This window comes from Orcinus orca, chromosome 2, assembly GCF_937001465.1.
Source record: "Orcinus orca chromosome 2, mOrcOrc1.1, whole genome shotgun sequence".
Lineage (NCBI taxonomy): Eukaryota > Metazoa > Chordata > Mammalia > Artiodactyla > Delphinidae > Orcinus > Orcinus orca.
Window position 1 is genome coordinate 156,723,542 of NC_064560.1, and position 72,089 is coordinate 156,795,630.

General features: G+C 40.7%; 2 long non-coding RNA genes and 1 other non-coding gene across 4 annotated transcripts; all 3 read left to right on the forward strand.

The window, feature by feature from the left end:
• Nucleotides 1-20,893: 20,893 nt before the first annotated feature.
• TRNAK-UUU (transfer RNA lysine (anticodon UUU)) lies at nucleotides 20,894-20,965 on the forward strand. The gene has a single exon. It is a non-coding gene; the product is annotated as a tRNA-Lys (tRNA).
• Nucleotides 20,966-33,888: 12,923 nt separating this feature from the next.
• On the forward strand, nucleotides 33,889-39,532 carry LOC117196397 (uncharacterized). The gene is made up of 3 exons (XR_004476558.1): nucleotides 33,889-34,025; nucleotides 34,569-34,621; nucleotides 38,224-39,532. It is a non-coding gene; the product is annotated as an uncharacterized LOC117196397 (long non-coding RNA).
• Nucleotides 39,533-41,139: 1,607 nt separating this feature from the next.
• Nucleotides 41,140-55,869, forward strand: LOC117196396 (uncharacterized). Of its 2 annotated transcripts, XR_004476557.2 has the most exons (4): nucleotides 41,140-42,271; nucleotides 42,951-43,043; nucleotides 46,389-46,494; nucleotides 55,757-55,869. It is a non-coding gene; the product is annotated as an uncharacterized LOC117196396 (long non-coding RNA). The 2 variants fall into 2 exon arrangements; XR_004476556.1 differs by lacking the exons at nucleotides 41,140-42,271; nucleotides 42,951-43,043 and adding an exon at nucleotides 44,550-44,957.
• Nucleotides 55,870-72,089: the final 16,220 nt, after the last annotated feature.

Genomic DNA, 72,089 nt, shown 5'->3' on the forward strand with positions numbered 1-72,089 from the left:
GCCAATAGTGATGTGTTCCATCAACACTGTATAGCCGTTAAGTCTGAGGGACTGAAGTAAAGAGTACAGTGAATGGGTTGAGGAAATTAAGACTAGTGGATTTGATGTGTTGTCTTATTGCTAGTGTCGCGGTCAGTTTTATGTGTGAACTTGGCTTGGCTACAGTCCCCAGTTACTCAGTCAAGCACTGATCTAGGTGGTGTTGTGAAGGTACTTTGTAGCTGTGATTAAAGTCCACAGTCAGTTAACTTTAACTGAGTAAGATTATCCTAGATGATCAGACGGGCTGGATTCAATCCGTTGAGAGGCCTGGAGCTGTTCTGTGCATTCACCCTTCCAGTGTTAAGGAGGATGTAAAGACCTGCTCCAGTGGAAATGTTCCTCTTCTGTTTAGTAGATATGAGAATGGTGGATTTGATTCAGGACTTGAGCTGGGATAAAGGAAACAAGGATACTTCCTACCTCTCTCCCTATCCCTTTCTCTCTTCCATGGGGCAATAAAATAGAAATCCGTTTGAGAAGCAAATGTTTCCTGAGTGGTTCCTGTGAGCAGTTGGGCCTGAGCGGTAATAGAAGGACAGGAAAGGTGGAAATTGTTCCCCAGCATTCCATTGACCAAACCCTGGTTTGATCCTTGCCTTTAGGAGTGTTAAGGAAGCTTTTAAATTTTCAATTCAAAACTGTGCGCGACCTTTCTGGAATTAGAAATATATTGCTTCCATCAGCACTTCTCTGATGGCCAAAGATGTGACAGGTCAGAGAAAGCAAATAAATATGAGAGAGATGGTCCTATGTTGTGTGTTGGGTCCCTGCCCCGGAGCCTCATGCAACATCCTCTTTGAGCATATGGAAGCGCTTTCCTATATGAATGTAAGAGGGAGCCTGATCCAGCCTGATATCTGCCCACTGCCAGTGCTCTGATTTGTCTGGGAATGACTGGCTTCGTGCAGGATGACAAGGCAGAAGCTCTGTGCATGTGAGCTAGCGAGCCTCTTTGCAGAGAACTTATCCAAAGGGAAGAGGGAGCCAGGCATGCTGACATGAGCCAGTAACATGACCAATTGGGGAGTGCAGTGACTCCAAGGACACGGTATTTATTGTGTGTTGCTGGATTCTGATACCCTCAGAACCTAAGCAGAGAGGGAATTGTTGGTAAGAACTAGAACTGTTATATTAAAACTATAACTATTCAGATGTCAGAAAGTGTGGCTTTAGCAAATGTTCCTGAAGTGGGAGGGAAGTTGTCCAGTTCAATTTGCCATAAACCACCCAACACACAGGCGTCGTGGAAGGTCGGGGTGCTGGTGGTGGTGCAGTGAGTGGTGGCAGCAGGCTCCGTGGAGTCCAGCTCTAAGCAGAGCAAGTGCAGGGCCAGCAGAAGGGAGCTTGTTCATGGGCACAGAACAGGCATTCCTGGGGACTCCCGGTGGTACTTGGAAGCTCTCTGCAGGGGAGTAGAGAATAGCCTGTGACACGTGAAGCATCACTATTTCTGTGACCCCAGCTCTACCCAGAGGTGGGTTGGGATGGGGAAGGTAAGGTCACATAAGGACTCAGAGAACCCAATGCTTGCATCTGGTGATGGATTCTTCTGCCATGTAAAGCTTAGAGTGCCAACCGAGGATCAGAAGCATCACATTGTCCATCATAATTCTTGTGCTCCGACTCTCTGTTAATCCTATGCATTTGTAGGTATGGTTCGGTTAAGTGCCAGCCTGCCCTGGATACACTTCTTACTGTAAGCTTGTCTTTTTGACCAAGGAAACTGAGGCACAGCCACTTCCACTTTATTCTGCTGTTGGGTTGACTACATTCTGGTGACCTTAAATGCCCCTGTCTTTTTTCTTCCAAGTTTCTTGCTTATTATATTTGTGATAACAGAGTTCATTGGGTATCACTCTGCTCTATGAAAGCCAATGCATCAATAATGCTCTTATTATTATAAACATTGGCATTAAATGGGTGATGCCAACAGGTGGGTGGAGAGGCAGGGAAGGAGGAGGTACTGTCACCATGCACAGGAAGGACTCATCATGCCTTTCAGCTTGACATCTATGAAGAAGCATCAGTTCCTTTCCCTTGTTCCAATGTATTCTCCACTTGCATGTAAGAAGTTATTCAGGGCTTCCCTGGTGGCGCAGTGGTTGAGAGTCCGCCTGCCGATGCAGGGGACACGGGTTCGTGCCCTGGTCCGGGAAGATCCCACATGCCGCGGAGCAGCTGGGCCCGTGAGCCATGGCCGCTGAGCCTGCGCGTCTGGAGCCTGTGCTCTGCAACGGGAGAGGCCACAACAGTGAGAGGCCCGCGTACCGCAAAAAAAAAAAAGAAGTTATTCAAAGATGGTGACAGATTTCCCATGTGACCTTTACAGCTGCTAGTTTGATATGACTTTTGGCTGCTTGATGGGAAAAAAAAAAAATTTCAGAGATGAATTGTCAGGACATTAGCTCCTCTTCCCAGCAGCTTTAGGAACATTCTGTACTTGATGTATGGGAGTGTGTAATACTGAAGAAATACAGTGTGAATATGCAGGAAAAAGTAATACACTTTGCTGGCTGTCACAGCTCAAGGCTGCTGTCACTGGTCATAATGATTGAGGAGCAGTTTCCTATTTCCTAACTCCTCAGACTCTGAGAGATATCCCTGCAAAGAAAGCACCTGGGGAAGATTTTCTCTGACGATGTTTTTCCATAATAAGGAGTAAAATGTTTTCCATGAAGGGCAGGAGTTGAAGAAGCAGTGCATTTGAAGACCTCCTGAAAGGAACGTGTGGTTGCTCTCTCTTCTCTGAGCTCTTGGGAATTGGGGGAACAAGTTCCGCTAGGGAACTTGTCCTCCTCCCATCCATCCAGGGATGTTGACCCTTTGGTTCTAGGAGAGCAGGGCAGTGAGGGTAGAACCAAAACAGTGCTAAATGTTCACAGGAAAGGAACTCTTTCGAGGTAAGAGCTTTCAGGTTATTGCAGATGGTGGGGGTAGTGCAGGTATGGTAACCAGAAGCTACTGAATTCCAACCTGCTGCCAGAACTTTCTCAGGGACTCTGACAAACTTAAAATCTAAATAACATATTGTGTTCTTTGCAACTGGAACATTTTGATGACTTCTCCTCAGCTCACACAGGAAAAGAGTCTATCACTACTGGGTCTTTTGTAAAAAGATTCTTCTAGAGAGAGAATTCGTTAACTGGCCAGATTTTGGTGTTTTTTTTTAAAAAAATAGCCTGACACTGACACTGATCCTGGTTTGCTGAGAAACAAGAAATTCTGTCTGCATTCTTTTCAGTGGGAGCTGAAATGTTTAACCACCTACATAATTCTCTTTCACATAAAAATGTTAAAGTTGAGCAAATAAACAGTGATTTCTTTTATTATTATTTACAGAGAAGAATATGGCCACCAGGAAGCATATCTGCTAATGTGTTTGGCCAAGTTCTCCATAGAGACAGTGATTAATAGGAGAAATGAGTGGAAAATTAGTGTACACAAATAGCTATTGAGAAATGGGGTGAAATGCTAATGCAGTGACCTTTAAATCTTCATTTTTCTTTATCTCTCTGAATGCTAATTAACGGACGTGTTCGGCACCAGGGGATTTCGCGTCCAAGTCCATATCCCTGCTAAGTGGTATTCTGAGAATTTCTGGAGCTGAGTCTCAGAGGAGAGCTGACCCGAGGAGGCTCCCATCCCTGCTGGCGCACTGTGGCTTTTGCTGTGAGAGCAAAAAAATGCCATCGTCCAGCAGCTCATTAGCATGGCTGTACAGCCTCTGCAGTTAGCAAGGTAATTAGTTTCAGAGGTTAGTGGAGGCTGGGGAGGTTGGAGGCACAGCATGTTTATGGACTGCTGTCCCTGGACAGCAGAACCACTGCCTGCTTGTTAAAGAGACCTGAATTATTGCCTGCCTGGAGCTCTAGGACCTTAGGAAGAAGCAGTGTGGTAACTGGGGCCTTCCACGAAGCAAAGGACAAAGGTAAATTTGTAATTCAGGCAATAACCTTTAGAGTGATGCCAAGGGATGCTTTCTGGAAAACACTGCTGTCATGTAGAGAGGGCAATAGACTAAAAGTGTGTGCTGAGTTTGAGTTGGGAATTCTTATCATCTGGGAGGAAGAAGAAATAGCTCAGATTGAATGAAAATGAGTTGGAGTTGTTAGCAAAGAAGATCTTCGAGATTAACTTTTATAAGGAGAACTTTAAATTTCTGCAAGTACAGCCCTTCCATAATGGAACTGTCAGACAGTAAAAGTTCAAGCAGAGGGCTTCCCTGGTGGCGCAGTGGTTGAGAGTCCGCCTGCCGATGCAGAGGACATGGGTTCGTGCCCTGGTCCAGGAAGATCCCATGTGCTGCGGAGCGACTAGGCCCGTGAGCCATGGCCGCTGAGCCTGCGCATCCGGAGCCTGTGCTCCGCAGCAGGAGAGGCCACAACAGTGAGAGGCCCGCGTACCGCAAAAAAAAAAAAAAAGTTCAAGCAGAGGTTGGATGGTCATCTGTGCCTCGCTCTGTCTTTATAGTTTTCCTCATATGTAAAATAGGACTATACTACTACTTATCTCACAAGGTTACTATGAAGATTAAATAAATTAATATTAGAAAACACATATTAAACTCCACATAAGTGTTTGACGTTATTATCACTGTTATTACTTATCTATAAAGGATGTAATAGTAGGTTTGGGTAGGATATTGAACTAAGTGATCTCAAGATTTCTCCAAACTCTTGGGTCCTATGACTCAGTGGTTTAGTGGTAGAAGTATTTTGCACCCCACCAATAGCTCCAGTAAGTTTTAATCTGGGGCACACTAATCCAATAGATGAGTCCCAATAGATGTCTTTAGAACAGTGATGATCCTTCTGTATGACTTTCTTGACCTATTTAGAGCCATATGTACTTATTTTTTATTTATTTATACCCTGCTTTGTTCCTAAAAGATTATAGGCAAGACATTTAAAGTAATTTTGCATGTGCTTTGGAAGATGTACTGAATTAAATTTTCTAGACTTGTCTCTTGTTAAAGCATAGCTTTTAAAAAAGAATTTAAAACCATCAAGTAAATTGGTAGATTGTGGGGACTAAATCTAATATTTTTAAGAGCATACCATATGGATGCACTGGGGACAGACAGTGGAATAGGAGGAGAGAGCGGTAGGAAGAGGAGAAGGGCATCAAAAATGCGACTTACAGTAGTTTCAAATTGTAGAAGAAAACAAAGGTCAAAGACAAGTGTCCAGCAGACAGAGGTTACCCAAGAGTCCCCAAAGCACCATTTCACTGATTTGTGTCCAAGCATGGACCTCGTGATCAGAGTCTAATTATTCTCCATTGGAACCATCAGATGCTACCATATGGGTGACATTTAAAAGATGACAGAGCTCCTGATGGAGAGGATGATAAAGAGAAGCCCTGCTGTGTGCCAGATGCTTTACAAACATCATCTTTTTAAATTGTCACTAGAATCCTGATGAGAAAAGTGAGATTCATAAAGATAAAGCAACTTGCCCCAAAGCTAGCGATAGTTCATAAGTGATGGAGGTGGAATCCCTAGGAATCCCTAACTCCAAAATCCATGTTCTTTCTAATACTCTCTTCCTCTCTGATGTAGACCTGTGAACAACCAAGATCCAGTAATACTGAAATTTGGGAGACAGAGGGCTCCTCCATGTCTGTAATTTATGAAGTTGTGTATCATTTAATCTTTCTAAACTCTCTCAACTCACATATAATCTGGGACAATTAAGGAAACCTGATCATATAGTTTCCATCTCTGGATCCAGAAACCTGTTGTCAAGGGTGATTTACATTTGAGAAGAAATTACTTTAGAAGGCTCTAACTTGATACCAAATTGGAAAAGGGTCTCGGTTTTTCATTGATGAGCCAAACCCTAAGTCTTTAGGAAATAATTTTATCATAATTGTATTACTAATATAAACCATGTAGAAAAGAATCTTTTTTTCAAAAAGCCTGGGATGGGATCTGGAATCACTTTTTGAAATCAAGTTGCTACCTAATAGTAGTAAGACTTTTTCTATCCAATGTATTACTAATTTCTAGTGTGATGTCTAACTCTGAATTGGGTTGTTTAAACCACAACTCAGGGAGTTAAAAAACCTCAGGTGCCAGCATACTATTCCAAATGCCCCATGATATTAGACTCCTTGAATTCCCCTAGTGTCAGGCCATTTTTCCAAAATTTTGCCTGATTCCAGAGGGAGATTTCATAGAACAGTAAGATTCTTTGGCTCTTCTTAGTAAAGGGATGGAGAAGGATATAAAAAATAAGTTAAGGACACATTGCATTAGCCAAGCAGTGACTGTGGTGACATCTGAGTGGATGGTGTTATTGTCAAACTCAAGCCTGTATTCCACAGGAATTCCATTTACTAGTCCTGAAGACTTACCCCTTGATAAGCCAGCCCTCTTCTCTGTTGATTCCTTCCTTCATGCATCTCATTCATCTACTTCCTGGAGTCATCAGATGATGCCACCAGCACTAGCAGCACTGGAGACTGGCCCAGAAGGGGGCTTTCAGGGTGGGGGCTTTGTGACAGCTCTTTCCTACTCAGATATAGAAGGGAAAGAAGTGAGCAATACCTCATTTTACCACATAGGGTCATTGGCCGCTGTCTCTGACAGCTTCTACCAGAGATGATATTCTAGATTCCTTACAGATCCCACTTTGTTTTGTGTTTTGACCTGGCTCTTTCCTGATGCCTGAACGTAAGGAGTTATTAACATTCTCAATCTGATAAAGGGAATCTACAAAAATATCTATAAACATTACTTAATAGTGAAAGACTGAATGCTTTCCCTTCAGAGCAGGAACAAGGCAAGGATGTCCACCTTCACCACTTTCATTCAAGATCATACTGGAGGTTGTAGTCAGTGCAATAAGAAAAAGGAATTAAAGGTAAACAAATTGGAAAAGAAGTAAAACTGTCTTTTTTTACAGACAAATGATCATGTATACAGAAGCTTCTAAAAAATCTATAAAACAACTACTGGAGCTAATAAGAAAGCTTAGGAAGTTTGCAGGATATGAAATTAACACAAAAATACCCATGTATTTTCATATACTCTCATTGAAAAATCTGAAAATGGAATTAAAGAAATAATTCCATTCAAAATGACATCAGAAATAGCAAGAATAAGTTTAACAAAAGAACCTGAAACCTCCATAACATAACATTTACAATGTTCAGAATACCATCTAAAATTATTTGACATATAAAGTGTGATCCAGTCTCAAGTAAAAAGGCAATCAATGGAAGATGGCCTAGATGTTGGAATTCTCAGACAAGGAGCTATTATAGCTATGCACTATAAGGTAATGGAAAATATGCTTGTAATAAATGAGATAGGAAAGCTCAGCAAAGAAAAATAAAATATTTTAAAAAATCAAACGAAAATTCTAGAATTGAATATTATGATAGCTAAAACAAAACAAAACAAATACTGGATGGATTTAAGAGCAGAATAGACACAATGGAGAAGGGTCAATGAACTTGAAGATAGATGAAGAGAGAGAAAAAAGATTGAAAGAACAAACAGAGCCTCAGAGACGTGAATTAATAGCAAAGGGTCTAATATATGTATAATTGGAGTCTCAGAAGGAGAGGAGAGAAAAAATAAGGCAGAAAAAAATGTTTGAAGAAATAATAGCCAAAAACTTCTCAGAATTGGTTAAAAAAACATAAATTTACAGGTCCAAGAAACTCAATGATCCCCAAGCAGGATATATAAGAAAATCATGATTAGACACATATTAAACAAGGCAGCCAGGGAAAACTGATATATTATATACAAGGGAACACTAATTTAAATAACTGCAGACTACAAAGGTCAGAAGATAGCAGAACAACATCCTTGCCATGCTTAAAAAATAAAGAAAAAACCTGTCAACCCTGAATTTTACATCCAGCAAAAATATTCTTCTAGAATGAATATACATTAAAGATATTTTGGGATAAAAGAAAGCCAAGAGAATTCATCATCAGCAGTCCTGCACTAAAGAAATGATGAAGGAAGTTCTCCCTGAGATAAAAGGAAATGATACTGGAGAGAAACTTGAAACTGGAGGGAACTTGAATCTTCAGGAAGGAGTGAAGCATGCTTAAGGTAGTAAATATATTGGTAAATATAAAAGACTAATTTACCTCTTAATTTCCTTAAAACAGAACTGTTTAAAACAAAACCCATAATGTTTACTGTAGAGTTTATGATATATATATATATATATATATATATATATATATATATATATATATATATAGATGAAATTCACATGACAACTATAGAATAAAGGAATAGAGTATAGAATAAAGGAAAACTGTTGGGGGAATATGTTCCAAGATCTCCAGTGGATGCCTGAAATTGAAGATTGTACCTAACCCTATACATACTGTGTTTTTTTCCTATACATACATACCTATGATAAAGTTTAATTTATAAATTAGACACTAAGGGATTAACAACTAATAATAAAATAGAACAATATACTGTAATAAAAATTATGTGAATGTGGTCTTTCTCTCTCTCAGAATATCTTATTGTACTGTAGTCACCTTTCTTCTTGGGAGATGTGAGATGATACAGTGCCTACATGATGAGATGAAGTGAGGTGAATGACACAAGCATTATGACATAGCATTAGGCTCTTCACCTTTTCACTTAAAGCAAGCACTTTATGGCTTCTATTTGGCATATGTGAATTGCCAGCGTCACTACTCTTGTTCTTGGAGGCCATTATTAAGTAAAATAAGGGTTACTTGAATACAAGCAGGGCAATACCACGACAGCAGATCTGATAGCTGAGAGAGCTTACTAAGTGACTAATGGGCAGGTAGGTAGCATATACAGCATGGATATTCTAGACAAAAAGACGATTCATGTCCCAGGTGGGATGGAGCAGGATGGCTCTTGCTACTCAGAATGGTGTGCAATTGAAAACTTATGAATTGTTTACAGGCATACCTCAGAGAATTGTGGGTTTGGTTCCAGACCACCACAATAATCACAATAAAGTGAGTCACATGAATTTTTTGGTTTCCCAGTACATACAAAAGTTATGTTTACACTATACTATAGTCTATTAAGTGTGCAATAGCATTATGTCTTGAAAAAGTACACATCTTAATTAAAAAATACTTTTTTTTGCTAAAAAATGCTAACCATCATCTGAGACTTAAGCAAGTCATAATCATTTTGCAATAGTAACATCAAAGATCACTGATCACAGATCACCATAACAAATGTAATAATAATGAAAAAGTTTGAAATATTGCAAGGATTACCAAAATGTGACACAGTGACACGAAATGAGCAAATGCTATTGGAAAAATGGTGCCAATAGACTTGCTCAATGTAGGGTTGCCACAGACCTTCATTTTGTAAAAAATGCAATATCTGCGAAATGCAATAAAGCAAAGCACAATAAAATGAGGTATGCCTGTGTTTCTGGAATTTTCCATTTAATGTTTTTGGACCGTGATTGACCTTGGGTAATGGAAACCATGGAGAGCGAAACTGTGGATAATGGGGGAGTGGAAGGGGTGGGCAGGGAGACTACTGTAGTTGAATAAATAGAACTACGAGAATTGCAAGATTCTTATATTTTATGTAAAGTGGTATAATAATAACTCTAACTAGAATGAAAACTTAGAGATGGATATCTTAATCACTGGAGCAAACATTAACAAGCAATGCAAAAGAGTACAGCTAAAGTGCCAATAAATAAAGCTAAAATGGAATTCTAAAACATGTTAAGATAATTCCAAAGAAGTCAGGAGAGAGAGAGAGAGCAGAACAAAAAACAAAACAAACCAAAACAAAAACAAAACAAACAGAGGGGGCAAACAAGAAACAAATCATGAAAATGGCAAGCCTAAATCAAAACATATGAATAACTATGTTACATAGTAATGAATTAAACAGTTCAGTTCCAAGGCAAAGGTTATCAATATGGATTTTAAAAAACAAGACCATACTTTAAAATTATGGATTTAAAAATGCTGTCTGTAAGAGTTAAACTTTAAAAATAGACATGGAGGGACTTCCCTGGTGGGCCAGTGGTAAAGAATCCTTCCAATACAGGGGACATGGGTTCGATCCCTCGTCGGGGAACTAAGATCCCACATGCCACGGGGCAACTAAGCCTGCGCGTGCCACAACTACTGAGCTCTCACACGTCAACGAGAGACCCCGCGTGCTGCAAACTGCAGAGCCCACTCACCCTGGAGCCCGTGCACCACAACTAGAAAGAGAAAATCCGCATGCCACGACAAGAGAGAAGCCCAAGCGCCACAAAGAAGAGACCAGAAGAGTCTGTGCGCTGGATCAGAAGATCCAGCATGCCTCAATGAATATCCTGTGTGCGGCAACTAAGACCCAATGCAGCCAAAAAAAAAAAGGGGGGGGGAAGAAGAAAATAATATAATAAAATAAATAAATATATTAAAAAAACAGACGTGGATAGGTTGAGAGTAAAAGACTGGATAACAGATACACCAGGCAAATAGGAAGCATAAGAAGACTGGAGTGGCTATATTCATATCAGAAAAAATAGATAAAAAGGGACATTTCCAAATGATAAAAGGATCAGTTCATCAGGAAAACACAGTCATAAATGTGTATACGCCAAATAATAGAGCTTCAAAATACGTGAGGCAGAAAAGGGACAGAATTAAATGGATAAATGGCTCTACGTAGCATTATAGCATTACGTAGATATGTTTCAGACTCCAAGTTTACAATTCAGGTTAGAAAACATTTATATTAATAACATTTATATTAATGCTTACTATATATTGGCTTTAGGGAATACAGAATAATATGACAAGGTCCGTATCTTCAATGAGTTTACAATCTTACTGGGACATGAAACTTGTGTTTAGAATACAATGGAAGAATAGGAAGTTTTAGAAATAGGAAAATAAGACTTTGTCTTCTGTTCCCTTAGTATTGATACATGGTACAAAATAGCCACATTGATGCATTGATACTAAACAGCCACTTCTGTGAAGGTGACAGCAGGTACCAACAGAACACACAAGGGAAGAACACAGATCTAGGACCTGGATCCTAGGCTAAAAGTAAAGCAGGGTGTAATGGATATTGAGTTGACTTCCCAGTCATTCCTTTGTACTTCTAATGAAATGCCACATTTTTTGGTCAGATGGCATCGACACCATTCCCAGATTCAGAATGAGATTTGATTAGTCAGTGAGTATAATCTCATTGCCGTTGCCACAGCAATGGTGTTGAGGTGACTACTGCCTGGCGGTGGCAGGGAAAATGCTTTTATTTCCTGCTGCCTGTGGTCAAGGGATTGTGCAGTTCTAATTGCTTTTAGTGTGCCTCTGGATGAAACTTAGTAAACACATTTAAAGCACTTTAAACAGTTCCTGGTTTAAATGGTGCAAAGTAAATGCTTAACATGTTATCTGTCTATTGTTGTTGCTGTACTTGTGTTAATTTTCATGGAAGGTAGAGCAGAGAGACGAAAAAGAATCACTGAATTTTAGTGGTGGCGTGGTTGATTCCCTGGGTCATACCAGTCTTAAAGCCCTTCCAAACTCTCTAACCAGTTAGAGTTAGGTTTTGTTATTTATTTATTTATTTATTTTTAATTGGAGTACAGTTACTTACAATGTTGTGTTAGTTTTCAGATGTACAGCAAAGTGAATCAGTTATACATATATCCACTCTTTTTAGATTCTTTTCCCATAGAGTTAGGTTTCTTGATTTTTTTTTTTTTTCCACCTTGAGAGTTCCTAACTGGTACTCAGTCAGTGTGATTTAACTCTGTGTGAAGAAGGACAGTTTTTTTTTTGCGGTACGCGGGCCTCTCACTGTTGTGGCCTCTCCCGTTGCGGAGCACAGGCTCCGGACATGCAGGCTCAGCGGCTGTGGCTTACGGGCCCAGCCGCTCCGCGGCATGTGGGATCTTCCCAGACCAGGGCACGAACCCGTGTCCCCTGCATCGGCAGGCGGACTCTCAACCACTGCGCCACCAGGGAAGCCCAAGAAGGACAGTTTTAAAGGGAGAATCTTCAGCATCCCCATGCTGATTGAATTTATTCCCCATATAATTGTATATACAAAGTGAAATTATAGACTAAACAGGACAGGTGACTCTCCCCAACTTCCACCGTCCTTTATCTTTTGCTAATTGGTTTTGCAACAGGTGCCTAACCAAATTCTCTGGCTCCAGGCTTGTCCTGTCCCTTCTAATCCATCCTTCACACAGCTGCCAGAGCTATCTTTAAAATACAAATCTGATCGTTTTACACATTCACAGGCACTCACATCCATGCATTATCTGCTTAAAATCTTTCTGTAGTTCCTGATTGCCTACTGGATTTCATTCAAACGTCTTAGCATGGCCCACGTGGTCCTTAAGACCTATTCAGTCTCCCTTTTCAGTTTTGTCTCCTAGCACCCTCTCTCACAAACTTGATGGTCACTATATTATGAATATATGATGCTCTTGAATGTCTTCAAGCCTTTGCATGTGCTATTTTCCACGCCTTCAAGGTCGTTCTCCTGTTCGCTGTATTGGGGAACTTTTCCTTATCTTTGAAGACCCTCAAGTCAAATATCATCTGATTAAGGCTCATTTCTTTCTTTTTTTTTTTTTTTTTTTTGCGGTACGCGGGCCTCTCACTGTTGTGGCCTCTCCCATTGCGGAGCACAGGCTCTGGACGCGCAGGCTCAGCGGCCATGGCTCACGGGCCTAGCCGCTCCGTGGCATGTGGGATCTTCCCGGACCGGGGCACGAACCTGTGTCCCCTGCATCGGCAGGCGGACTCTCAACCACTGCGCCACCAGGGAAGCCCAAGGCTCATTTCTTGATAACCCTGGCAGAACCATTAGGATATGCCTTTTTATAGGAATTTGACTTTAAACAATTGTGGAAACCAGTTGACTGGTAAAACAGCCTATGGGTGGTTGTCATGTCTGCCTTCAGGGCAGGCAGTTGGAAGGGGAAATGGGGAAGAAGGACAGATTGGAACCTCAATGGGACCTATGAGGGTGAATTGGAACCTGTGGTGTTGGTCTTTTGCCATCTTGAGACCTCCAACTTTGATGCTGTAGGTGTCCGCTGCAGGAGAAGCCACTGCACTTTGTTGTGATACTTGATATGTGCTGAGCCAGGAGTCAGAGATGCTGAAGGAGGATGTAGCAGGAGTTGGAGCTGCTGTGAGCCCAGCCGCTGCCTGTCCCCCTTCCCCGACCAGGTAAGCCAGCAATAAGCAGCCCCATCTGCTCCAAACCTCAGAGTGTAATAAGAATAAGGCTATTTCATTTTTCTGTCTTCCAAATTTCCCATAAAATAGCTTTCATGGTCCCTAACCTGGAGCTTTAGAGTGAAGGGAATTCTGAGAAACGTGTATCCAGCAAAACTTATCTGACACACTATGAATCCATTACACCCCCATATCTTCCTTTTATTAGAGTAATGTTTTTTTTCAGATATGTTTCCACCATCAGCGTCTAAATTCTTTTGAGCAAGTAACAGGTCTTATTTATATTCGTATCTGAAGCACCTAGCTTAAGTGGAAGGTACTTAATCAATGTTCAATAAAATAAGTAATAAAAATATATTCTTGCACCTAACAACTTAACACAGTAGAATGCTTGTTTCATTAATATTATTTCTTATACGTATTTCTTGGTGGTTGAAAACCAGTGTTTGGCATTTGTTTGTATGACCACCTGAGTAGTATTCTGGAGAAGAGAGGTTTCTTAATATCCATGCCAGAATTGAATTCCAAAGGGGAATAAACCTACTTCATTGGTAAATTTTGGTGGGGTACTGACTGCCTCAAAGGATGACGGCAAAGTATTCCCTTTGGAATATATTGCAAAGCTTTCCAAAGAGGTGGGAAAGGTTAATTATTTTAAGCATTTGGAACTTGGCAGTAAGTAAGATGGAACAAACATACTGACTAGACATATGCTATAGAATATTCCGTAAAGCTCTCTCTGGCTGTAGTGATTTACACAGAGAGCTGAACATATGGCAGGCTTTGTTTGGCTTTTTCTCTGGAATTATCTGTCAGGACATGAGCTGCCACCTAATTACCCACTCACATTATACTCAGCATTTCCGCAATTTGGGTTGATTTCTCAAAGCCTTCAAACACTCAGTTTTTGAATTTATTTTTTAAAAATTAATGTTATCTGACCTACTAAAGAGTTGTGGGTGTTTCTGGGAGACATTTTTCGAGTGCAAGGAACGTGGACTCCATCTCCTGGCTCTTTGAGTCTACATCCTGTCAAAGCCACTGTGTCTTAGAGAGGTAGTGATTTATCATCCTACAAAGAGAAGGGGCTTGGGGGGAATAGTGGGAACAACTAGGATCAAGCTTTTACGTTTTCTTCAGCACCTACTATGTGTAAATATGTCTCAGCAGAGCAATGCTTCTCTGAGTTCTTAAGGGTGAGTTGAAAACCAGTTCAAAATTACAACTGTTTCCTTTGGATCGTACATGGGAATGATGCATACATTTATATTTTCATTTTTACTTGTAACTAATGACCACTGTCTAGCATTCTATAAAACAAATTATTAAGGCTTATTGAAATTTGATATTTATAAATAGACACATTAAGAAACCTGACTAGGCATAATAGATATTCTACTGTCTTGATTTTAAAAAGTTTTTATTGAGCATATACCCTATAGATGATTAGAATTATCGTAAATTTTGAGAAAGAATACATCTTTATCAGTACAGAGTGAGTGTTGCTTTGGGAGGGTCATGGCTTTCCATTGCCATTCTAGTAGTAATCAACTTTTATCTGTAGCTCTTACTTCTGTTAAAAGCTTATTTGTGTGTGTGTGTAATACTGCACAATTAGTTTTTTGGTTTCTGTTTAGTTGCTCTCCAATTCGTGTGATCATCCAGTTCTTTCTCTACTGAAAAGTAGGGATACGTGGTGTTGGTGTCCAGCACACATTTTTGTCCTGCTTAAGAAGGCCTCACTCCAGTAAGTTAGTTGTCCACTGGTACAGAGAGACAACGACGTTACAGAATAATCAGAGGATGGAGAGCCGGAGACTTAGCGCTGTCCGTTTACTTTCATGGTAATCATCTGTGCTGATGCTTTTCCATCTAGTTATTTTTAAAACCAACATTGGTAACAAAATCGTTTTCCCGATGAGGCAGTATTCAGCATCCACACTCAGCTCTGGGGGAAGCAGGGAATGGACTGGCCTTCAGTGTCCTGTCTCACACCCGCAGAGAGAGCTGAGTGAGTGGCCCAGAGCAATAAATGCTCTGTCACGCCTTGCTGCTTAAATATTTTATAACTTTTAAGCTCTATTAAAGGAAGTGATGTCAAGAGTATTTAGTGGAGATAGCTTCTAGCAATGGCTTTTTATTAAGAAAGATGACACCAATCATCCGGCTAATGATGGAGTGAGAAAAGATATTACCCCGATGAAGATGGGCTCATTATCTCCATCCCTGGAATGGTTGACTGTTGTTAGAAATGGTTGGGCAAAAGAGGGCGGGAGAATTGACTGGCTTGACTCAACCAAAATGCTTGTGTCTGGGTTTCTTTAGTGGAGAGACATGGTTGTAGGAAATGATCTGTGACTAACACAGTTTTTATTTTAGTAAATGCTCATCTTTACTGTGTCTAAAGAGGGTTCACTACTCAGAGAACAAAGTGCATTCTCTGCGCTCCCTCTTCAACTATTCTGTGTGTTGGCTAAGGGTGAGAATATCTTCACAGTTTTTCGTGTCCTTTCCATGATTGCCTTCCATGCCTTGAATCTGCCACACGCAGGACTGACTTATGGGCCCACAAGACTTTTAGGGCCCTTGAAAATATTTTGATTTCTTTGAAATCAGAAGAAAAAAATGAACTTTTGGGTCAAAGAAAATGTTTTAATATATAATATTAATATATTCATATTTATACCAACACAGTTGTTAAATATAATTTTTAAATAATTTTTTTATGAAGGAGTAGGCCCACAAAGACAGAAGTGCTTGGGACCCCCATGAAAGTCACAATGCATTCCTAAGTGGGCACGCCATAAACGCTTATTGATTAATTGAAAAATAATGTTTGGATGCTTCAGTGTATCTCTCTGAGAACTCAATTATGTTCATGCTACTCTGCAAGAAGGTCGATGTAGCAGGCACGAGCACTGGACGGTGATCCAGGAAACCTGAACTTGGACTCACCTCTGTCATGTCTATTTTTTTAACATTGGGAAAGTCACTTAGGATCCTGGACTGTTTTTCCTCACGCCTAAAAAAGGGTTTAAATTCAAATTCTAGGCTCTCTCTACTTTAGAAATACTATTATGCTAACCTAGAACAAGTAACTGAGGTTCCTTCATGAAAAATTCTAGACAGATAGTAAGAGTAACATTTTTTGGTTATTTCCTGAGCTCATAGTAGGTGCTCAATAAACAGTTATTGAATAAAGGACTTTGACGCTGCTGGGTTCCTGTGAAAACATCTGCTCTCTCAGTCTCTGACCGTAGGGTAGGTAGATACTTAATTGTCTAGGAAGAGATGTGGAAGGTGATGATCAGGCCGTGAATCCCCTGATGCTCGTTTCCAAACCTGTGATTCCTTCCTGGCCGGGCTTAAAGATGTCTGTAAAATGACAGCATGTGTCTTTAGATTCAAAATTGAATTGGCAACAGGATGGACTGTCCAAGAGCCCCCTGGGTTTAGATTGGCCTCCCCCAGATGACAATATCCAAAGTAGAGGTGCTCACCTGCTCATCTCACTCTCCCTTTGCCCGCATATGCTTACAAGCCTGAGCCCCAGGCTTGCTACTACTCTCTGCTACTGGGAGTTGTGGCTTGGGTAGGGCTGAAGGTCAGCTGATCCACTGAAGGGAAGATGGCCACAGTGAGTGACAGAAGCTCCCCTATTCCCAACAGCTCTCTAGCCACCTTTGCCACCCACTGAGGCTATAAAAAATGATTGCCAATAGAACCTCAGATACCCTTCCTTCCAAATTCCTGAAAATGAATCTTAAAGAACCTAAGAACGAGCAGGAGTTGTTAAATTATTGTCTTTATTACCTAGCAATGATGAGTGCATGGTGAGTGAAATGGACATAGACCCTGCTATCTAAGGCCATAAAAATCCCAAAGGAAAACACCAACTAGGAAAGAAAGCTAATGAGCAGTATTTCATTAAAATATTGTTCTAACGTTGCCTTAGAAGAAAGTAACAGCATGGAAACTCTGGACCCTCTTCAGAAAACATTTTGCAGAATCATGACCCATGTGGGCTCAGCCCCAAGGCATGCTGGGACCTCAAAGGGGAGCAGACAGAGTAAGGAGTGAACCTGGAACAGGGTGACCCAGGGGTAAAGACAGATTCTAGGGCTTTTCTCTTCAGGTAGGGTTGCCTGATTGTTTCAGCAATTTTAAAGTTATACTCTCTCAATCTGTAAAAGCTGCCATTTGTGTGAGAACTCTGGGCCATGTATTAGTCTGTGTAATCCACACAAGTAGAGAAGAGATTGTATTCTCTCCATTTTACACAGTAAGGGCAGAGTTGAGGATCAAACTTCAGTGCACAGAACTTCACTCTGGGGACTTCCCTGGTGGCACAGTGATTAAGAATCCACCTGCCAGTGCAGGGGACATGGGTTTGAGCCCTGGTCCAGGAAGATCCCCCATGTCGCAGAGTAACTAAGCCCATGTGCCGCAACTACTGAGCCTGTGCTCTAGAGCCCGCGAACCACAACTACTGAGCCTGCACACCACAACTACTGCAGCCCACACACCTAGAGCCCGTGCTCTGCAACAAGAGAAGCTACAGCAATGGGAAGCCCATGCACCGCAATGAAGAGTAGCCCCTGCTCGCCGGAACTACAGAAAGCCACACGCAGCAACAAAGACCCAACGCAGCCAAAAAAAAAAAAGAACTCCACTCTGCTCACAATGTAACTCCACTCTCTGGAAGAGTGCCTATGAACTTGCCTTGTGGTTTAGTATTAGATCTGTTTTGACAAGAGCAGATATAGACAAGGGTTGGTCTACTGGGGAGGGAGCTGCCTAGTTCCAAATTTTACATCTTGATTGATTACCCAGAGAAGATTCAGAAAATGCTAGAAGTAACTTTCTTTTCAATCTCAAGGTTGTTTTACATGGAAAATAAATTATCCTGCCTTTTCAGAGCACACAGAGGAAAAACTCATAAATGATGTGTCTGCTTTTCTTTCATGGTCATAATTCTTGTTTTTATTTTGAGCTTTTTTTTAACACCTCTTAATATGGTGTAATATAAACAAATGCTTTTGTGCTATCATCTGTTACCAGATATGCTTTTAATTGTGTGCTTGGTCCTGAAAAATATAAAGCCAAATTGGATATTAATGACAGGAAGCTGAACCCTTTTATCTGCAAATGCAAACATTTTCAAAAATTACTCTTCATCTCTGAACTTTTGCATCTTTAAACTGCTGATTTTAAACATTTTGCTGTTTCTTTTAAGCCCTGATTAGGCACAATGGCATTCTGAGTTCTGTGGTTGTATTCAGTGAATATTTTTACTGATTTCTACTTCACTATCTCCTATTCTCAGAAAGTTCTTTAAATAATGGGCAGTTCAGCTTTTTACCAGTGATTTCTATCCGACTCTGATCAAAGCAAAGCTCTTGTTTACTGTTTGTACTATAATATACAGATTTGCAGAGAGGGCAGAGTAAGAGGAAGCAAGGCATACAATGTAACGGGAAATGAAAACAAGGAGTAAAACACTACAGCCTTAATAACAACAGGCATACTGGAAATTTATATTATAAATGAGAATACCAAATGGCTATGATATCTGAAAAACTTGACATATATAAATATTGTCTTATTGTTGTTTCTGGTTCTCCATTCCTCCTTGATCTGTGGTGAATGCCAACACTGGGAATGGGAAGGAGCCTGAATTTATTGATCAAGTGCCGGGTACTGTGCTGGGCACGTTACTTCCTATATTTTGTCTATTTTCATGATTACTTCAAGAGCCAGGTATTTTTATTATCACTTTCCAGATATAAAAACAGATTCAGAGATATTAAGTGACTTATTATAATCACACAGGAATTGAAAAAACTATTTTCTCAAGTAAGTTTAATACAGAAACCTATGCTCTTTCGCCTGTCTCTCTTTGCTTCTTTCAGGAGAGAAATGGGCCAAGATAAGGACAAGGATGAAAATATGCATCTTCATTCAGTAACGAATGCATTGGCTCCCTGAATTATTATATAAATACTGTTACTATTGTAATTTTACTATATTATACATTATACAGAGATGATATATAAATTACATAAATTATAATAATTTTATTGCTTATTAATAGGTAAATAATTATTATCAGGTGCTTATTTGAGCGTCAGGGGTCAATCAGGCATGGGTCCTGTTGTTAATGAAATGTCTCTAGCTCTAGGAGCAATATGATATTGGTATACATGACTACAATATAAGGTAAAAACATATGCACAGAAAGTCTCTACCTGGGAAAATCAGAGAAGGCTTCTGGGAGAAGGTGAGTTTTTAAGATGGGCTTTACAATATGGCTTGGATCTGAACTTACGGAAATGAGGGAGAGGGCATTCCAGGCAAAGGGAATGGTTTAACAAATAGAAAAGAAAACCACACTTCAGTTGGTGTCTAAGCCTATTCAGGCTGCTGTAGCAGAATATCACAGACTGGGTAGCTTAAACAACAGGCATTTTTCACAGTTCTGGAGGCTGGGAAGTCCGGGGTCTAGGTGCTAGCAGATTCTGATCTTGGTGCGACTCCTGGCTTGTAGACAGCCACCTTCTCACTGTGTGCTCACAGAGCATTTCCTCAGTGCAAGCGAGCAGAGACAGAAAACTCTGGTATCTCTTCTTCATCATATAAGGACACTGATCCCATCACACGAGCAACACTCTCATGACCTAATCTAAACCTAATCACCTCCCAAAGGCTCCACCTCCAAATACCATCATATTGGGAATTAGGGTTTTAACATATGAATTTGGGGAGGACCCAAACATGCAGTCCATAACAGTGGGTATCCACTGGGTACCAGGAACTTTGTATATGTCATTTCATCTAACTCTTAAAGAACTCTATTGGGTGGTATTGTCTGTTCCATAAGCACATAAAACACAAAATTTTCAAGCTGAACTCAACACTTCGTTCTCCCTCCGCCCATCCAGCTCCCTCATCTCCTGCATGTAAATGACATCACTGTCCATTCTATTCCCTGTGCCTGGCTCCTGCTCAGAATCCTTGACTCCTCCCCCTCTGCCCCTCCCCCTCTGCCCCTCAGCCTCATCAACACCTGTTCATTCCACCCTCTGAACATCTCTGGAATCCCCCAACTTTTCTGGACTCTAGCTGCCACTGCCTTGCTCCAGGCTATCACCATCTCTCAGGCACCATCGCACCCACCTTCCACCAGTTGATCTTGCTGCTTCCAGTCTTCCCTCTACCCACCCCTCGAATCCTCTTTCAGTCCATTCTCCCCATTGCATCCAGACGGATCACTGTGAAATGCATATTTGGTCACATTCTTCCCTTGACTATAACCCTGTGAATGTTCTTCATTTTTCTTAGACGAAAGGATTCCTGAACAAAGCTTAAAGAGCCTTCACAAGCTAGCCTCTGCTTCCTTCCTCAGCTTCATCTTGGAACACTCTTCCATCCTACACATCCATCCTCCAGTCACTCCAAATGTCTTTCAGTTCCCTCTTCTGCACCTCCTTTTTGACTGCCCGCCCACTTAACTGCACCAAAGTTGAGTTCCCACCTCCCATTCCTGCCACAGTGTGGGCTCTAGAATCGAAAGGACCATGTCTGTTTGCTCACCAATAAATGTATTTCAAGTGGATACAGTGATTTTTAAAGACAGGCTCATGGGAATTCCCTGGCAGTCCAGTGGTTAGGACTTGGCACTTTTGCTGCTGGGGCCCAGGTTCAATCCCTGGTTGGGGAACTACGATCCCACAAGCAGCGCAGCATGGCCAAACAAACAAACAACAACAACAGAAAAAACTGAGGCTCAGTTCCTTTCTCAAATTCAAATAGCTGGCTAATGGTAGACTTGGGAATCTGAAAAAAATCTGTATCTAAATCTAGTGCTTTTCTTACAGCAACAAGGTATCTCTCGTAGATGGGTGAGTGTGAGGCACTCAGCAATTCATTTCGGCTGCATCACAGCATGCACACAAGAGACAAAATGGGAAAAGAAGTCGTTAATCATAGTGCATAGGCTTTAATCGTGGCCTTGTGCCCTAGGTTAAGGAATTAGGATTTTATTCTGCAGACAATGGGGAATCATAGATGGGCACAGAACTGACAACAGCAGAGTATTTAGGTTTTCTTATGCCTTACAAAAGTGAAAGTGAGGGCAGAGGAACACAAGAAGAATCGGGGGCCTTTTGCCACAATCTTCATGCATAAAATAACAGTATCTACTTCCTATGAGTTTTGTGAAAATGAAAATAAATAATGCATGTAGAAATGCTGTGTAGCCATATACCTCTTTATAAATGTCATTATGGTCTTTTTTTTCTCTTAATGTTTGTTCAAGGGCTGTTCAGCTTTGTAGCTACTTCTAGAAGACTCCAAGTGAACCCTCTGAGGAGCCATTCTCTAAGGGTGGTGTTGAGACTATAAATGAAGTTTTCAAGCTACTGGGAAGTTACAGACCTGCTCTCAGAGGCAAGAGAGGCCACTGGCCAGAGCAGCTGGAAATTTCCCAGGTGATAAACTGGGGTAGGGGACAGGAAAGGTGGAAGGGACTGCTGCTGACGGGAGATCCCAACTAGGAACAGCTGGCAACACACTGCCAGCAACTCCTTTGAGGAAGAGCAGCTGGAAACCAGCATGGGAGCAGCATGGAACATCATGAAGAGGGGACCTGACTGCTTGAAGGCCTCTGGCCTATGCTGTTTCCCCAGTCTGATTTACCGTGAAGAGAGGGGGGAATGTACTAAGCTCATTACGAAGCGGGCAACTGGAAATAAGTGTTTTGATGTGAATGATAATATAACTATTATAATAATTATTATTATCACATTGATTGAAGAGAGTAAAAGACCAAATTCAAGGCCCAGAAAGTCTGTTTACAAAATCGCACCTGGAAAGAGGACTGCCTGTAAGAAGAGCTCCTCTGGCTCAGGGAGTTGAGAGTTTGGCTGGTGGCTGTGAGAGTGAACTTGGGACTTGGCCTTCTGAGGAAGCCCACTGAAAGGATTGTTTTTATGAACTCCTCTTTGGATCCACTGTTTGGAAAAAGGAATAGTAGAACGGCCCAGGTAGAAGTTGTTCTAGAGGCCCTGGTGGACTGGATCAAGCCCTGGACTTGAGAGAAGGACTTGCAGGATTTCTGTAACCTTGACTTGTTTCCTGTTGACATTAACTGCATGCCAGTTTAGAGAAGCCAACTTTCAGGAACAGATCAGTCTGCTCCTACTGCATTCCCTAGCACAGGAACACACTCTGCAAATACTTGGTGAATTAGCCGGAATCCCCTACACTGCTTCTCCTATGACTCAACTCTGGACTGTAGGTCTCCCTGGCACAATATTAAGCAGGTGAGGTAGGAAGGCACTGGAGTACAAGTCAAATATTCTGAGTTCTATTCCCGGCTCTTTTAAGAATAAACTGACACGAATGATGTCTACAACCAACTGATTTTCCGGAAGGTACCCGGGGATTTTTTTTAGCATCTTGGAAATGAATGTGACTCATCGTCTTGTCTAACAGGTCCTCAGTAAAAGCTCAATGTATGATTGTGACCAAAACTTTTAAACATAATTTTTCAGAGAATTAAGTTTAAACACATTGTCTAGGAGGAAATGCTGTACAGATGTCACAGGCAAGATTTCCCTATGCTACTTATTGAAAGAAGATATAAATGGAGCTGATTCAAAATTACCCCCATTACAGGTAATCCCAAACCAACATGGCTTACATGATTACTTCTTTCAGTCAAATTGAACTTCTTTGCAAATACGACTGAGAAAACTGCCCTTTAATTTAGATCTAGTTTAAATTATTTAATGAATCCCCTTTCTCAGTTAGTTGGACATTAGGTTTAAGAATGAATAAAAGTGCCTCACGTGCCCCATAATAGCTAAAAGGTGTCTGTGGAAAAAGCAGCAAAACCAGCCGACATTCATGAAGAGATGGACCAGTGGTCTGGTCTCAACCTCAGGTCTGGGAAAACCATTAAGCACACAACTTGAGTTTCATTTTTAATTTGATACACTGTGTTTAATGCAAAATGTATGGGCATTTTGAGAGGCGGTGTGCTCAATTATGGGGAATGGCTGTAATCCCGGTGGGTTTATTTTGCAGGCTTGGGAGGTTGCTGCTATTCCCTGGTGGGTGTCTAAGGGAGTAGGCAGGAGAATGCAGAGAATCCACGCAAATGAAGCCTTATGAAGCAGCTCTTTGATTAGGTTAGAACAGGCTTCTTTATCCCTGAGGGAGGCTGTGAGTTGGGCTGTGGGTAAAGTGCCAAATCAGTCCTTGCCTGCTTTGTGACTCTGGCGTCACAGCAGGCATCCAGGAGGCAGGAGTTTAAAAAAAACCCTGGCTGGAGGTGGTAAAGTTATGGAATTCTGCACCCGCCCCCCCCCACCCCGAGGAAGGGGGAAGGGCACAGGTGTTCGACGGAAACCCACCTCTTGACGCTCACCTGGCCACTTCTCACATTCTCCTCCTTCATTCAGCAAACAGTTCTTGCGTGCCTACTGTGTGCCAAGCATGTGGCTAAGATAAGTCTCTGACCTGGAAAAACTCAGTTTTGGTAGGTGTGATTCCCATCCAGATAATTAAGGCACAAAATAAAAATTGTGATGCTTAAGATATGGTGAGAATCCAGTGAGAGGAGAATGTGAAGGACAGTGTGACTAAATAATCGGGGACATCAACTTAACTCATTGCAGCAAACACATACTGCATGCTTGTGCTGTGCCATGCTCTGTGCTAGGTCCCAGTGAAGGGCAAGACAGGAGTGGTCTTGCCTGCATGCAGTTTCCAGTCTAGTGGGCCAGGAAGGATTTTGAGAGATGAGTTGGGTCTCATTGGGTGAAGAAGAAAGAAAAAGAGAAAAGGAGAGGAAATGAGCAAAGACACGGAAACCTGGAAAAGCATGCAGTACTGAGATAATTATAAGAATGTGTGTGTGTCAGCGGGTGAGGGAGGAATAGATCGATATTAGAAAGTTTCAAGAAACGAGGCTGGAAAAGTAAGGATGTTTGAAGCCATCTTCGAAGGCTTTTGCATGACATACCGTTGAGTTTTTAGCCGGTAGGAACTGGAAGTCAAAGATTTAAACAGGGAAACTTGAGCATGTCCACATTCTAGAACAAGTCCTCTAGCAGTCAGAGAGAAAGGAGGAAGAATCTAACATAAGGCTGCTGTAGCCAGTGGAGGAGAAAGGCCAGGGAGGTGGGTACTGTCTGCCCCAGAGAGGTCAAGAAGCACAGTAACTGAATACAGGCCACTGGATGTAGCTATTAGGAGGTCAGTGAGGACCTTCCAGAACGGTGCTCTGGGTGCAACTGGTTGGCCCTGGTTTAAAGAGTAATTTACAGGAGAGCAAAGCAGAGGCTCTAATTGTCCAGAGCACAGTCACTTTTTAGTGGTTGTTCAGTCCAGCGAGTGTGGTTTGCTTTGTAAGGAAGACATCCCAAGGATAAAGGAATCCCAGCGGGCTTCAGCGACTGTAATGGTCCCTGAGAATTGTATTTGATGTGCAGTTGCGTTGGCGTGAGGTTTGTCCTTTAACTGTGAGGACCCAGGCTGACTCCAAGGCAGCCTTTATTCAGCTCCGCTTGGGTTGCCAGCTCTCTTGAATTTGCAGGGAATATCCCGACTTTATAGTTTTCAGGATGCCATTTGCAAATAATTCCTGTGTCCTCAGTTACATTTTGCATCTTCTGAGGATGAAGTGGGGAACACCTTCCCTGAGTTCTAATGGGTCAGGGAGGAGTTCTGACGTGTTGCACCAAATCCCTGAAAATCCACTGGAAAGTCTGTAAAGGTGGAGTTACACTCCAGGGATCCTATCCTGTAATTGCCAGTTCTGTTTCCCCACCCAGTGACAGAGCCAGCCTGTTTTTCTGACACTGTGACCCAGCTAGCTCTTTGCCATAATCAATGTTTCCATTCTTTTCCAAAATAAACATGTTGATGGTCATTTGCAAACAGAGGAATGAAAGTTTTCCATCCCTAGGTGCCGTGCATGTAGTTTTGAAAATGAAGAATTTAGCAAAGGCTTTTAATCTAATCTCTGGTTACTTTGTAATTTGTCTGGGGCACTAGACCTTAGAAGGCAATTTTTTTTTCTTTTAGATTCAGTTGAATTCTACACCCTACCCCCTCCCCCTTCTAGCTTTGTTCAGAATTATCAAGCAGAATAGTTTGAAGAGAATAGGACCTTATTGTATCACATTTCAGGAATGAGCCATGAGGAAACAGGAGCCAAGCCTGGAAATGAGAACGTCCTTGTAAATGACCAACAGAAAACAGGAGTTAAAATACACAACTGTTGTCATGCCAGAAAATTGTCTGCCCTCTCTGAACGAACTGGGAGCGCTGGTTTGCATTTATACCAGGTTTTAAAAATAATAAATGCCGTTCTCCCTGTTCAAATGAAATATAATTTCATAACTGCTTTGAAGATAACCCTGCCTTTTTTTTATCCATAGAAACGAAGAGCTTAATACCCCTGAAAATCCCAGATATTGTACCTGTTTAATACAAACAGAGTTTGTTTAGTCTGCGTGATTAGTAATTTTATTTCAGAAAGAAATGACTGATTAAGAGTTAGGCAGATATCATGATCAAAGCTTACTTCTTGCTCACCGGGGGTGTCAGAAACAGCCAAGCTGTTGATGTATCCACTGGGCTAAATTAGTACCATTATCACTTCAGTAAGCCTAGATATTACTGTGTTCTCTGCTAAAGAAACCAATTATAGTATCTGCTGGATGGTATATTAAATGACACCATTTAATTAAAGCCTAATCTCTCTCTGAATGAACAATATTTTAAATTATTCTACATTATTTCATCCAATTACTGCAAACCTCTGTCCATTTTTAAACACAGAAAAAAGTCATTTGGCACCGTGACTGCCAGGAAGAATAATTGCCGTTCTGTGCTGTGTCTGGTGCTCGTGCCCAGTAACAGTCAATCCAGGACACACATCAGTTCAGGAGCTCTTTTAGTTTTAAAATATTTCAGATTTGTTTCTCAAGCCTCTAGGCAGCAGAGAGCCCTACTCTACAATTGCCAGTGGTTCCCTCCGAGGACTGGGGGGATAATGGAGACCTCGAAAAAGAATATGTTTAGAGGAATAAAGCCATTAAAGAAATACAATTCCCATGCCGGGAGCAGAGCTATGTAACTGACAGGATAGCAATTCTTTTTGAATGACTACCTCATAATGGAATGCAAGAATTAAAATGGACTCGACAGTGAACTTAAGAGATAACCTCTAATAGAAAGAAAAATCCACTTGTTACAAGGAGAGATGAGTTAAAAAGAGGTGACTTTTTTAGAAAAGATGGGGATGAACCAAATGTGCATGGACTTTCATTCCTTAGAGTCATTAACTATGGGGAAATGTTGGCACACATTTGGGTAGCAGAAAGCAAGAGGCACTAGCCAAATACGAACAATATGCTGCTTCTGTAGCTGTATAATGTCAAGGCACATGGGGCGTGGATATTGTGTGTTTATCAGCCTATTGGGCCATCAGTAAGATCCCAGGGAAGGAGAATAGCAGTGATGCACCCCAGATACTGTAGGAATGCACTCCCAGACCTAGACTGTGGGTGGGGAAGTTGGAACTCAACCCTAGGACCTAGCACCAAGCCTTGCTCACAGTAAATCCTCTGCAAATTTAATTCCCCGAGGTCATAATCCTAATGTGTGAAATTAATGGTCCAAAGCCAGGCCGATCCATATCTTTTAGCCACTCCTTGGCAAGTGTGGCCTAAGTCCAGGTTTTGACCTGAGGAATGGTGGTGGTCAATGGCAGTGATAAAGATGACCAGAGTTCAGTTCAGGTTTTCTCCACGTGTGAATCACCTTCGTCTATTTTGTTTCCCTTTTTAAAGACTGTTTATTTAGAGCAATTATAAGTTCACAGTAAAATAGAGAGGAAGGTACAGAGATTTCCCATATACTCCCTGTCCCCAAACATTCATAGCCTCCCCTATTATCAGCGTCCCTCAGCGTCATAGTACATTTGTTACAACTGATGAACCTATATTAACACATCATTATCACTCAAAGTCCATAGTTTACTTCAAGGTTCACTCTTGGTGTTGTACATTATGTGTGTTTGGACAAGTGTATAATGACACGTATCCATCATTATAGTATCATAAACGGTGTTTCCACTGCCCTAAAAACCCTCTGTGTTCTGCCTGTTGCCTGTTCATCTCTCTCCACCCCCAACCCCTGGTAACCACTGATCTTTTTACTTGTCTCCACAGTTTAGCTTTTTCCAGAACGTCATATGTGTAGTTGGAATCGTACAGTATGTAGCCTTTTCAGATTGGCCTATTTCACTTAGTAATATGTATTTAAGATTCTTTCATGTCTTTTCCTTTTCATGGCTTGATAGCTCATTTCATTTTGCTGAATAGTATTCCACTATCTGAGTGTACTACAGTTTACCCATTCTGGTGTTACATTTTTTGAAGACGACTCAATTTTATGTCATTGTTAACCATCTACATCTAGGGAACATATGGAAGTCCAAGGGCTTTGGGTTTATTATTGTGGCTATAAATTGGTCCAATATAACATAGAGGTTAAAGGTGTGAGTTTTAGAGTCCCTCATTCATGCACTCATTAACACTGACTCCTAATAGTAGTCAAGGTAGAAAAGACAAATTCAAATTCAAATCTGAGTTTGAGTTCCAGCCCACCTTTGCTAACCGTAGAGCATTAAGCATGTTACTTAACTTTCTTCACCTGTAATGTGAGTTCATGATACACCCCTCATGGGATTTCTGTGAAAATTAAGAGAGTAATTTCAGTACCTACCATATAATAATTGCTCAGTAAATAGTAAATATATCGTGATGTTGCTGTACATAAGTAGGGGCCACTTCTAAGGATTATAGTTTGGCTCAGAGGCTGGAGATCCCTAAATATAGCAATAATGACTTAGCAAAAGCAATACTGATGAACCAGCAAGAGTTAATGCCAGCTTGTGTGGGATGGTACAGTACACCTTAACCTGTACACACACACACACACACACACATACACACAAATATAATTTTTTTAGTGAAAGCATACTTCCTGTTGAGGATGCTTCATCATTGGAAATGGCAGTGGGAGCGCTCTCTGCACTGTCAGAGTCTCCAGGATCAGGCCTGGAATTATTAGATGTAATCATCAGGTTGAGTTACTTATACAAAGCCAGTTATTTGCCATCTGCCACTTGGAGAGGTGTCCTTACGCCCTGCTTGGATGCCAGCCCATTGCAATGCAGCAGGGGAAACGTTTCTGTCCAAATAACTCATCTTGGTTTCAAATTCTAATGTGAGAAAGGACTGTCAAGTAGATGCTCTGTCTTGATGATAAAGGGGACAGTCGGTGCTCATGGTCCATCTTATGGGCAGAAACATTGGATAAGACATGCATTTCAAGGATTTTAAGTTAGATAGCTGGAGAATAAAATATTTAGAAAACTTAAAGTCGGGTCAAAGATAAATTCAGTAGAAGCTTGACCAGGTGGGAGAAGAAAGTCTTTTTGACATGTTTCCACCCTGAGGCAGGGGTAGTCAGCAATGCGGAGCGTGTGGGTGTTGGAATTATCAAACGACATTAACATAATATGTGAATTATGTCGTGCACAAGTCATATTTACTGTGGTCTAGCTGAAATAAACATGGGTGTCAACATGTAGAGCCCTGGGCATGCTCCGTGGAGAGACTGAGGTGCACTTGGGGCCAGGTAGCTGATGGGACAAACTCGTTTCCAGGCAGTGGTGTAACTCAGAATGACTGATCAGGAAACTGCATGTCCTTATAGGATGTGCAAGAGAAGAGAGCCAAGTGTGGACTCTATGCCCATAGTCAGTGCTGCTTTTGCTATTGCTTAACTCCAGTGTATGAGTGAGGAGGCTGAGGCCAAGGTCACTCGGGCAGCAGGGGGAGGAGCCGAAAGGTCTGGGTTTCTTCTCTGACTCTCTATTGTTTTGACAGGTAAGTGACATTAATCTCATCTCATCTACTCCTACTTCCAGGAAGTTGATTCCCTAACTGCTGTCTTCTCTCCCCTGACTCTGAACCGAACTTCCAATGGCCCTTTGAAGACTTCCACCTGCATGTCTCTCCAGCATCACGAACGTGGCACATCTAAAACAGCTTATTTCCTGCTCCACTCTCCATCCTGCCCCTCACTCCCAGTCAGCGTTCCTTCCTCCCACCTTCTTACTTCTAATGGCACCTTTCCTCAGTCTTCCAGCCTCAAATCTTCATGGACAATTTTCTTCCTTAACTCATTCTTCTCTGCCTTCCTCAACCAGTGCATTTCCATACACATTTTCTTTTCATTTCCACGAATACCTCAGGTCTAGGGTTTGTAACCTCATTCTATACAAATACTATTGGGGTAGACTCTAAACTGGCTCCCACCTTCCCGTCTTTTCCTACTCTGACTCATCCATACGTATTGCTGAATAATTCTTCCTAAACCACTATTGACTCTATCACTATGCTGGTTAAAAACCTTCAGTGGCTCCCTAGGGCCCCTGGATCTTAGCGTGGGAGTTTATATTTATCCTTATTGACTTTCATCTGGCTAGATTTGACCATCATTTCAGTCTGCCTGGAACTGTTCATATTATTGATCTCCCCCTTTATGAACTTGTACTGTGTATGAACCTACATAAGCAGAATAATTCTGGGGTTTTTTTACCCAGCTAGATTATAAACTCTTTGAGGATAAAGGAAGGTCTAGTCTCAGAGATGTCTTATTTTCCCCACAGAATTCAGAGTGTTTCATACATACTTACTGACCCATTCGTTATTCAGTTAAGGGATGTGGATGCAACAGCAAGGAAATGTGGCAAAGGGATGAGGCAACTTGGATGGTGAAATTCAGAGGTTTTCATAAACCCCAGAAGACAAGAAGGAGTCAGCAAGGAGACATTTTAGAGGTTGGAGTTGAATAGATTCACAGTGGGCATTGGTTGTTTTTGGCACATGATAGCCATCCTTCCTTCTGTTGGCAATAGCACTGCTCCCACCTACCCCACCTGCCCCCCTAGATATTCTCAATCAGAAGTCGGCCTGTGGTCCAAGCCAATGAATGAGCATATTTCCTGTCCTGTTGCTGTGATTGGTTCAGATATGAGCATGTCTCACCCTTATTTGTGCCAATAACAGTCAATCACAGGACTAAATACCTCTTGGGGGGAAATTTTTCTCCTGTGGTCCTAAGATAGGAGTGAGATGGAGAGCTGCTGGCAGCCTTCTTGCCACCAGGAGGGCAGGCCTTTCTGAGATGAAGGCAGCAGAGAAAGACATGGAGCTGAGGGGTGCAGAGAAACGTGGTCCTGATGGTATCACTTGGCCCCTAGACCCAGCCACAATTGAAGGTAATCTAGATGGGGATTTTAATTTCCATTTTCCAAGTCAATATATCCCCCTTTTCCGTTTAACCCAGTTCATGTTTGATGTTTCATTACTTGTGACTGAAAGAGATTTAAGGAACTCAGTATCAAGTCCATTGATTTTTAGAAAACAAACAAAGAAACCTGATTGAACTGCCAGGGCCCCATCTCTTTGGATTTCCAGTTTCCACATCTTGACATTTTAGGTGTTTGGGTTTGAATTCAAGATTCCTTGACTAAAACCCTCCCCCTCAAAGACTCATTTATTTAAACCCCTTTATTTAACAGATGAGGGAGCTCAAGTTCAGAAACATTAAGTGACTTTCTCAAGATCACACAACTAGCTAGCAGCAGAGCTAGGGCTGAAACCAGGGTCTCAGAATTCTTAGTCCCGTGCTATTTCTTCTTAAAAACATAAAAGGTAAGACAAACAAAAGTGATAAAGATGGCCAACATTTTATTGCATGCCTTGTTGTTCATTGTGCTAACAGCTTCACATGTATTTACATATTTAAGTCTCCACAAGGCCATAAGAAGTGAGTGCTATCACCATCTCCATGTTAAAGGATTTGAGACCTGGAGAGGTTAAGTCAGCCTCTGGTTACATAACTTGTAAGGGACAGAGGTCAATTCTTCCCCAAGGCAACTTGGTCAAGAACTCCTGAAGCATATTTGAGAAGAGAGAGGTAGGGGCATGTGAAAAGCAGTTGCCCTGCCCCATATCCCCCAGCCAACCTGAATCTACCTGCAGCTGCCGGGGAAGGCACACCAGCTGCTTTCCCCCTCAAGGCCCTGCAGCTCACTTCTCTGCTGGAGGACTTTCTCCTCATTGCACACCCTCCATGAGTACACTGGTGTCAACAGGAAGTGAAGAGGAGCTCATGTCCCTGGGCCACCCTCTACCAGTGGGGAATGGGAGTTGGTAGATAATGCCCAGTGGGATGATTCTGAGGTGTGTTCCACATGGCTTCTCAGAGGGTCCCAGGCTCCTCAGGTGCCCTCAGTCGTAACCTCCTCATTGATGCATGAGTTATTGGTTTTCCCCCTCCCTTATGTTCCCGCTGCTTCAAGTCTGCTCCCAAGGATTATCACCAAGAAAACTGCTTGTACTCAAGTTTTTGTCTCAGGACCTCTTTTGGGAGGGATCCAAGCTAAGACACTAGTTTAGAGGGACGTATTTAGAGCCCTTGAACATTCTGTCTAGAAAGGGAGCACTATAGGAATTCTGCCTTGACTCTCCTAGAGGGAAGAGGACAAAAATGTGAAAAGAGATGTTTATAAAGGTGAATGTTTTCAATGTAAGAGCTGGAGGTGAAGTTAAAAAAGAAGTCTTTAAATGTCATTTGCCACACCTTGAGAGCAGCGCCTGTTGGCCCTTAGACCTATCTCTAGAGGGTTAAGGAAGACGGGTGTACCCTAAAGCCTCTGGATGAAGGGAGGAGGGGTCAGAAAACGCAAAAGGAGCATTCCTTCTTGGTCTTGCAGTGTAATTCAGTCCTTCCCTCATTTTGTGCGTTCAACTCAGAGATAAGATGACGCTTCTTGTTTCACAATATTTCAAAAGGCTCTTGCGATGGAAGGTAACACAGCACCTTTTTGTATTCCCAAGGAGCTGACTTTCTGAAGCTCTAATCCTCAAGCATTGGTTCTACTAAGTTTCCCCAAGGAGCTGGTGTAATCAATTTTTGTATTCACAGGCCAGGTGTAAGGTTTTGGTGCCTTCCTGTAGCTTTAGAGGCATAGTCCCCACTATTGGGGGATTTAGACATTCCATTTTATTTAGTTTGATTTTATTGAATGCCTCTTCTAACTAAAAGTGATGGATAGCATACATTTGTTTCTTAAAAAAATAAATACCTTGAGGTTAATTTGCTTAGACATTTTTGGAGAAAATATTCTATGTCTCTTGAGATATCTTGAGATAATATTAGACATCCCTCTGTGTGTCTCAGTTAGGATTGAGGGTGGATACTCTAGGACGGATACATCTCTATTTTATGGAGCTGTTGCGAGGACTAAATGAGATGAAGTACTTAGCACAATTCTTTATATGTGGTGAGTGGTGAATAAATATGATGATGATGATGATGAATCAATAGTGTTTTCATGTAAAGCAAAAATTTTCTTCCCTGGATTCCTAAAACAATTCTTATTTAATGTCTATGTAAAATTATCTATGAGGAAATCATTGGTCTCTGGAATTTTCTGTTTTGTTTCCTATTGTGTTCTTGTTGTGGTTGAATTATGTTAAACTTGATTTCAGTTTCTCTTGAAACCTTGGTTGCTGGGAATTTACCCAGTGGCTGAACATGATAGTAACAACTGCTATAAGAATATCCCTACAGACTATCAGGCAGCAAGATCTCTTAATAAATCTTGAGCCTGGTCTGAGGGTTAATGACTTTGAAGGCAGCCATAGTTGGCCAGTCAACCAAAGCCACATCAACTTTATTAATAAGATTTTGTGGAGTCCTTATCTATTTATGCATCAGTGGGCATCCTAGCAACAGAGCCCTTCTCTGGACTGCCCATGAACATTTTCAGTTTCTGGTTTCTGCGATACTTTCCGAGTACAGATGGATTTGTGTCCTCAACTGCAGGCGACCTAAGTGATTTTCATCACTTAGGGCTGAAATGCCTTTCCTTATGAAAAAAAATCACTTATTAAATATACTTGGCTTTAGACACCTTATGTGTTTTCTTGGGAGAAACTGTGAAGTCATTAAGACAGCTTAATGTGTATCCTAAATTCACCAAATCTGCAGGACAAATCCCAGCAACCCAGATGTCAGTGTGCCCTGCATACCTGTGAATGCTACCTCTGATTCAGAACAGGAGGTGTGGAGAAGGTACAGGAGCCTGGGTACTTCCAATAGCGATGTACGCAAAGCCACTCCCTTAGCCTGACACAGCTTTGCCCTGTCCCCCCCTCACTCATCAGCCTGTGAGCCCCCTTCACTCGGCTCAGGTCCTCTAACTAGAGACCCAGTAATAGGTAAATATAGACCTCTGAGTTGTTTCCAAAATCTCAGTTATTTACCTGGGTCAAGAGAGTAATTTGGTGTTTGGGGAAATAATTTTCTCAGCAGGCTCATGCAGCTACAAACCAAGAAGGTGCAGAGATTGGTTAAAACCATGGATTTAGGGTCAGTCAGACACGAGTTAGATTCCTGTTAGGACACTCACTACTTTATGACACTACACAAGCTACTGAGTCTCTGTGATCCTCAATTTCTCTATTTCTAAAATAGGGTTAATGATGGCAAAGATGATGGTAATTACACCCTGTGTTGAGCACTCACAATGCCCTGGGAACTGTACTAAGTGCTTCCTGTACATCGTTTTGATCATCTTCACAACTCTTTGGGACGTATACCATCACAACAGATAGTGCTCTGTAAGTAGTCGTTACCGTAATGTCCACTACAAATGCTACCACCCCTGTTACTCCAGAGTAACATTTCCAGTCCCAGACACTGCTGCTAGGATGTGACAGATATTCTCACCTGCTTTCTTGAAGCACCAAAGCCTTTCCCTTTTTGTTCTAATGCTAGATATATCCAAGATGCACTGAAATAAGGAGATTTCGTTCCATCATTTATTTTTCTGAGAGTTGTGGAGTGCATGTAATTTTGTCTTACATTATTTAGGGATGTTGAGCTTCTCTACTCCAGGTTTACTTAATGAAAAGACCTAGATCAAGAATTTTTCTATAGAATCAGGCTGCTTTAAAACTGAACAAAAATTTTAAACACATGAACAAAAATAAGAGCATCAATGATAAAAATCATCTTCCCAATAATCCTGTAAAAGTCCCTCTGACTCGGGTATTGAATTTTCTTTGACATTGTCGGGAGACAATGTAATTCAAGCTGTTCTGTAACAGCAGTCCTTTGTGACTCTAGCTCTGTTTTACCAGTGATCTGTTCTATTAATGCAGATGCCAGAGGAGCAGCAGTCCTGATCAAGACAAGGCCGTCAGCCTCCAGGAAGGTAAAATTTCTACTGCCAAAGACAATATAATATCCATTTCTACCTCTGGCTGTAATTTATTTGTAGTGTTTGGGTGGTAATTTAACCCATAATGCATTGCATTCCAAATTACAGTATGCTAAACATCTAGTAAGCTACCTTACACAATCAAACAGGCTGAAGAAACCCTGGAGTGCTCGTTACTGATGTAGAGAAACACTTTACCACAGGTAGAGTCCTGTACTGCATTACACTCTAAACCCCTGAACCCATCCCAAGAAACATCACAGACACAGAATTACTCATCCTTTCCTTAAAGTGGCATATTTATTTTAGTTGGAAATTGTAATTTTCTACAACCTGAAGTTGAGACTTTTTTTTAATCAGGCACAGTTGCATGTAAGTCTATGCAGTGCACAACTGTCTTAATTTCCATAGAGAAGTGAGAAGGAAAGTAAATAACCTAACTTCAGAAACTGCACTGCTTTTGGAATACAGACTCGACTGCAGTATTGCTTGGCTCATGTGGGAGCTTTGGGGAAGGGGAGCTCGTTTGCTCACTTTGGGGAGATTTGGCTTTGAGCTGCCATTTGGAAATGTCCCCTGTCGAGGACTGTGAGTCGGAAGCCCACTCGGGAGCCTTTTTCAAGGAGTATCTGGAACTTTCTACTGCATGCACTAAGACTAGGCAGAACCCAGGGAGCAGATTTATACCTGGGATTGGCCTGTGTGGCCTTACACGGTTTCTTCTAGTTTAATGGAGTCTCTACTGAGAGACTGTGACACCACCACTCACTCCAAAAGCCAAGGTTGATACAGAGAGCACTGAAGGGAGCCATGGCTGCAGTATTCTCAGCCAGCTCAGTAAAATGGTAATCAGATGATTTGCAAACTTAGTGAAAATCAGAATCCCCTGTTGGGCCTGTTAAACACACTGATGCCCTGGGCCCAGCCTACAGAGACTTTGATTCAGGAATTTTGTCACAGGCCCTGGAACCGTTTTTTTTTTTTGTCAACCTTATTGAGATATAATTTACAAACAATAAAGTGGACTCATTTTAAGCCCAAAGTTCAGTCAGTTCTGATGAAAGCATACACCCCTGTAACCACCACCACAATCAAGATCTACATTTCCATCACCCAAAAACGTTTCCTCATGCCCTTTGCACTCAATGCCCCTACCCCCCAAACTCCTGGCCCCAGGCACCCATTGATGTGCTGTCACTATAATTAATGTCTTTTCTAGAATTTCATAAAAGTAGAAGCATGCAGTATGTATTATTTTGTATCTGGCTTATTTCTCTGAGCATAATATTTTAAGATTGATCTATTTTGCTGCATATATCTTTGAATCATTCCTTTTAATTGGTATAGAGTATTCCTTTGTGTGGCTATACCACAGTTTGTTTATCCATCCACTTTTCGATAGATATTTGGGTTGTTACAGAGTTTTAATATTGAGGATAAAACTCTATGAACAATCATGTAGAAGTCTGTGTGGAACTGCCGGCCACATGACAAGTTTATGTTCAATTTTATAAGAAACTGCCAAATTGTTCTCCAAAATGGCTGTGAAACCCTGAGTAATTCTTAGTCAAATCCCTTTCTCCTGCCTTCCCTAATCAAGGTGGTTTTACGACTTGCAGGTTCTCCAGGCAGCATGTAGCTTAAACGGTAAGATGCTTGCCTGAGTTGTTTTCAGGAACTTGGAGTCAGCTGTGTCTAGTTGGAGCTGAGCTGGTTAAGACTGGATAGGACCACTGACCCTCCAACTGGACATGTGTGAGTGACCTCTCTGTGACCTTTAGACATCAGAGGGCTGAAAACTCCACCCTCTGATCCTGCCAAGTGCCTGCACATTTGAGTGCAGAGGCCCTGTATCTTAGTTACACCTGTGCAGAAAGATTACCATTACCACATCTTTTACCAATCACATTTCTCCACACTGCCCACTCCCTCCACACCTCAGACGCCCTGCTGCTTTATTCCTTATTCCATAAATACCCCGAGCCCCTTGCCTTAGGGAGGCAGATCTGGATTCTGGATCTGAGATTCCACCCCTTCCACTCCCAGCTCTCTTGGCTGCCTTGCACACATACCTTATCTTTGCTGCAAACCTCAAGGTCTCAGAGTTTTGGCTTGCTGTGCCTGGGGCAAAATAACCCTGATTTGGTAACAGCTGGACCATTTTTAGATTCTCACCAGCACTGTTTGAGAGTTGTAGTTATTCCATGTCCTCACCAACACTTGGTATTGTCAGTCTTTTTAATTTCAGCCACTCTAATTGGATACCAGTGTTTTAAAAAATCACCTAGGTGATTCTGATGCACACCAAAGTTTGAGAACTCCAGCTCTTATAAAATCAATAGCTTCTGACAGCCTGAAAACAGCTCAAGCCCTGAGTCCCAACCTCAGCTCTGAGCCTGCCAATGCTGTCTTACCCCTATGCTTGCCCCTAATAAACAGGATCCTGGGTCTCGATCTTTTCCATATCCAGGCTTCCCACCTCTCTACCCAGTGCTATGTGCTATCCTCACATCTGCCAGCTACAAAACTAGTGACCCTGGAACTGAATTGTATTGCATGAGTAGATGCTGCAGGGTGGTAGGGCTCACATGGCAGGCAGAGGGACCAGCAAGAACAAAGACTTAGAGGCATGAAATAGCCTGTCCCATTTGGGAAACTGAAGGTTGTTAGGTGTCCTTAGAGTGTGGCACTGAAAGGAGGACTTGGGGAGTGATGGCTAAAGAAGAACCAGACCACACAGGGCCTTTATGCATGGCTAAGTGTTTGGACTTTTTTCTAGGGGAGGCTGAAATATGGTGCATGGAGTACTCTCTTCTACTGTGTTGGAGAAAAATTACCCTAGTATCTGCACAGGAAAGAAATTGGAGGGGAGGGAAAGAGACAGAGACACTAGTTAGAAGACCAGTGTTATACCCCAAATGTATCCTGGGGATCTGCCCAGTTCCAACTCATTGTAGGTGCCTCATAATTATTTTTAAATAAGAGAATGAAAAAAATGAGTCTTTCTGCGTCACTCATATCTTGCTCTCTGGTGTCTTTCCCCCTCCTCTCCTGCCCCACTAAAGGTGGTGGAATATATTGGGGCCAGGGGGCACTGGGTCCTTCCCAGATCTGAAGATCACCCTGCCGAGATAAACTGCTACTTTGTCAACCTCTGGGGCAAGTTTGTCACCATTCAAGTTTATTATGACTGTTTCCACCTGGTCCTCACTTGTTCCTCCACCGAGCACTCTTGGAGCATTTATTATGAGGCAGGCATGAGCTGGGTGTATGGAGAGGGGAAAACACCATGTCTGCCCTCAAGAAGCCTATACCCTCTCCTCATCTTCAAGCCTTAGGCCGGGGCTCTGCAAACTTTGCCGATAAAAGGCCAGATGGTAAAAAGTTTTGGCTTTGGGAGCCATGTGGTCTGTTGCAACTATTCAGCTCTTCCACTGTGATGGTAAAGCAGCCATAGACAATAGCAAATAAACAGGCATGACTGTGCAACAATAAAACTTTATTTATGAACACAACAATTTGAATTCCATGTAATTTTCATGTGCCATTAAATATTCTTTTTTTTTTTTTTGGCTGTACCGCATGCGGGATCTTAGTTCCCCAACCAGGGATCCTGCAGTTGAAGCACGATGTCTTAACAGCTGGACCACCAGGGAAGTCCTCAGTATTATGCTTCTTTTGACTTTTTTCAATCATTTAAAAAAAGGTAAAGATTATTGTTAGCTCGGGGCTGTACAAAACCAGGTAAGGGCCAGGATTTGGCCCATGGGCTGCAGTTTGCTCATCCCTACCTTAGGCTGTCTCCTCATAATGTATGAACAAAAGCTCTTTCTTTTGGTAATAATTATGGTCACCACAACTTTCTCCTACCTACATCCCCTATTTCATGTCCCTCCTCCACCACGTACACACTCACCTAGTCCTGCATTTCTGCTCTTACAATGTAAACACGATGGACTGTGACCTCCCCCTGCTCAATAGTCGCTTCCAGGTGCCCAGAGCTGTGCCCTGGCGTACATCCCAACCTCTGGGGCCTGGCTGCCTCTGCTCCTCAGGACCCCTCTCTGCTCTCCTTGTCAGTTTCCTCCACTGCCCTTTCTCACCTCCAATAACTTGTGTTCTGGCCCCTCCAAACCGTTGACAGCTGCTCTTTCCAGGCTCTGCTCCTTGGCCTGTTGCATTGCCTCAGCTTTGGATTCTTAATCTCCTTTCTCTCTGGCTAACTCCTGCTTGTTTCTAAGGCTCCGCCAGCATTTCAGCTCCGTGTCATCTTGAACCACATACCTGCAGGCAGAATTCACAGACCCCCTCTGGGTTCCCAGCACTCCGTGCGTCCTGGCAAACGCGGAGTACCTTGAGGGTTGTGTCTTGTCCTCGTTCAAGCACCCGCTGCAGTGTGGAGCACATGGTGGATGCTCTGTGGACATTTTAATGAATTCTCAAATGTCAAGACCCCTCTTTATATACTTTCTAAAACTGTAGGTATCGTATGTACACTCTTTTATTGGTTTCCTTTTCCTGGTTTCATGTGTTATTGCTACTATTAAATTTTAAGTTTATAAGTGCAGACATAGTCTATTTTGTAGTAGACTTCCTTCCAAATACATAAAATAACATTCTGAGGCTCGTGGGTTCTCCTCTGGGGCCTCAAGGTGACCATGGTGGGCTTTCTTTAGAGTATCTCTAACCAACTTGCCTAATATGGGCCACAGAATGTTACCGAGGCCCTGATAGGTCTCTTTTTTTTGACAGGTGAGGAAAGTACAGCTTTATAAAGATAAAGCAGCTGACCTGAGGACGCTGGTCAATGACAAAAACAGAAGAAGGGCCGGAAACAAGGCCTTGGTATTACCAGAATTTGAGTTTTTGATCCAGTTTGCAAGGTTAAAGTATTGAGCGCTGAATGTGGATTTGTAATTTATGAGAGAGTAGGTGTAGGGAGGGTGGGGGGATGGGGGCGTGCCTGGGAAGCTGGGCAGCGGTGACCTTTAGCGCCTCACTTCTTCTGAATAGGATTCCTTGTTTGCTAGTCCTCCCAGCCCCTTTCTCGCTTCTCCACTATATCAGTCATTCCCTTAAAACAGTGACACTTATTATGGCTGGCAAACAAATGGTCGGGAACTAGGCAACTCCAATTATTGAACTCAGCATGTGAAATCATTTAATCAGAGCTCACAGGACTGAGGGGCAGTATTAAAAAGAAATAGGCACCCTGTCTGGTCCCCAGAATGAACTCTTTTCAGGAGAGAAGAGAGCTTATACTATTTATTGTGGCAGAAAGAAGATATACTGTAGTATTTAAATGAGAAAAGGGCTAGATGATAAGGGCTAGGAGACCAGGATTCCACTTGAACTCCATTCCTGATTTCTTTTTTTCAGTTTAATTTTGGAACAATTATTTAATTAGAGTGTAACTCAGTTTCCCCACAATAACATAGAACCACTGCTATTTGTATCTTTTAAGATCTCTTAACGATACTGCCCTGGAACCTGGGGCAGAGCTCTCTGCCTCATCTTGCATTCATCCAAGGGGTTGTAGTTACTGAAAGGCCAATAGAACCTCATTTTAAAGTGGCTTCAGCTGCAAGATGTGTGCCATGGTGCTGGTTGCACTGTGTACACAGATATATTTGTAAATGCTTAGAAGCCATAAGCACACATTTAAAAAGTAATTTTGTGTTCACCACCGTTTGCCTTTTTTTATGGTATAAGCAGCCTTTTGTTAAATGTGAGGTTATAGGGGATAAATGTTGTTCTGGGAAATGTAATAATTGGAAAATACATTGAAGACTGATCCAGACAGAGATGCTGAAGGTGGCAACAGTCCTTCCTTCACATCATTTCCAGCTTCTTTTGGTCGCCTCTTGGGAAGGAGCTTCCCAGGGCTGAGCTGCACAGGGGCAAGAGGCCGCCAGGGGACAGCCGGCCTTCTCACCAGCCCCGTCACTTGGAACAAGTGTGCACATGGTGGACACACATGCCCTCTCCCAAGGCATGGAAAACACTTGTTCTATTTGTCCTCAAGAATCTTTCATATTCTTTTCTGAGAAAAACAAATTAAAACTCTCCTCCTGACTGACAGAATTTAAAGAATAAATACACAATCACGGGAAGTAGGATACAACTTCCAAATGACCACATAGAATGTGCTTTCCTCACAACATACAGAGGCATACGTCATTAAGAAGTCCACAAACAATAAATGCTGACCATGTGGGGAAAAGGGAACCCTCCTTCACTGTTGGTGGGGTTATAAATTGGTGCAGCCACTGTGGAGAACAGTATGGAGGCTCCTTTAAAAATAGAGTTATCGGGCTTCCCTGGTGGCGCAGTGGTTGAGAGTCCGCCTGCCGATGCAGGGGACACGGGTTCGTGTCCTGGTCCGGGAAGATCCCACATGCCACGGAGTGGCTGGGCCCGTGAGCCATGGCCGCTGAGCCTGCGCGTCCGGAGCCTGTGCTCTGCAACGGGAGAGGGCACAACAGTGAGAGGCCTGCGTACCGCAAAAAAAAAAAAAAAATAGAGTTATTGTATGATCTAGCAGTCCCACTCCTGGGCATATATTCAGAGAAAATTATAATCTAAAAAGATACATGCACCCCTGTGTTCATAGCAGCACTGTTTATAATAGCCAAGACATGGAAGCAACCTAAGTGTCCATCCACAGAGGAATGGATAAAGAAGATGTGGTACATATATACAGTGGAATATTACTCAGCCATAAAAAAGAATGAAATAATGCCATTTGCAGCAACATGGATGGACCTAGAGATTATCATACTAAGTGAGGTAAGTCAGAGAAAGACAAATACTACATGATATCACTTATGTGTGGAATCTAAAATATGATACAAGCGAACTTATTTACAAAACAGAGATAGACTCACAGAGAGAACAAACATGGTTACCAAAGGGGAAAGGGGCAGGGAGAGAGAAATTAGAAGTTCGGGATTAGCAGATATAAACTACTGTATATAAAATAAACAACAAGGTCCTACTGTATAGCACAGGGAACTATATTAAATATCTTATAACCTATAATGAAAAAGAATATGAAAAGTAATATATATATGACTGAATCACCTTGCTGTACACCGGAAACTAACACATTGTAAATCAAGTATACTTCAACGCCCACCCCACCCCGAACCATACAGAGGCATGAACTAAAACCTAATAATCCAATAAATAAAATTAATTTTACTTAAACACTGCCTATATATATACACATATATGGCATATACAGATAGATTTTTTTTTTGGCATCTTTTTATTTCAGTCCTTATCGTGTTTCAGAGTTGTCCTCTTATATCAGGTAGCTTCAAGAGGCTACACACGAGCCACATGTTGCATAGACAGCCAAGGTGGGTAGTGTGCAGTGTGGGTGGTGCAGGAATTACTGGGGATTCGACACACTTTTTTGGTTCATGCAGGCTTCGTGAAGCCTAGACTCTGTATCAGGTCTTGGAAGTGGGCTTGATGAGGATTTTAATATGCACTGTTTCTCATTTCATCTGAACTGAACTCTCTGGGGTCCGATGTCCGTGGAGGAAACTGGATTCATTTGCCTTAAGCAAAACATCATATTCTTCCTGCTTGGATAGTGAAACCTGGAGGGAAAGAAGGGCTAACAGGAGGCCAAGGGTGAGTAGTGAACAGGCCTACGTTAATCACTTTAATTTGATCGATCAAACAGACTCACAGAACCCTGTCACTTTTTTTTTTTAATCTTCATACAAGTTTTTTTTCCTGATATTTTTCTTTCTGTTTCTTTTGTTTTTTAATCTCTATTTTTTTCTTTATTCCCCCCCCCCCCAGAAACAAACAAAAATATTCAAAAGACAGGTTTTGAGAACTATAACCAAGAAAAGTCATTCCCAGGAGAAAACATACTGAAGCACACGTTGGCTTTGGGCCTAATGCAGCCAAGAAATGATCTTTTAAAATATTCTGATCAGGGGCTTGGAAAACAGAAGGTTTAAGACTTCAGCTCAGAAGAGTATGATTATCTTGAAGCGGATGTGGTAGTTCCAGCCACGTAATTTTAGACATTCTAATTGGCAGTTTAAAAATAGCAGAGTTGCAGCCTCATCTTCTGGGCTATTCCCTTTGTTTTGTCCTTGACTGTGCTTTGTATTGAGGGAGTCTTCTGATGGCTGGGGCAGGTCTGGGAACCATGCATCCCTGGGTTCTCATCTACCATCTCCCAGGCCTGCCTGCCTCTGCCCTGAGATACCACAAAGGTAATAAAACTTATATTTTCTTAGGAATGCTCCCAGCCTCTGACTCACAGACATATTCCCCTTCCTTCCCTAATAACTAGGTGCTTAAAAGTTGCACTTCGATGATGCTATTGAATTAAATCCATCTCTGGGCACCTTAAGCTTCCAGCTGAACTGCATCATTTTCTTGCCAGGTAATAAGTACTTTAGGATGTGATCAAGAAAAGGAAAACACTGATTTCAAATAACCAATTATTTGCCATATTCTTTTCCATATTTGTGTGAGGCAGTGTCCATATGCTGAAACACGTTTGTTCTTCTTTGCTACTGTTTCAATTGGCAGCAAGATAACATATCAACGTAGATACCTACAACAAAGCTGCCTCTTTCCCTTTCGCATTTTCAAGGAGCCCTAGGCGTCCCGTCTGGTCGGGCATGAAGTTGCTCATCTTCACCCAGTTTCACTCTCTTGAGTTTCCCTTCTTGAGACACTGGCCGCATCACTGAGGGAGGAGCGGGGCTGGGGTAGGAACTGCCTGGAACTGTCTTATCCAGGCAGAGGGTTTGGTGGGACCTGTGCAGGGAGATTCTCAAACCCTGTAGGATGTGGTTTATTATCCTTGCTTTAAGTTTTATTGCCAAGGAATCTTATACTTTCCCAACCAATGAGTCCACAAAAGCATAAACTATATTAAGTCTATAAATCCCAGAGTGCCAAATCTCTGGAGTAGCAAGCATCTGCTCTCTAACCTGCAGTGAGTAATAAATCTCCCTGTCCATTTGCATGGAGGGCTTTCAGTGCAGAGAGAGCACTGATGTTCTCTGGGCATCCTTTCTTCCTGCTCTTTTCCTCAAGGGGCCTTGAATTCACTGCTCTCTTACAACTTAAACACTCTTATAATGCACCGTTTTTAAAAAATAGGAAAACAAGAAAAAAAAAAGTTGTCTTTACCTGGCTGGTTAGACGCAGGAGGTGAAGCCTGCTGATATGAGGCTTGTCTTTCATCCTAAACTCTTGGAAACAAATGAGGAATATTAACCGAGGTGTGTGTCCCTCTCCACACTACTCAGTGTCTTCTCCAAGCCTCCTCCCGCGAGCCAGTAAGGAGAATACTATTCACATGAGAACGGGGTCCAGTCTGTCTCTCACTTTTCCCAGGAGTCTTGGTAAGAAAAGCAGCCTTGCTGCCCGGCAGGGGTGAAGGACAACCTGCGCTCTCCTTTCACAGGAGAGGAACATGAGGAAAGGTTAAGAATACACTCAGATGGTTCTCAGTGGGGCGAGACTAGGTGTGGTGGACAGAAATCATTATTTAAATTACTTGGCCCATTTTCCTTTCATTATATACCCATCGTAAAGGAATGGGACACCAAAGGTCCTGCATCCCTGAAGAACAAAAGTACAGTCACGCCTATTTTTCCGTGGACTCATGGAATTGAGCCTTCTTTTCCTGATCCCTTATTGCTTCACATAGTACAGTCTTCCTTCTGTGCTTTGAAAAGCATCCTTATTACTCTTCTAATCCTATCTCTCCTTTACATCTTGCTAACAAGGCCTTCCACATATTTGCAGGTATTGGGTTGTGAGCCATTTTCCCTCTACTTTTTTTATTTGTAAATTACTTGATTTATTTGTAAATTACTGTTTTAAAAATTAATTGATTTTATTTTTAGAACAGCTTTCAGTTTATAGAAAAATGAGCAGAAAGTACAGAGTTCCCATATACTCCCTCACTCCCCCAGTTTCCCTATTATTAATAACCTTTCCTTTTAATTAACATTATGAACAGCAGTACCAGACAATGATAATTTTTGTGAGGAGGAAGGACTTTCACCTACAGTGTCTCATTTAACAGACTGTTCAGGAAACAGGGGTGTCACATGATTGCTGATTGTGGACATAGGACCTCGGAACAGGAGTGTAGTCTAGTGGTGGAGGTGACGGTGGCAGCAGCTGGGAAATCCCCCAGCTGGTGTTCTCAGTGACCCAACCCACATCCGCGGAATGCATTCAAGGAGTGGGGATCAAGTTGGGGCTACCAGGAAAGAAGAAGGAAATGAGGCTGTTTCCTTTGGCTGCTACAACTACAACAATCACCACAAACTTGGTAACTTAAAACAAGACAAATTTATTATCTTACTGCTCTTAATGTCAGAAGTCTTAAATGGGTCTCACTGGACAAAAATTAAAGTGTCAACAGAGCTGTGTTCCTTCTGGAGGCTCTAAGGGAGAGTCTGGGTCCTTACCTTTCCTATTTTCTAGAGGCCACTCACGTTCCTTGGCTCACAACCTCCCTTTCCATCTGCAAAACCAGCAATGGCTGGTGGAGTCTTTCTCATGTGGCATCTCTCTGACACTGACTCTCCAGCCTCTCTCTTTCACTTGTAAGGACTTTTTGTAGTTAAATTAGGCCCACCTGGATAAACCAGCATAAGCTCTCCATTTCAAGGTGAGCTGATTAGCAATCTTAATTCCATCTACAACCTTAATTCCCCCTTGTCAGGTGAAGTGACATATTCACAAGTTCTGGAGATCAGGAAGTGGACATCTTTGGGGGTCATTGTTCTGCCGACCACACAGGGTATTATCCTAGAGAAGTAGAGCCTGGGATCAAAGTCACCAGTGAATCACAATCTCATCCTTCTCAGGAGTAATTAGAAATAGGGCCCAACCTCCTCCTTTAGCTCAAATGTCACTTCCTCCAGGAAGCTTTCTGTATCTGCTGATCAATATAGGAGATACTAGACCTATGGGGCACTTGAAATGTGGCTAGTCTGAACTGAGATGTGTTCTAAGTATAAAATACACACCAGATTTCAAAGACTTAGTACAAAAAAAAGAATGTAAAATATTTTTATGGTAATGATTTTTAAAATATGTTATACATTGAAATGATAATATTTTGGTATATTATGAAATTGATTTCTCCATATTTTTCACTTCTTAAATTTGGCTTCAAGAAACTCTAAAATTGAGTATCTGGCTTGTACTCTATTTTTTCTGGACAGTGCTGCTCTGTAAGAACTCCAGGCTGAACCCAAGTGCTTCCTCTGTGTGCTCTTACGGTCCCTTATTCAGACCTCAGATATTTACCTATAGCATAATTATCAATTTGCATAACAATTTTTCCCACCACACAGTGAGTTGTTAAAGGACAGAGGCTGTATCTTTTTGATCATTGTATCTCTAGTGCTAGTATAGTGCCTGGAATGTTAGAGTAATAATAATTATCATAATCATAATTAACACTTATATTGTACTGTGTACAAGGTTTTGTTCCAAGCACTTTACCCAGTAACTCAATCCTTATAACACTCTCTAGTTGTGTGCATTTAGGGAAGTTATTTTTAACATTTTATACCTCAGTCTCCTCATCCATAGTATGAGGCTAGTAATAGTACCTACCTCACAGCTGCTAATTACAGAGAATTAACTAGTTATTTTATACATACACATATTTACATATATACATACATATTGCTAGGGATAGGTTTGACCTCAGGCAAAACCTCAGAGGTGGAATTTTCTTTTGCTTAAGGTCAGATGAACTCAGAGAACAGACTGGAGTTGGCCACGACTGGGAAGTGTGAAGCCCTGCCCAGCATGCTCTGAGCCACCTGGAAGAATACAGCCTGCAGAAGTGGGTAAGAGGAAATTGCTGCTCCTGTTTCCGGGCCGCGAGCACCCCCCCGCTTAGGGAGAAGCTCCCCATTCACTTTGCTGTCCCTCACCTGATACATTGATTCTAGAAAATCAGGGACAGATGAGGGTATCCACGAACCCACCCAGGGTCTTCTGCACATGACCTGCCAAGGGGATGTACGAGGACTTAGTGGGGAGATGGAGTTTGCTAACGATTTCTCACTGAACGTAGCAGCTTTACACATAAAGTTATTCAGTTCCTGAAGCTTGGTATATATGTTACCAATCAAGGCAAAGTATATATGTTACAAATCATTATTTTAAAAAGAAAGACTAATTTTAGACCATGACTCCAAAGCCAGTTGTCCACATAGTCACCTCAAGGAGTTTATTGGAGCCACCAATGAATTGTTCACTTCTAGCATTTGGTGTGAGGGTCTTCTCTAGAGGCAGCTTTGTCTGTCTCGAAGACCTGCAGCCCGGATGAATCCCCACTTGCAGTCTCTCTGGTTCCTTCTCAAGCTATTAAAAAGTCGAGGTCAGTCTGCAAGGCTTGGCCTGTAAATTTCAAACTCCCAGCCTAAACGTGCACAAAGTGTATGAGTGGGTCTCCAGCAGATTTCACTGCCACGGGAGGTGAGGGAATCAAAGGCAGGGGGTTGGTCTCTAAAAGGCCTGGAGAAATTTATGACTCAATTTAAAACCACTTGTAGTTTATCAAAGCAAAGGAAATGTAATCGCCAGCTTTGGGGCAGGAGTAGATTTTCTGTTAAGAGTGAAAGGGGCGCCTGTCTTTCTACCCAGTCTTCCATAACAGCGGAATCTTTCCCCAAATCCCACAAATTTGGCAACAAAGCAGTCTCTTTTTGACATGACCAATGATGAAACAGAATTTATAAATGTCAACACTGCCTTTCTAATCCTTGACTAACTGGGGAGGCCAGGAGCCTCGTGGGATGGCTCAGTGATGTCACACAGCAGTAGAAATACAAAGCACAGGCGGATATAAACCTGTGGGTTTGGTCTCAAACTTGACCATATACCTGCAAGACCTTTGCCAAGAAAACTAACTGCCATTCCTGAGAGGAGTGAAATAGAGGATCCCTCAGTCGAGTGTTTATTAGTTCTTTGATGGTGTTTAGGAATCCAATTTGCAAGCCACACATGCAAGTACATTGAAGCACGTTTGTGGTTTTCTCTATGTATAATATCTAGGCTCTGGGAGATAGATGTTGCACATTTTCTATTAGGTGGTAGTTAGTAGGAACAGAAACCTGGCTAAAGAGGCTTAAACACACAGTTGCCGTGCAGAAAGTTATTTCTCCCATGTATTAAAAAGTCTGGAGGTAAGTAGAGACCGTCCTTAGTTCAGTGGCACAGAGATGTCAGAGCTAAGGTCTCTGTGATTTGCTTGGCTTGCTGGAGCTCCAGTCATCACTTCTGAACCTCAGACAGTAGAAAGGGCAGAAGGGGAAACAAGGGTTTTATTGAAAGCCTCAGCCAATGACTTCTGCTAACATCACATCAGCCACACTTAAATATAAAGGAGGCTGGAAATTTTAAGTTTTTTCCCCCACTGGGTACTTTTTTGTCTCCAGTAACTGGGAAAAGAGGGTGAGGGTGGATTTGGGATAGGAAACTAGAAGTTACTTTCTAAATTTACAGCCAGCAATTCAGTAGTGTGGGAAGATATGAATCCAGCCTCAAGGTTCACGTGAACTGAAGTTGTTTGTGGGCTGATCAAACTCTCCTCAGTGTATATGCATTTATTACCTACTACTCTTCTCTCTTTCTCCTTATATTATCTATCTAGAAAGCCCTTTGCTCTCCTTAAGATCAGGGGTCATTTCTTATTTGCTTTCTTATTTGGTCTAAGAGTGATATTTGGTCCAAGAAGAGATATTTATCGAGTTGAATTGTTTGATGAATAGGGATTGAATTGGATGCTGGGTGGTAGAAATATTTACACAAGTACTGTATAAAACAATCTTTGATGTATTCAATAGTTTTAGGTTGAGAAAAAAATTACTAGGGAAATATGTCTTCTGTTTTTGTTCAAGGAGTTTAGATTTTAAGAGTGACAAGAAACATTTGAAGAATTTTGTTTTTGTTTCCCAAACTTATTTAGAAATAATTTACAAATATAATTGTATATATTTAAAGTGTACAATGTGATGATCTGATATACATCTACATTGTAGAGTAATTACTACGATCGAGATTATTAACATATGCAGCATTTCACATAGTTAACTCTTTTTGGTGTGTGGTGAGAATGTTTAAGAGCTACTCTCAGCAACTTTTAAGTATATAATACCATATTATTAGCTATAGTCACCATGTTGTGCATTAAATCCTCAGAGCTTATTCTTCATATAATGAAAATATAATGTACCTACATCTCCCATTTCCCTCTCCCCACCAACTTCTAGCAAACACCATTCTATTCTCTGTTTCTATGAAATTGGCTTAAAAAAAATACTATATGTAAATGCTACCACACAGTATTTTTCTTTCTCTGACTTATTTCATATAGTACAGTGCCCTCAAGATCCATCCGTGTTGTTGCAATTGGCAGGATTTTCTTTTTTAAGTCTGAATGATATTCTAACATATAAATTTTCTTTATCCATTCATCCATTGAAAGACATTTAGATTGTTTCCATATCTTGGCTGTTGTGAATAATGCTGCAATGAACATGGGAGTGTAGATATTCCTTTGAGATACTGATTTTGTTTCCTTCAGATATTTACCCAGGAGTGGAATTGCTGGATCATATGGTAGTTCTACTTTTAATTTTTTGAGGAACCACCATACTGTTTTCCGAAATGATTATACCAAGGAGAAATGTCTTCTTTAACACTTCTGCAAGATATATTACCCATAGGACTGAGCTTGAATGAGGGAATAAAACACAGGCTTCATAAGCATTCTTCCCCACCCATCTTATTTCTATATTATTATTCTATAGAACTCCTCCCTCCCTCTTTTATCTGAAAAGAGATTACTCGATCAGTCAACAATAGCATTACAACATACCATGCAAGTCAAGAAGTTGGATCTACCGGTGATTCCTCATCCTGGCTGCAAATCAGAATCACCTGGGCAACTGTTTTAAAATACAGATTCCCAGGGATTCATTCAGAGATTCTGATTCCGAAAGTCTGGGGTGGTGTTCCAGAGTCTGTAACTTTACAGAGCACTCCAGATAATTCTGATGTGCCACCAGATATAGAAATCCTTGGGGCAGAGCCCGTCCTTCTTTGTACCACTGTCATGGCTCCCCTGGAGAGCATCTATAGGATGCTACAGAAGCTTGTTCACGTGTCTAATTCTGCCAAACTCTTAAGGTGGAGACTGTCTTTTCTCGTAGCATCCCTTCTGAGCCCAGTGTCTGAGTGTCTAGTGCATAGTAGGTGCTCCATAATTATCTGTTACATTGTTTAAACAAATGGAAGGTATAATTATCCACCTCCACAGAGTGCTTCTGAGAACACTAGCACAAAGAAGCTTGTCTTATTACTGAGCAACCTGCTTAACTTAGTGCTCAGGGGCAGAATGAGCTATGGAAGTGACCACAGAGGGATTTCTAATGAACTTGGTGGTAAGTCACCTTGACAGCCCTGAGATTCTTGAACTTTTTTAAAAAAACGAAATAGCATATTTACAAATAATTGTGGTGCCAGTTACCTATGGTGATTATAAGACTTATTTGAAAGAATTCATGTAAAGTGCTTAGTGCAGTGCCAGGATAAATGATAAATGTTAGATGATGATAATGACAATAACAATTATAAGAGAAAAGCCTTCTTATTAAAAAACTTAGAATGTATAGAAAAATATAAGAAAGAAACCAAAAATTTACCCTTCATCTTGCCAGCAGAATCAGTAACCTTGAATTTATGATTTTTTCAGTTTTTTCCCCAAGCATCTATATTAGCATGTACTTTTAAAATATATAAAGTATATATTAAAAGTGTATATTATATGTTTTTGAATGGCCAGTAAGCACATGAAAAGATGCTCAGCATCACTAATCATTAGGGAAATGCAAATCAAAATCACAATGAGATACCACCTCACACACATTAGTATGACTACTATCAAAAAAACAGAAAATCACAAGTGTTGACGAGGATATGGGGAAATTGGAAAATTTATGCACTGTTGGTAGGGATGTAAAATGGGAAGCCCACTGTGAAAAACAGAATGGCAGTTCCTCAAAAAATTAAAAATAGAATTACCATATGACCAGAAATTCCACTTCTGGGTATATACCCAGAATAATTGAAAGCAGGGTCTTGAAGAGGTATTTGTATAGTGCTATGTACTGAATTATGTCCCCTCAAAATTTATATACTGAAGCCCTAACCCCCAATAAGATGGCATTTAGAGATGAGGCCTTTGGGAAATAATTAAGTTTTTAAAAAATTTTTATTTTATATTGGAGTATAGTTGATTAACAATGTTGTGTTAATTTCAAGTGTACAGCAAAGTGATTCAGTTATACATATACATGTATCTATTCTTTTTCAAATTCTTTTCCCATTTAGGTTATTATAGAATACTGAACAGAGTTCCCTGTGCTATACAGTAGGTCCTTGTTGGTTATCTATTTTAAATATAGCAGTGTGTACATGTCAATCCCAAACTCCCAACTTATTCCTCCCCCCCCGACCCTTCCCCCCTGGTAACCATTAGTTCATTCTCTAAGTCTATTTCTGTTTTGTAAATAAGTCCATTTGTATCATTTTTTTTAGATTCTGCATATAAGTGATATCATATGATATTTGTCTTTCTCTGTCTGACTGACTTCACTTAGTATGATGATCTCAAGGGAAATAATTATGGTTAGATTAGGTCATGAGAGTGGGGCCCTCATGATAGGATTAGTGCCCTTATAAGAAGAGACATCATTATAAGAAGATACCACTTATGAGATACCTAGAGTAGTCAAAATCATTAAGACAGAAAGTAAAATGGTAGTTTCCCTGGGCTGGGGAGAAAGGGGAATAGGGAGTTATTGTTTAATTGGTACAGAGTTTTTGTTTGCAAGATGAAAAGACTTCTGGAAATGGGTGGTGGTGATGGTTACACAACAATATAGATGTACTTCATACCACTGAACTGCACACTTAAAAATGGTTAAGATGATAAATTTTATGTCATGTGTATTTTAACACAATAAAAAAAACTAAAAAGATATATGTTTTAATATATTTAATATTTTATTTTAAACATATTAATTTAAATATATAAGGTAATATAGTTTAAATATACCTTATGTTACATATAATATAAATAAAAAATATAGATTTAGAAATAAGCATATCCAGCTTTGTATCAAGCAAAGTTTGAGCTGGCTATTTATGCCTCACCCATTGCACCAGCTTCATTGGTCTGAGCTCCGTTGGCCACCCCTCTCTCTTCCTTTCTGTAGAGAGCCCAGCCCACCACTCTGCACAGGCCAGCCTGGGGTGGCAAGCCCAAACTGTTCTCACAGGGATGATGGTTGGTGTGAGCAGAGCCTGAACAGCCTGGTCCTGTCGTGGGGCTCTGCTGAGCTCTGGGTCACCATATTGCCAACAAGGGGAGCTTTGTCCCCCTCAAGCTGTTAGCATGTTCATTACCAGCCCTCCCTCTACTGCCAATCGGAAAGATGACACGCGGCCGTCTCTTGGTTGCCACACGTTAAGCCTCATCTCACAATGGGCACTTGGTCTGGAGCTATCCCGGGTGTTTGAAAGCGACATTGCTGTTTCCTACAAGCTGAGACCCATGAGTCATTTCCAGCCAAAGGTAAAAATTTACATTTCAACGATCAGCAAGTTTGAGTGCATTTAAGAAACTGGCCAGAGTTGCTGGGCCCCTATACACAGGTTTTGTTAATGAATTTTGGCAGAGGGGAGCTGCATTCGTAGGCTAAGTATTAGAACAAAAAGGACCTGTTTTCCCATGTAATGAATTGCTGAGAAATTATTCAAAATGTGGCTTAAAAAGCCTCTTGCCAGCAAGCTCAATTCTCTGAGTCATGAATTAGATAATGGGCTTTTATAAACCCACAGAGGGAAACCCTCTGAGGATTTTGTGGGTGAGCAGAGAATGTCTGTCCAGGACTGCCACCTTCTCCCAACTGCTTCTGCATGATGCAGAGGCCCAGGGACCTTGTCTACAAATGTCAAGGCCAACTGGACCACCGTCAAGGGTGTAATCAGTGGTGCTCACCCTGAACATTTGCCCAGCACACAGCTGTAGGTCTCACCAGAACACAGCAGAGTGCTGCGCTGCCCGGCCCCAGGAAACAGAGGCCGCTGGGGGAAGAATGGTCTGGTGGACAAGGCAGGCCTCCTCCCCAGCACCATCACCTTCCTAAAGATGTGGTCCCTGACCCCACCCACAGCCCTAATTCAAATAAGACCCAAGCCTCCCATAAGACTAAGGCTTAGAGCTCCTAGGGGTATAAGAGGGACACTTTGAAGGTGATTCCTTAGAAACTAAGCTCCACATAACAGGAACAGAGTCCCTTTCACAAACAGAGCTCCAAGAATGAAGGAGGTAGTCACCAACCAAGAGCGTCTCAGACTGTGACAGTAGAACTTCATGATGTCCTCTAACCAAGCTCTCCCTAAGGTCAAGGGCACTCATGGGCACACAGAGCTCTTCAATGTATTTTTTTCCTTTTTCCCCCCACCTGAATGTTCTCTGCTATAAAAGATACAAACTGTTTCTACCCCCACAGGGAACCTTGCCTTGTGTAACTTTGATTACCTCTCAGGCTAGCTGCCTGCCTTGACCCAAGTATAGCTCAGATTCAACTATGCCTCTTACCCGCTGCCCACTTTGGCTGCTTGTGCCCTTGGACCACCAGCTTGGAGCTCTGGCCTGGCTCCCAATAATCACTTGGGCATGAGGACAACCTGGATGAGACATCTGTCAGCCCAATGATGGCCAAGATAATCTGGCAACACCTCCTTTTTCTGATTCCTAAGACATTCCAAAAACTGTTTAGCAGTCTCATATAACTAGTGGCCATAGAAGCCATGAAGGATTGCCTCTGTAAACTTTACATGTTGTTTGAGAGGGAAATAAGCACAGAGAGGCAAGAAGGGTTTTTCTTATAGTGGAGCCAGAAAGATACAATGGGTGAGAATGCCCTCAAATCACCCCAGTATAAAAGTTTAAGAAGGACAGAATTCCCTTCTTAGATAGTACTGGGCCTGGAGATGTCATTATTCTGGGAGTGACAACTCCCATGTTTCTACTTCCAATGGCTTGCACTACTCTCTCCCAAAACTTCAAGGTTCAATGAAGTGTAGACCTAGGAACTCACATCTACTCCTGGGAACTAAAAGGGCAGGTTGATATTAACAAGAGTTTTGGTGGACTCTGGAGGTGTGGGCTCGAAGCTGTTCGGCTTGTGTGGTTAGAACACTGCAATAAGCAGACTAAGTTCATATAGCCAGACGGCCCAGCCAGCATTCTTCCCATCTGTGGCTATACTTGTCACCCCTAGTTTTATGTATGGTCACATTGGGATGATGAGTGTGTGTTTATGTCATTCCTCCTTTAATTCAGTAAGTCTGTATTGAGTACAATGCCCAGCATTTTAGTAGAAGCTTCAAGATATAAAAATAAGTGTAAGTTATGAACTAGTTGAGAATTTCCTCAAATTTATCTTTTTCCTCTTCATCGGAAGGCTCTCAGCTGATAACTTTAACTGGAAAACTCAGCCTCGAGTTCTCAGCCATTGTGATTCAAGTCAGCAAGGTATTAGCAGCTACAGACCCTCCAGAGGTTGTAATCTGGGATTTGTCTGGCAATGGCGAGCCCCAGATCAAAGCCAGCACCCCGGTCCTCATGAGTGTGCTCTGATTACCTTTGTTTCTTGATTGATACCTGAGGTTCCCTGCGGGATGTGAAGTTTTGGCTAGCTTTTGCCAGTATGTATTCTTGAGGGAGGAATACAGATCTCTCAGTAACCAGCATTGCTGAGTGGAACCCTGTACTCAGGGCTCCACTCAGCCCTCAGGACTTGACATGTTCACCCCTTGACTTGCATATTGTCTGCTGCCTTATGCCACTTACCACCTGAGGATCACGTGGCTCTTGATGCCATTTGGTCAAAGCCAAGGACACCATTTGCATTTGGATGACTGGCCAACAATCCTTCTTGATCCACCCTTGGTTCTATTATGTCCTGGCCTTCTCACTCTCCCTGGCTTACACTGAGGTCCCTACATGAATTGGAGCTGAAATCCCCGAGAAATAAAAATCTGTGATAGACAAACTCCACCATCCTATTTATGCCAGTTGTCAGTACTATTCCTTTCCCATGTAGTTAGCACCCAGTATCATGATCTCTCAAAGAGCTTCCAAAATGAGGGTTCTTTCACCCTCTAACTGACTATCCCTCCAAATGCTTAAACCCAACCATTCCATCTGTTTAAGGAAAAGAATTTTAAGTCCCCATTTCTACACAGCCTTGTTCTTCTTAATCATGTACCTCTAGGTTGAAATCCCAGAAGTTTAGAAGGGAAGATAGAGGAGTGAGAAACCTGTATGAACAGTAAGTATTAGCTGAACTACAAGTGAGTTAGCGGTAAAATATAATGAGATGTAAAATATAGTAAGATGAAAAGGATGAGACCTAGAGAGCATTCAAAGATGTTGAAAGTAACACATGATTTATCCTTATTTTTAAAGTTATTGAATTGCCCTGTGGTGCACATCTGCAGTCTTTTCTTGCTATCTATGCTCCTTTTTGTTTGTTTGTTTGTTTTTTTATGGTACGCGGGCCTCTCACTGTTGTGTCCTCTCCTGTTGCGGAGCACAGGCTCCGGACGCACAGGCCCAGCGGCCGTGGCTCATGGGCCCAGCCGCTCCATGGCATATGGGATCTTCCCGGACTGGGGCACGAACCCGTGTCCCCTGCATCGGCAGGCGGACTCTCAACCACTGCGCCACCAGGGAAGCCCCTAACTATGCTCTTTTATGTGGATAAAATTCCTCTTCTTTTTTTTCATTCTATTCTCATGCTCTGCTCATGCAGCACCTCTGGCTACAAGGGTCCATGTGGACTGGTCTTGCTAATCAGAAGACTGCACCCCCAGCTATGGGATTAGACTAGGGTGAGCACATGTCTTAAGCCAGACAAATGAGAGGCAGCCCATTTTGGGGTAGTAATGCTAATATTAAAGATTATGGGGGAAAAAAAAGACTATGGGAACATTTAATTGCTGGGAATGATTTTGTCCACCATGCAGAGACATCCTGCACAGAGGAGAGCAAGGCCTTAGAATATAATGAAATAGATTCCTGATGACACCAATTGACCCAGCCATGCCAGAAGCCAGAAGACTTATGTTCCATGGACTATTCAGTGGTATGAACAAATAAATTATGCTTTCATTAAGCCAGCTCGAATGAAATTTCTCTCATTTTAAATCAAAAAATTTCTGACAAGTATCTGCCTTATCTTTAGGATGATGAGAACTTAGCCTAGGACACAGCGAAAATTAGGAAGGAATCAAGTGGTGGGTGTTAATATAGCCAATAAATGAAGAACACACTTGTAGTGAGGAACATCTAAGGCAATTTCACAGCAATTAACGGGGTCTAGCTTTCAAAAGCATTTCTTCTCTTTCATAGGGAGCTTGACATTTGAAAATGAAAAGATTTTACTGTAGAGGACCAGATAGTTATGACATGAAAAACACAGTTTTCAAACATGTTGGCTAAAGTCATTGGAAAGCGCTGCATGATCAAGCAAACTTGAGGGAAACCCAACTGTTTTTCAAGCATTTGGAACTAAAGTGGAATGAATCAAATGACAAATCTCTCTGCCCTTTCACTTTGTCATGAAAATACTAAGTGCTGAGCCTTATCATCAAAATGAACGTGTCATGATACAAAATTTACTTTAGCAATGGAATATTTTGCAGGCACTATGAATTGGTTACACAGAACAGAAAAAGAAAAGTATACAGAAAATGCTAAAGATGCCACCAGAAAACTACTACAGCTAATCAATGAATATGGTAAAGTTGCAGGATAACATTATTGCACAGAAATCTCTTTCATTGCTATACACTAATAACAAAAGATCAGAAAGAGAAATTAAGGAAACAATCCCATTTACCATAGCAACAAAAAGAATAAAATACCTAGGAATAAACCTACCTAAGGAGGTAAAAGACCTGTACTCCGAAAACTATAAGACACTGATGAAAGAAATCAAAGGTGACACAAACAGATGGAGAGATATATCACATTCTTAGATTGGAAGAATCAACATTGTGAAAATGACTATACTACCCCAAGCAACCTACAGATTCAATGCAATCCCTATCAAATTACCAATGGTATTTTTCACAAAACTAGAATAAAAACACTTAAAATTTGTGTAGAGACACAAAACACCCTGATAGCCAAAGCAATCTTGAGAAAGAAAAACAGAGCTGGAGGAATCAGGCTCCCTGACTTCAGACTATACTACAAAGCTACAGTCCTCAAGACAGTATGGTACTGGCACAAAAACAGAAATATAGATCAATGGAACAGGATAGAAAGCCCACATATAAACCCAGACACCTATGGTCACCTAATTTATGACAAAGGAGGCAAGAATATGCAATGGAGAAAAGACAGCCTCTTCAATAAGTGGTGCTAGGAAAATTGGACAGCTACATGTAAAAGAATGAAATTAGAACACTCCCTAACACCATACACAAAAATAAACTCAAATGGATTAAAGACCTAAATGTAAGACTGGACACTATAAAACCCTTAGAGGAAAACATAGGCAGAACATTCTATGACATAAATCACAGCAAGATCTTTTTTGACCCACCTGCTAGAGTAACAAAAACAAAAATAAACAAATGGGACCTAATTAAAAGCTTTTTCACAGTAAAGAAAACCATAAATTAGATGAAGAGACAACCCTCAGAATGGGAGAAAATATTTGCAAATGAAGAAACTGACATGGGATTAATCTCCAAAATATACAAACAGCTCACACAGCTCAATATCAAAAAGACAAACAATCCAATCCAAAAATGGGCAGAAGACCTAAATAGACATTTCTCCAAAGAAGACATACAGATGGCCAAGAAGCACATGAAAAGATACTCAACATCACTAATTATTAGAGAAATACAGATCAAAACTACAATGAGTTATCACCTCACAGTGGTCAGAAGGGCCATCATCAAAAAATCTACAAACAATAAATGCTGGAGAGGGTGTGGAGAAAAGGGAGCCCTCTTGTGCTGTTGGTGGGAATATAAATTGATACAGCCACTATGGAGAACAGTATGGAGGTTCCTTAAAAAACTAAAAATAGAACTACAATATGACCCAGCAACCCCACTACTGGGCATATACTCAGAGAAAACCATAATTCAAAAAGACACATCGGGCTTCCTTGGTGGCGCAGTGGTTAAGAATCTACCTGCCAGTGCAGGGGACACAGTTTCAAGCCCTGGTCCAGGAAGATCCCACATGCCACGGAGCAACTAACCCTGTGCACCACAACTACTGAGCCTGCGCTCTAGAGCCTGCGAGCCACAACTACTGAAGCCCGCGCACCTAGAGCCTGTGCTCCGCAACAAGAGAAGCCACTGCAATGAGAAGCCTGTGCACCGCAAGGAAGAGTAGCCCCTGCTTGCCACAACTAGAGGATGCCTGTGCAGCAGTTAAGACCCAGTGTGGCCAAAAATAAAATAAAATAAATACATAAAAAAAAAGACACATGCATCCCAATGTTCATTGCAGCACTATTTACAATAGCCAGGACATGGAAGCCATCTACAGAAGAATGGATAAAGAAGAAGTACATGCATACAATGGAATATTACTCATCCATAAAAAGGAACGAAATTGGGTCATTTGTAGAGACATGGATGGACCTAGAGTCTGTCATACAGAGTGAAGTAAGTCAGAAAGAGAAAAACAAATATTGTATATGAATGCATGTATGTGGAATCTAGAAAAATGGTATAGATGAACTTTTCTGCAGGACAGGGATACAGACTCAGACATAGAGAATGAACGTATGGACACGGGGTGGGGGGAAAAGAGGAGTAGGATGAATTGGGAGCTCAGGATTGACATACATACACTACCATGTGTAAAACAGATAGCTAGTGGGAACCTGCTATATAGCACAAGCTCAGTTCGGTGCTCTGTGTTGACCTACATGTGTGGAATGGGCGGGAGCGGGGTGGGAGGGAGATCCAAGAGGGAGGGGATATATGTATACATATAGCTGATTCACTTCATTGTACAGCAGAAACTAACACAACATTGTAAAGCAACTATACCCCAATTTAAAAAAAAAAAAGAAAAATAACAGTGGCTTGAACAGGACAAGAGCTTATGTCTGTTTTAAATAAAAGAACCGGAGCTTCTCTGGGGGCTCCACTAAGTCAGTAGAGACCCAGGGCCCCCAACCCCGGCTCTCTGCTCTGCCCGCCCTCATGCTCTAAGATAGCTTTTGAACTCCAGCCATCAAATCGTTGCTGCAGGCAGCCACATGAATGCAGAGACAAAGATCATACCTCTCCCTTAACGATACTTCGCAGAAGTCAAATGTGATTCTATGGCCAAAATTTGGTCACATGGTGTCTCTACTACTTGTGTAGCCTGGTGAAGGTAGTCTTTCAATTGGGTGGCAATCTGCCCAGATGCAGAGCGGGGATTATGTTAGAAGAGGGGTGAATGGATATTTGTGGGGAGGAGCCTGTGACAGGGTAGGGCAGGAATTCAGAGATACTGAATCTTTTAAGGCTAAAAGATGTCAATGCTTCTTAAATTCAATATGTTTGAAAGGAAGCTATTGAATAGTTCACAATGATGGATATTTGGGCTCTTCTTTGAAAAACTTCATGTTTCACTTTTCTCTGTCTTGTTTTTCACAAAAATCAAGTCCTCAAAATGCACACACACAAACTAGACATGGTTCCGTTACCCATGGCTTTTTTTTTTTTTTAGCATCGCTATTGGAGTATTATTGCTTTACAATGTTGTGTTAGTTTCTGCTGTATAACAAAGTGAATCAGCTATACGTATACATATGTCCCCATATCTCCTCCCTCTTGCGTCTCCCTCCCACCCTCCCTAATCTCACCCCTCTAGGTGGACACAAAAAACTGAGGTGATCTCCCTGTGCTATGCGGCTGCTTCCCACTAGCTATCTATTTTACATTTGGTAGTGTATATATGTCCATGCCACTCTCTCACTTCATCCCAGCTTACCCTTCCCCCTCCCCTGTCCTCAGGTCCCTTCTCTATGTCTGCGTCTCTATTCCTGTCCTGCCCCTAGGTTCTTCAGAACCTTTTTTTTTTTTTTAGATTCCATATATATGTATATGTATTAGCATATGGTAGTTGTTTTTCTCTTTCTGACTTAACTTCACACTGTATGACAGTCTCTAGGTCCATCCACCTCACTACAAATAACTCGATTTCTTTCTTTTTATGGCTGAGTAATATGCCATTGTGTATATGTGCCACATCTTCTTTATCCATTCATCTGTTGATGGACACTTAGGTTGCTTCCATATCCTGGCAATTGTAAATACAGCTGTAATGAATATTGTGGTACGTGACTCTTTTTGAACTATGGTTTTCTCGGGGTATATGCCCAGTAGTGGGATTGCTGTGTCATATGGTAGTTCTATTTTTAATTTTTTAAGGAACCTCCATACTGTTCTCCATAGTGGCTGCATCAATTTACATTCCCACCATCACTGCAAAAGGGTTCCGTTTTCTCCACAACCTCTCCAGCATTTACTGTTTGTAGATTTTTTGATGATGGCCATTCTGACTGGTGTGAGGTGATACCTCATTGTAGTTTTGATTTGCATTTCTCTAATGATTAGTGATGTTGAGCATCCTTTCATGTGTTTGCTGGCAATCTGCATATCTTCTCTGGAGAAATGACTATTTAGGTCTTCTGCCCATTTTTGGATTGGGTTGTTTGTTTTTTGATATTGAGCTGCATGAGCTGCTTGTAAATTTTGGAGATTAATCCTTTGTCAGTTGCTTCATTTGCAAATATTTTCTCCCATTCTGAGGGTTGTCTTTTTAATGGCTTCCTTTGTTGTGCAAAAGATTTTAAGTTTCATTGGGTCCCATTTGTTTATTTTTGTTTTTATTTCCATTACTCTAGGAGGTGGGTCAAAAAGGATCTTGCTGTGATTTATGTCATAGAGTGTTCTGCCTATGTTTTCCTCAAAGAGTTTGATAGTGTCTGGCCTTACATTTAGGTCTTTAATCCATTTTGAGTTTATTTTTTTGTATGGTGTGAGGGAGTGTTCTAATTTCATTCTTTTACATGTAGCTGTCCAGTTTTCCCAGCACCACTTATTGAAGAGGCTATCTTTTCTCCACTGTATATTCTTGCCTCCTTTAGCAAAGATAAGGTGACCATATGTGCGTGGCTTTATCTCTGTTCCATTGATCTATATTTCTGTTTTTGTACCAGTAACATACTGTCTTGATTACAGTAGCTTGGTATTATAGTGTGAAGTCAGCGAGCCTGATTACTCCAGCTCCGGTTTTCTTTTGCAAGATTGCTTTGGCTATTCGGGGTCTCTTGTGTTTCCACACAAATTGTGAAGTTTTTTGTTCTAGTTCTGTGAAAAATGCCAGTGGTAGTTTGATAGGGATTGAATTTAATCTGTAGATTGCTTTGGGTAGTATAGTCATTTTCACAATGGTTCTTCTTCCAATCCAAGAACATGGTATATCTCTCCATCTGTTTGTATCATCTTTAATTTCTTTCATCAGTGTCTTACAGTTTTCTGCATACAGGTCTTTTGTCTCCTTAGGTAGATTTATTCCTAGGTATTTTATTCTTTTTGTTGCAAAGGTAAGTGGGAGTGTTTCCTTAATTTCTCTTTCAGATTTTTCATCATTAGTGTATAGGAATGCAAGAGTTTTCTGTGCATTAATTTTGTATCCTCCAACTTTACCAAATTCAGTCATTAGCTCTAGTCGTTTTCTGGTAGTATCTTTAGGATTCTCTATGTATAATATCATGTCATCCACAAACAGTGACAGCAACTTCTTCTTTTCCGATCTGGATTCTTTTATTTCTTTTTCTTCTGTGATTGCTGTGGCTAAAACTTCCAAAACTATGTTGAATAAGAGTGGTGAGAGTGGGCAACCTTGTCTTATTCCTGATCTTAGTGGATGGTTTCAGTTTTTCACCATTGAGGATGATGTTGGCTGTGGGTTTGTAATATACGGCCCTTTATTATATTGAGGTAAGTTCCCTCTGTGCCTACTTTCTGGAGGGTTTTTATCATAAATGGGTGTTGTATTTTGTGAAAAGCTTTTTCTGCATCTGTTGAGATTTTTGTCCTTCAGTCTGTTAATATGGTTTATCACATTGATTGATTTGAATACATTGAAGAATCCTTGCATTCCTGGGATAAACCCCACTTGATCATGGTGTATGACCTATTTAATGTGCTGTTGGATTCTTTGTGCTAGTATTTTGTTGAGGATTTTTGCATCTATGTTCATCAGTGATATTGGCCTGTAGTTTTCTTTTTTTGTGACATCTTTGTCTGATTTTGGTATCAGGGTGACAGTGGCCTCGTAGAATGAGTTTGGGAGTGTTCCTTCCTCTGCTACATTTTGGAAGGTTTGAGGAGGATAGGTGTTATCTGTTCTCTAAATGTTTGATAGAATTCCCCTGTGAAGCCATCTGGTCCTGGGCTTTTGTTTGTTGGAAGATTTTTAATCACAGTTTCAATTTCAGTGCTTGAGATTGGCCTGTTTATATTTTCTATTTCTCCCTGGTTCAGTCTCAGAAGGTTGTGCTTTTCTAAGAATTTGTCCATTTCTTCCAGGTTGTCCATTTTACTGGCATATAGTTGCTTGTAGTAATCTCTCATGAACCTTTGTATTTCTACAGTGTCACTTGTTACTTCTCCTATTTCATTTCTAATTCTATTGATTTGAGTCTTCTCCCTTTTTTTCTTGATGAGTCTGGCTAATGGTTTATCAATTTTGTTTATCTTCTTAAAGAACAAGCTTTTAGTTTTATTGATCTTTGCTATCATTTCCTTCATTTCTTCTTCATTTATTTCTGATCTGATCATTATGGTTTATTTCCTTCTTCTAACTTTGGGGGGGTTTTGTTCTTCTTTCTCTAATTGCTTTAGGTGTAAGGTTAGGTTGTTTATTTGACATGTTTCTTGTTTCTTGAGGTAGGATTGTATTGCTCTAAACTTCCCTCTTAGAACTGCTTTTGTTGCATCCCATAGGTTTTGGGTCATCATGTTTTCATTGTTTTTTCTCTAGGTATTTTTTGATTTCCTCTTTGATTTCTTCAGTAATCTCTTGGTTATTAATAGTGTATTGTTTAGCCTGCATGTGTTTGTATTCTTTACAGATTTTTTTTCCTGTAATTGATATCTAGTCTCATAGTGTTGTGGTCAGAAATGATACGTGATACGATGTTAGTTTTCTTAAATTGACCAAGGCTTGATTTGTGACCCAAGATATGATCTATCCTGGGGAATGTTCCATGAGCCCTTGAGAAGAAAGTGTACTCTGTTGTTTTTGCATGGAATGTCCTCTAAATATCAATTAAGTCCATCTTATTTAATGTGTCATTTAAAGCTTGTGTTTCCTTATTTATTTTCATTTTGGATGATCTGTCCATTGGTGCAAGTGGGGTGTTAAAGTCCCCTACTATGATTGTGTTACTGTCGATTTCCCCTTTTATGGCTGTTAGCATTTGCCTTATGTATTGAGGTGCTCCTATGTTGGGTGCATGAATATTTACAATTGTTATATCTTCTTCTTGGATTGATCCCTTGATCATTATGTAGTGTCCTTCTTTGTCTCTTCTAATAGTCTTTATTTTAAAGTCTATTTTGTCTGATATGAAAATTGCTACTCCAGCTTTCTTTTATTTTCATTTGCATGGAATATCTTTTTCCATCCCCTCACTTTCAGTCTGTATGTGTCTCTAGGTCTGAAGTGGGTCTCTTGTAGACAGCATATATATGGGTCTTGTTTCTGTATCCATTCAGCCAGTCTATGTCTTTTGGTTGGAGAATTTAATCCATTTACATTTAAGGTAATTATCGATATGTATGTTCTTATTACCATTTTCTTAATTGTTTTAGGTTTGTTTTTATAGGTCTTTTCCTTCTCTTGTGTTTCCTGCCTAGAGAATTCCTTTAGCATTTGTTGTAAAGCTGGTTTGGTGGTGCTGAATTCTCTTAACTTTTGCTTGTCTGTAAAGGTTTTAATTTCTCCTTCAAATCTGAATGAGATACTTGCTGGGTAGAGAAATCTTGGTTGTAGGTTCTTCCCTTTCATCACTTTCAGGGTGTCCTGCCAATCCCTTCTGGTCTGCAGAATTTCTGCTGAAAGGTCAGCTGTTAACCATATGGGGATTCCCTTGTGTATTATTTGTTGCATTTCCCTTGTTGCTTTTAATATTTTTTCTTTGTATTTAATTTTTGATAGTTTGATTAATATATGTCTTGGCATGATTCTCCTTGGATTTATCCTGTATGGCACTCTCTGTGCTTCCTGGACTTGATTGATGATTTCCTTTCCCATCTTAAGGAATTTTTCAACTATAATCTCTTCAAATATTTTCTCAGACCCTTTCTTTTTCCCTTTTTCTGGGACCCCTACAATTCGAATGTTGGTGCATTTAATGTTGTCCCAGAGGTCTCTGAGTCTGTCCTCAATTCTTTTCATTCTTTTTCTTTATTTTGCTCTGCGGTAGTTATTTCCACTATTTTATCTTCCAGGTCACTTATCCGTTCTTCTGACTCAGTTTTTCTGTTATTGATTCCTTCCAGAGAATTCTTAATTTCATTTATTGTGTTGTTCATCATTGTTTGTTTGGTCTTTAATTCTTCTAGGTCCTTGTTAAACGTTTCTTGTATTTTCTCCATTCTATTTCCAAGATTTTGGATCATCTTTACTATCATTACTGTAAATTCTTTTTCAGGTAGACTGCCTATTTTCTCTTCATTTGTTTGGTCTGGTGGGGTTTTGCCTTGCTCCTTCATCTGCTGCATATTTCTCTGTCTTCTCATTTTGCTTCACTTACTGTTTGGGGGATCTCCTTTTCTCAGGCTGCAGGTTCGTAGTTCCCATTGTTTTTGGTGTCTGCCCCTTTGCTTAAGGTTGGTTCAGTGAGTTGTGTAGGCTTCCGGGTGGAGGAGACTGGTTCCTGTGTTCTGGTGAATGAGGCTGGATCTTGTCTTTCTGGTGGGCATTACCACATCAGTGGTGGGTTTGGGGGTGTCTGTGAACTTAGTATGATTTTAGGCAGCCTCTGTGCTAGTGGGTGGGCTTGTGCTCCTGTCTTGCTAGTTGTTTGGCATGGGGTGTCCAGCACTGGAGCTTGCTGGTATTGAGTGGAGTTGCATGTTAGCATTGAGACAGAGATCTCTGGGAGAGCTCTCATCGATTGATATTACGTGGGGCTGGGAGGTCTCTGATGGACCAGTGCCCTGAACTCGGCTCTCCCACCTCAGAGGCTCAGGCCTGACGCCCAGCCGGAGCACCAAGACCCTGTCAGCCACACGGCTTCCTGTGCTCCTTTCTGCACCAGGAGAAAAGCATGCCCCTGTGCCATTGCTCTTCCACCTGGGCCTTCTGATCAAGGTGTTGGAAGGGCCATGCTCACTCTGAAGGCTCTTAGTATTTTTCGGTGTGTCTTCACTTGTTTTTTCCTCTGTACCTTCAAAGAGGCACAGATTTCTCTTTCACATCACTTTCTGGAGGTGGGCAGGTGATTCAGAGTGGGTGAGTGGCTCTATTCCATGAACTCATCCAGGGGCTCTGATGCCTTCTGCCTCGTTCTGACATTCCTCAGGACCCATGGCTTTTTATTCATTGTATAAGCAAGGCTATTCATATGTTTGCTGATAATGGGTATAATTCAAGATTTTAAGGATAAAAATAAAATATAAATATGTTATTTCCTCCCTTACTATGCATATTTTCTAGTTTTTCCCCCTTTGCCAAATGAAAAATACCAACCATAGCTCTTAGACTCAATGCAGTTTAATTTGGCTTAAACTTTTGGATGATGGCAGAAAGGAATAATGCCATTTGGAGGAGGTAGACAAAGTTTTTTCTCAATCATTCATTGTTTATCAACCTCCCACTACCACTTCCCTCCCTCTCTACAGCCTTCCAAAGTCTGAAAGGCACTTTATGGGAGGAAAAATTCTCTGTGTGGAGCTGTGAGTTGATTCTGGTATTTGGCTGTTTGACTGGCTGACTGCTTGGGAAGAGAAAGAAAGATCAAAGACTTATAAAGACCTCCAGTCAAGATGTCAAAAGAGGTTCATGCTTTGATGCATCCGAGTGTAAAACATGTAGCAAAAATGGATTTATTAATATGAACTATATAAAATTGCTAATATTTGCCCATTTTGCCAATAAACTGGCAATTTCATATGGTCAAATAATATAAAAAGAGAGAGAGAAAATCCGAATGACATAAGCCAAGATCAAAAATAAGATAAACATAGCTTAAGACCAGATTTGGAAAAGAATCACAGAGTAATAAAAGGGGCTGAAATCGCTAGGCTATATGGGTTCCTGGACTCATACAGTGGCATATAAAAGTTTGGCTCTTGTGGGGTAATGGGGATTTAAAGTTCTCCAAGCATGATCCCTAAAGCTCACTCCTTGAATTAGCGGAGCTACCTTGATCCTGAGAGTGGTCTGAAAAAAGCTACTTTCAATTGCTGATTAGGGCAATGGCTCCTGATAAGCTACAGGTCTAAGAAGATAGGAAGACCTAGAGACAGTCTCCCAACCTAGAGCCGAACTAAGCCACTGGCTGGCTAAGTAAATCTGCATATTGTCAATATCACGTCAGGGCAAGAAAACTGAATTGTTATCATATGACCAGATCTGGGAGCTGAGTAATGATATCCACAAAACCACTGCACAAGGAAAACTGAGCACAGAAGGAGAAAGGGAAAGACGATGACTAAAAATTGACTTCAAAGTCAAATTCCAAAATACAAAAAGAAATTTAATGCTAACAGAGATAGCCAACTTTAAATCTTTAATATGAATTTATTCTAGAGGAAATTGATTTTTTAAATAAAAGTTTGATTGAAGACTTCAAACCATGAAACAAAACAAAGGATAAATTAAATAAGAATGGGAAAAGAAATTATCAGAAAATTTCAAAATTAAAAAAATAGTCATTGAAACAAAAACTTAACAGATGCAATGCAGTTTACTATAGATTGGAAAAACTGAAGAAACAATGCACTAGCAATTCATCCAGAACACAGCACATTAGAGACAGAAGTTGTGACAAACAGTTAAAGACTATAGGATAAACTGAAATTCTCCAGCATACATTTAATAGAAGTTCTAGAAAAAGAAAAGAGAAAGAATAATGGAGAGTAATTGTTTAAAAAGATAGTAACTTTGACTTCCAGTTAAAAATGCATTTACTGCTGCTTCTTGTTAAGACTTTACTAAAATGACAGTAAAGCATTAAAAGGATGTAAATCTGCAAAGTTATAGATAGGAGAAAAGAAAAAGACAAAATTTCAGAAGTTGAAAAGTAAATAAATAAATTATAACTGCTGGAAGATGGGAGTAATCTCAAAAGGGAGAAGTCAACAATAACCAAGCTAATTTGCACCTCAAAATAAAAGAATGGTTCAGAAATTTGAGGATTGGTTAACTCTAAAAGGAGAATTGGTTGAAAGTCTTCATAAGAAGATCCCTCTCTCACTAGGTACAGCCAGGTTACCACCTCTCCTCACTCCCTAGAAGAAGAGTGGAGTTTTTCTTTTTGAAGACATTTACTGAGAGATTCTGTAATCAAAGGAAAGAGGCACAGATGAAATAGTTCAAGTACAATTCCAAGTACTAAATAAAAAATGTTTCTAGATTGAAAAAAATCCACTAAATTTCACCTCCCCACCAAAAGAAAAAGGCCCATGTCAATGTGTGCTACTTTCAAATTTCTGCGCCCTGGAGATTGAGATTCTAATATAATTCAAACACAATTTTTAAAAATTGAAGTATAAAGTATCAGGAATAAGAAGCTTTAAACTGCTCAACAGCAAATTCTAAGAAAATGATTTCCAGTTTAGAATTATATACCCAGTCAAACTATCAACAAAGTGTGGGAGAGGGATAAAGACCTTGAATTTAAAACATGCAAGGTCTCAGAAAATTTACTTCCTTGTACCATTCCTCAGAAAGCTATTTGAGGATATGCTACATCAACATCAGAGCATAAACCAAAAAGGAAGAAGGCATAGGATCCAGGAAACAGGAGATTCAATTAGAAAAGAGGAAAAGGGAATCTGCAGGATGATTAGGGGAGATTCCTGGGTGACAGCTGCCAAGCTGGGAAGCAACCAGTTCAGCCCAGAAGAGGAGATTGAAGGGCTCTAGGAGAGATATCTGTAAGAAATAAATGAAACTACAGACTACCTGATGTATCTGATCATATTTAATGATGCTTTACAGTAGGATAATTCTAAATACATAAAAATCTAAATGAATTAAAGAACAAAGCAATACTCAAATAGGGAAAATAAAAACTTTTAAAAGAAAAAGTGTAATCACAGCATAACACATGGCTCAGTTCTGAATAATATTTTAAAAGTTATAATTGGGTAAATTCTCTGAATGGTTTAACAATGAATATAATAAAACTACATTGGAAAGAGAGATATTGCAAAATATGTGTTTGAGGGTGAGGGTTTAAGAGGGGTAAATTCTTACCTTTCATGTTAGAAAGTTAATAAATCTAAAACAAAAAATCAATAAATCATAGTATATGAATGTTATTTTCAATAATAGAAGTAAATTCTAAAAGAAACAGGTAAAATATTTTAAAGTGGAAAGTAGCTGCTTCCAAGGATTAAAAATGCCAGGATTGGAGAGATGTGATGCAGGAAATTGCTGGTTTTCATTATAAGTCTTACACAAGTATTTTGCTTTTAAAATTATGTACATGTATTTTTTTTAGTTAGGTAAAAATTGAACTTAAAAAAACAAAGACAGTCAGTAGCTGAGAATATTTCATACTTTCAGAAGACATATACTCCAAGTACTCAATAGGATCAATAAAAATAAATCCATTCCTAGACATGTTATGACAAAATAGCAGAATGTCTAGGATAAACAGAAAGCTACCAAACCAAAGGAATAAAACTTAAACTAACAGAAGACTTGTCTTCAGAAACATTAAACTCTTCAGAAACAATAACCAGAACACCCTGGAGATATAATTTCAAAGTATCAAGGGTGGAAAAGTACTGTCAAAATATAAGTCTATACCTATCTAAACTATCATTCAGGAAAAAGACTAAGACATTTTTGAACAAAGACTAATGGGATATGTCACCTACAGATACTCACTAAAAGAACAATTAGAGGATGTACTTCAACAAAAAGAAACATGAACCCAGGGGAACAGAATGAAAAATTGAAAATTGAATCAAAGATTAATTACTTATTTTAAAAGTAATTAATTTTTATGCTTTTAAAATAAAGTAAAACTAAAACTTCAGGGAAAAATAAGATGATGTGGGGGGAGTATTAATGGATAATTCAAACTTGCTAAGTTCCTTATGTCAGAAGTAGAAGAGAAATATTAACATAGGTTTACATTTTTAAAAATTCCAAGGTATCCACCAAAAGAATAGAAAGAGTAATGCTCATGTTGTGCTGGAGTGTAAGGTTGAGCAACAATTTAAAAAATCAAGTTAGCAATACTTAATAAAGTTGAACCTGCACAAACTATAACACAGTAATTCCACTTCTTCATGTAGACCCCAGAGAAACTCAAAAACGTGTGCAGAAGGCATGTGCAAGAAGGTTCATTGCCACATCATGATGTGAGAAGTGAGAAGCAACCTAAATCTCCATCAAAGAAGAACGGTTAAATATGTCTTATTCCTATGGTGGAATATTATGCACCAAAGAAAAATGAATGGACTTGACTAAAACTACATGTATAAACTGTATAAATCTCAAAAAAAAAATATTGAGTACCAAAAACAAGTTGCAACGTATGTACAAAATGATACTATTTTTATCCAGTTTGAAAACACACAAATCAATGCACCTCTAAGCTGCTTATATGTAGCAAAAGTATAAATATTTCTTAAGAATTAGAAACACAAATCAGGACAGAGTTTATATCTGAAGAGTGAGGAAAGCATATGGATTTAGGGAAGGGTACTTAGGTGGCTTCATTTGTGTATGTAATATTTACTTATTTTGTTTTGTTGTTTAATATGAAGCAGTTTGAGCAAAATGGTAAGATTTATTAAACTTGGGTGGTAAGAAGACAAGTATACAGTTTACTGTTGCTTATACTACTCTATGTTTGAGATATATCATAATTTAAATAATTTTTAATGGTTTTTATACTCAGGGGAACTGGGCCCCAACCAAAAATAATACATGAAAATAAAGAGACTCAGAAGCTACAGAGAAGGGTAGCAAGAAAAAAATTCCACAGAAGGAATTAGCGTCTCACTATTTCATAAAATCATTAATGTTTCTGTCCTGTTCATTGGTATGTTGATACCCTTTCTGGCACGCAGTGGCACTTAATAAATATTGATTAAATAGTATATTAAATTAGTGTGTGCTAAGAGTGAGAAAACTAAAACACACAGGGAATGGAGGGGAGAGGCCCACAGACTAGAGCAGTGGTCTTTGAACATTTTTGTTCACATAACACCAAAAATAATTTTGAAAAACGATGTAACTCCTTGCTCATTTTTAGATTGACATTCAAAAAAATGTAAGTATAAACAGTTGCAAAAGGTATAATTGCCAGGATATTGTAAATATGTTGACATTTAAAAATAACCCTTGGGCTTCCCTGGTGGCGCAGTGGTTAAGAATCTGCCTGCCAATGCAGGAGACACGGGTTCAAGCCCTGGTCCGAGAAGATCCCACATGCTGCGGAGCAACTAAGCCCGTGCGCCACAACTACTGAGCCTGTGTTGTAGAGCCTGTGAGCCACAACTACTGAGCCCGCATGCCTAGAGCCCGTGCTCAACAACAAGAGAAGCCACTGCAATGAGAAGGCTGCACACCGCAACAAAGGGCAGCCCCCACTCACTGCCCACTAGAGAAAGCCCGCGTGCAGCAACAAAGACCCAATGCAGCCAAAAATAAATAAATAAATAGATAAATAAATAAAATAAACCTTTGCATTGCTTTTAAAAACAATATCCAAAGGAAAACTTTTGGAGGTGATGGATATATGTGTGGCATAGATTGTGGTGATGGTCTTAAGAGTGTATGCTTATCTCCAAACTCATCAAGTTGTGTACATTAAATATACACAGATTTTTCTATGTCAATCATATCTGAATAAAGAGGTTTTAAAAACTCCAAAGGAATCTAAGCATTATGGTAATCTGATACCAAGAGTTATCCACTTTAAAAAATACAGGATGTGTTATGCATAAGAAAAAAATTTATTGTATCAAAGATACAGCAAAGATAAATATAAAAATGAGAAAAACACATAAGCCCAGCTTTAAAAATTGGAAAATTTATATCATTCCTTTTTCTCTTTCAACTTTGCCTCCACAGAAATTTATCTTAATGTAGTATTTTTGCTTAAAAATCTTATATTTCTTACTCTATTATACTTTGCAACAAAAATGCATATATATAGAAATTTAATTTTGTAATTCCCTGTGTCCAAATCTTTTTTTTTTTTTTTTTTTTTGCGGTACGCGGGCCTCTCACTGCTGTGGCCTCTCCCGTTGCGGAGCACAGGCTCCGGACGCGCAGGCTCAGCGGCCATGGCTCACGGGCCCAGCCGCTCTGCGGCATGTGGGATCTTCCCGGACCGGGGCACGAACCTGTGTCCCCTGCAGCGGCAGGCGGACTCTCAACCACTGCGCCACCAGGGAAGCCCTGTCCAAATCTTTAAATGATAAAATATCTTCTGGATTGGTTATCATTATCAATATTAGCAATATCAAGTTAATAAAAATTAACCAGAATGTGTTACAAATTTTGATAATTAAAGAGTAAAATTTTATTGGAAATTTATCTCAATATGGATAGTGGGTTTTTTTTTACATCTTTATTGGAGTGTAATTGCTTTACAATGGTGTGCTAGTTTCTGCTTTATAACAAAGTGAATCAGTTATACATATACGTATGTTCCCATATCTCTTCCCTCTTGTGTCTCCCTCCCTCCCACCCTCCCTATCCCACCCCTCTAGGTGGTCACAAAGCACCGAGCTTATCTCCCTGTGCTATGCGGCTGCTTCCCACTAGCTTGGATAGCGATTTTAAAATTTTCAACTCATTCATGTATCAGTGGATGGGTATACCTATGGCTAAAATAAGTTAGGGTTCAGCATCAATTCTATTGCCATTATTGCTTTTATTGCTATAAGCTCAGAAGTAATATTAAATACAGTACAGCCATTATCCAGACAGACTCTGGGGCCAGTCTACCAATTCAAGTCCCAGTTCTGTCACTCATTAGCTCTGTGACCTTGGACAAGTAGTCGACTTCTCGAGTTTTCTTTTTCAAATGTAAATTAGGAGTAATAGTACAACTTACCT